Raw genomic sequence first — 70,968 nt, 5'->3', positions numbered from 1 at the left:
ATGATGTTAAAGACTGAATTTTCTCACCCTAAACGAAAATAAGACTGAAGTTATTGTTTTATGAAATCATGCCCCTTTGGATAAGTTAACGGATATCCTTGGGCCACTTGCTTGTGATCAGTCCCACACTGTAAGAAATCTCTGAGTGTTTAGCTCTTTTAAATTAGAGAAGCAAGTGTCCACAGTTGTGAAAAACAGTTTTTATCAGTTACATGAAATTGCCAAAGCGAAGCCTTATCTTCCTCCTAAAAATCTAAAAAAAATTATTCATGCCTTCATCACCTCTAGACTCGACTGATGCAATTCTGTCTGTTTAGGTATTCAACACTCCATCGCTTGCATTTAGTTCAAAATACTCATGCTGTTGTCTTCTAACAGGTTTAAGAATGTATGAAAGGTTTTCTCTGAAAAGGAGAAAAACAAACTGATCTGATTGTGAGCGCATGCTGCTCATAAACCCGTATTTAGCATTAATGGTGCAATCCCAGATGTGGTGGATCGGCATCCTGTACTTGGACTAATTCTTCATGATTTTTCCACAGAGTGGGCCAGGACAGCTCTGAGTTTCCCAGTGGTCAGTCTGCCCAGCAGCATGAAACACATCTGGACTCCATATTTATGGTCTGTTATTATTATTATTGATGCAAATACAATGAATGAAAGTATAACGTATTATCGAGAATGACACCCAGACTCTTAACCCGTGAGGAGGGGGAGACAGAGGAACAGTCACTGACTAAGGAAAAATTGTTTTGGATCGTGTTGATTTTATACTAATGAGGAGAACCTTAGTTTTGTCACTATTTATTTTGAATAAATCTGAAGACAACCAGGATTTTGTTTTCGATATATAGTCAGTGAGTGAGGAGGGAGGCAAGGTAGATTTGTTGTTAAGACTGATGTCATTTGTGTGTCAGTGGAAATTGTTGTTGTATTTATGAAAGATAGATGGGGAAGAAATGAATGATAAAATACCTGAAGTGACTGAAGAAGGCTGGAATGTGAATAATTTGAGCTAAATGACCTGGGTGCAGTCTGAAAGGAAAGATTAAATTCTTAGAGTGGGTAGGGAGTGATGTCAGTGGAGGATAATCTGTTTAGGAGGGTACAATGCCTGATGGTATCAAAGGCTCCACTGAGGTCAACAAGAATGAGAATAGTAAGTAAAATGGAATCAGCTGAGAAGGTAACTTCTATGAGTGCAGTCTCTGTACTAAGAGGGGAATGAAAACCAGACTGAAACTATTTGTAATTGAGATAAATTTGAATGAACTTGAATGACTACCTGTGGCGTGGCGTGGCGGGGCGTGGCCTGCGGTGCCGTGCAGGGGAGGTGGACGCACCCGCATGGCATCTGTAATCATGCTCCGCTGTCTTAAATATTGCACTGGGTCCTGTGGTTGGGGTTGTTGTTTGTATGTTGAGCTGGCAGCAGGAGAGCTGCAGCTCTGTGTGTGTTGTAACAGCAACCATGAGCGTAAATAAAGAAGGCTGCAAAGCACGAAAATTTCTCTGGGTCTGCCGTGGTGCTTCACTCTACCATTTCTAAAATGATTTTGGAAATGAAAAATAAGTTTGAAACACAGTCAATAAAAAAAGTTAATCTCATTTACTTTATTATATACCCTTTGTTTGCAATGACAGAGGTCAAGTGTTTTCTGTAAGTCTTCACAAGGTTTTCACACACTGTTGCTGGTCCATTCCTCCATGCAGATCTGCTCTAGAGCTGATGTTTTGGGGCTGTCGCTGGGCAACACGGCTTTCAACTCCCTCCAAAGATTTTTTTTATGGTGTTGAGATCTGCAAATTGGCTAGGTCACTCCAGGACCTTGAAATGATTCTTACAAAGCCACTCCTTTGTTACCTGGGCAGTGTGTTTGGGATCATTGTCATGCTGAAAGACCCAGCCATGTTTCATCTTCAATTCCATGCTAATTGAAGGAGGTTTCACTGGAAATTACATGGATACATGGCCCCATTCATTCTTTCCTTTACATGTATCAGTTGTCCTGGTCCCTTTGCAGAAAAACAGCCCCAAAGCATGATGTTTCTACCTAATGCTTCACAGTAGGTATGGTGTTCTTTAGATGGACCTCAACATTCTTTCTCCTCCAAACACGACAACTTGAGTTTTTACTAAAAAGTTCTATTTTGGTTTCATCTGACCATATGACATTCTCCCAATCTTCTTCTGGATCATCCAAATGCTCTCTAGCAAACTTTAGATGGGCCTGGACATGCACTGGCTGTAGCAGGGGACACGTCTGGCCCTGCAGGATTTGAGTCACTGGCGGTGTAATGTGTTACTGATGGTAGCCTTTACTTTGGTCCACTGTGTGGTTCTGGGATTTTTGCTCACTGTTCTTGTGATCATTTTGACCCCACAGGGTGAAATCTTGCGTGGAGCTCCAGATCGAGGGAGATTATCAGTGGTCTTCTATGTCTTCCATTTTTGAATAATTACTCCCACAATTAATTTCTTCACACCAAGCTGCTTCTCAGCCTGGCGCAGGTCTATCATTTTGTTTCTGGTGTCCTTTGGCAGCTCTTTGGTCTTGGCCATAGTGGAGTTTGGAGTGTGACTGTTTGAGGTTGTGATAACAAATTCAAAGAGGTTAATACAGGTAATGAGTGGAGGACAGAGGAGCCTCTTACAGAAGAAGTCACAGGTCTGTGAGAGCCAGAAATCTTGCTTGTTTCTAGATGTCCAAATATTTATTTTCCACTATAATTTGCAAACAAATTCTTTGAAAATCAGACAATGTCATTTTCTGGATTTATTTTTTTCTCATTTTGTCTCTCATAGTTGAGGTATACCTATAATGAAAGCCTTTTTAACTTTTTACTTTTTCGGGCAGCACGGTGGCATGTTGGTTAGGACTGTTGCCGCACAGTAAGAAGGTCCTGAGTTCAATTCCACCATCAGGCCGGTGTCTTTCTGTGTGGAGTTTGCATGTTCTCCCCGTGTTTGCATGGGTTCCCTCTGGGTACTCTGGCTTCCTCCCACCGTCCAAAGACATGCAGATTGTTCCTTCAGTGGGCTGGTTTCAGTAATTATGCAAATGTACTGTTTATAACATTTGGGGAAACCTGCAATCAGCTGAGACTGAAGAAATCACTTGGATGAGTGACGAAACGTTTCTCCCACAAAACACTACGTCCAGATGAACAGAATCAACTTTTGGAGACTGGATGATGTTGTTAAGCAATGAAAAGAGTGACTTGGTGTTACCTTCATTAGAAGAGATAATATGACAATAGTAACTGGGCTAGTTTGAGCGATGCTGTCCTTATAATGTCGTTTATGATTTTTATACATCTTTTATGAGCAAGTCCAGTTCTTTTGTAGAGTCTCTCAAGTTTGTGACAGTAATAGTCAAAGTTCAGGTGTAAACTCAGGGGGTAGAGAAAGAGGAGAAAACAGATCTTTTTTTTCATGGAGTTCAGTGTTGTAGAGTGAAATCATTCTTCAATGGTGAATAAACTCTGAATGTCTATGAAAGAGTCAATGCTACGGGAGAAAGAATTATTAATAGAGAATTGTTAATAAAGAGTTTCATAGATAAGCGGGGTTACACCAGAGCAGCAAATCAGGTTTCAAATGTTTCCTTTAGACTGAGTAGCAACACCAATATGCTGCTGAAATCCAAACTCTCAAGGCAAGATACAAAATTTTTCATGAGAGAGTTATTAATACTGTGATAGATGTGAGGCAGGCAGCAAAATCGTTTGGGAACTGATTGTTGAGTTTAGGGAAATGGTAGACAGTTGAAATAATGCTAGGAGTAGGAACAGATATTTAACACACAGTAGATTCAAAAGAACTGACACAGGAGCAGAGACTAGTATGACTTTTCACCTCTCAGGATAGATGAGCCAGTACTAGTCCCCGACCAGTACTACAGGGTTGAAAGATGTTAACAAACCCAGGAGGAGTGGATTCATTCAACTGAGACAAGTCATTGGCCATTGCTAAGTCTCAGTTGACCAGAGAAAGTCTAGCTTACAGTTGGTAAAGAGATCATAGAAGATATGTCCCTTGCTCTTAAGTGAGTGGGTGTTAGGTAGATTGAAGTTGAGAGTGATGGTATCATATTTAGCAGCAAAAAAATAGAGGTGCATCATCCTACTCAGAACAACTGAACAGTCAATTAAGACGTGACACAAATGTATAAAGTTACCAATGAGAAAGTCCAGTCATCTGTTCATCTGCTCTTTGTTCGACCAGTGGATTGTCCAACATGGATCTGATGTTTGGCTGCATGATTTCAGTCTGACTGGGTCTTTCATAAAGTATTCTGTTCCAGCTGCTGGAGGACAATATCATCATTTTTGTAAAGAATGAGCTGAAGAAGATCCAGAAGGTTCTGAGTCCAGATTACCCAGAATGCGTAGAGAATAAGATTGTGAATGAGGAGGTTTTGAAGGGTGAGGATGATGAGCAGCAGAGCAGCAGAGAAGCATTTGTGAAGATCACATTGTACTTCCTAAGGAAACTGAAGCAGGAGGAGCTGGCTGACCGTCTGCAGAGCAGTAAGACAATTTCTCTAGATATTTAAGCTGCTGGATCAATGGAACATTTAGTAATGTCTTATATTTTAGGGGGCACAAATAGTCATATGCATTTCATTTCATTGTTTTCTGTTTTTTTTTTTATTTATTGTTTTCAGAACATGTTGCAGCAATTTGTAAATGTAAACTTAAAACGAAGTTGAAGAAGAAGTTCCAGTGTGTGTTTGAGGGGATTGCTAAAGAAGGAAACCCAACCCTTCTGAATCAGATCTACACAGAGCTCTACATCACAGAGGGAGGGACTGCAGAGGTCAATGATGAACATGAGGTCAGAAAGACTGAAACAGCATCCTGGAAACCAGATAGACCAGAAACAACAATCAGACAAGAAGACATCTTTAAAGCCTCACCTGGAAGAGATGAACCAATCAGAACAGTGCTGACAAAGGGAGTGGCTGGCATTGGGAAAACAGTCTTAACACAGAAATACACCCTCGACTGGGCTGAAGACAAAGCCAACCAGGACATCCAGTTCATATTTCCATTCCCTTTCAGGGAAATTAATATAGTAAAAGAGAAAAAGTTCAGCCTGGTGGAACTTGTTCATCACTTCTTTACTGAAACCAAAGAAGCAGGAATCTGCAGCTTTGAAGAATTCCAGGTTGTGTTCATTTTTGATGGTCTAGATGAGTGTCAACTTCCTCTGGACTTCCACAAAACTGAAATCCTAACTGACCCTAGAAAGTCCACCTCAGTGGATGTGCTACTGACCAACCTCATCAGGGGGAAACTGCTTCCCTCTGCTCACCTCTGGATAACCACACGGCCTGCAGCAGCCAGTCAGATCCCTCCTGACTGTGTTGACATGGTGACAGAGGTCAGAGGGTTCACTGACCCGCAGAAGGAGGAGTACTTCAAGAAGAGATTCAGTGATGGGGAGCAGGCCAGCAGGATCATCTCCCACATCAAGACCTCACGAAGCCCCCACATCATTTGCTACATCCCAGTCTTCTGCTGGATCACTGCTACAGTTCTGGAGGATGTGCTGAAAACCAGAGAGGGAGGACAGCTACCCAAGACCCTGACTGAGATGTACATCCACTTCCTGGTGGTTCAGGCCAAAGTGACGAAGGTCAAGTATGATGGAGGAGCGGAGACAGATCCACACTGGAGTCCAGAGAGCAGGAAGATGATTAAGTCTCTGGGAAAACTGTCTTTTGATCAGCTGCAGAAAGGAAACCTGATCTTCTATGAATCAGACCTGTCAGAGTGTGACATCGACATCAGAGCAGCCTCAGTGTACTCAGGTGTGTTCACACAGATCTTTAAAGAGAAGAGAGGACTGTACCAGGACAAGGTGTTCTGCTTCATCCATCTGAGTGTTCAGGAGTTTCTGGCTGCTCTTCATGTCCATCTGACCTTCATCAACTCTGGAGTCAATCTGCTGGAAAAACAACAACCAACCTCCCATAAGTCTTTCTTTTCTAAAAAGAAAAGTAGTATAAAGTATCTCCACCAGAGTGCTGTGAACAAGGCCTTACAGAGTCCAAATGGACACCTGGACTTGTTCCTCCGTTTCCTTCTGGGTCTTTCATTGCAGACCAATCAGGCTCTCCTACGAGGTCTGCTGACACAGACAGGAAGTATCTCACAGACCAGTCACGAAACAGTCGAGTACATCAAGAAGAAGCTCAGTGAGAATCTGTCTGCAGAGAAAAGCATCAATCTGTTTCACTGTCTGAATGAACTGAACGATTATTCGCTAGTGGAGGAGATCCAACAGTTCCTGAGTTTAGGAAGTCTCTCCACAGATAAACTGTCTCCTGCTCAGTGGTCAGCTATGGTCTTCATCTTACTGTCATCAGAAAAAGATCTGGATGTGTTTGACCTGAAGAAATACTCGGTTTCAGAGGAGGCTTTTCTGAGGCTGCTGCCAGTGGTCAAAACCTCCAACAAAGCTCTGTAAGTGAATATATACTCATCACTAAATTTAAAAATGGTTGATTTCACAAATGATTGAAAATAGAACAGTCATAGATTAAATAATTTCCTGTTTGCTTTTACTTTTTGAACATAGACATAAGATTAAAAATTGTTGTCGAGTCCTTAGCGGTTAGGGAGCATTGAACTGTTTGATGCCTCAAAGAAGAAAAGAAATTAAGAAAAAATTACAAAAATAATTTTAACATTGTTGATCAAGACTGCTTAAAAAACTGCTAAATCTAATCATGCTTCAGTGTACTTTCATTGCACTGCAACAGTGTTTTCAGTTTATCTTTTATTTTTCAGACTGAGTGGCTGTAACCTCTCAAAGAAAAGCTGTGAAGCTCTTTCCTCAATTCTCAACTCCCAGTCCTCTAGTCTGAAAGAGTTGGACCTAAGTAACAATGACCTGCAGGATTCAAGAGTGAAGTTTCCATACTCTAAACTGACAACTCTCCGGTCAGATCAATATATATTCTGTTTTCTTATCAGTTAACCCTCCTATTCCCCTCAAATATTACTATCACGTTTTACCATGGGGCTTATTTACCTCTACAAATGGTTTACATACAATTGTTGACCAATTGTTTGCATCAGGCACTTTGTTTATTTATTGAATACATTAGTAGTCCCTTGATAATAAAATTCTAGTGCCATCATCAAGACATGAAGTCAAACTTTTAATTTAGAATAAATGTATCTTGAAAAGTTTGAATTGAGAACTTTTCAAAATTACTGCCAACATTAATAACCACAAGTAGATGAACCCTGTTGGTCTTTGGTGATGACATGACCTTTTCTCTAGCACCACCATCAGGTCAAATTTTCAATTCTAGATCTGTTTTTTTCTCGTGGTGTTTACATCCATGCCCTTTAGAATGAATCTTGTTAATTTTGGCTCTAGCACCACGGCATCACTTTCAATCACCCCTCATCCTTTCTTATACAGGCCTGGGACTGGCAATGGTAGAGTTGAAGTTTTTTTTTTATTAATTTGTTTTGTTTTGTTTTGTTTGTTTGGAGGGGGTGGTACATATTTCATGGGAAATTAGACCATTTGTGAAACAGAAAATAATAAGAACATGGAACAGTTGTCCAACAGCCAATTTTTTTTCTCTGCACTACTGTACACAGGATGTGAAGAGAGTGTGTGCATGCTCCTTGCAGACATATTTCTTGCATTGTGCCCTGGTCATGCTAGTCTTAGAATCATTCCTGGTGGGACAGCCCTGGCACCTGCCATTTTCCTGCCCGTGGTTTGTAGTATTCAAAAGTAGAATGGGAGGGAGAACCTTCAGTTTTGAATCCCCTCTTCTATGGAACCAGCTTCTATTTTGGATTTGGGAGACAGACACTATCTCTACTTTTAAAATTAGGCTTCAAACTTTCCTTTTTGCTAAATCATATAGTTAGGGCTAGATCAGGTGACCCTGAATTTTTTATCTTGTCTTCCTTCTCTCACCCCAACCAGTCGCGGCAGATGGCTGCCCCTTCCTGAGCCTGGTTCTGCTGGAGGTTTCTTCCTGTTCAAAAGAAGTTTTGCCTTCCCACTATTGCCAAAGTGCTTGCTCATAGGGGGGGTCATATGATTGTTGGGTTTTTCTCTGAATGTATTATTGTAGGGTCTACCTTACAACATAAAGCACCTTGAGGTGACTATGACTTATATCAGTGTTTTTTGTGTTCTTGTGTATAAATCTACAGACTGAGTCATTGTAACCTTGCAGAGACTGCCTGTGAAGCTCTGTCCTCAGTTCTTAGTATGCGGTTCTCTAGTTTGAGAGAGCTGGACCTGAGTAACAACAACGTGAAGGATTTGGGATTGAAGCTTCTGTCTGTTGGTCTGGATAGTCCATACTGCAAACTTGAAACTCTCAGATCAGATCAAGATGTGCTCTGCTCTTTTTTTTCTTTTGCATTTTGCATTGTGTTTGTATAACTTAATAAAAGTAACAAGAATTTTTGCCCTAGCTTTATAATCGTGAAAATTTGAATTTGGTTTTATTTACACAGTCCCAAACAATATTTAATCCTTAAATGATCCTGGATGCATTTCGTTCCATTTAATGTTTTTTTGTTTAATTTTTTATGCTATTTTACCTGTGATCAGTGAATATAGCTCACATTTCCTTCCACTGCCCAACTCAGTTGACATAGCGCCCCACCTACGTTATGGACTATGTGAGGAGAGCCCTGCTTTCCCCGCCTGACTCATCTGAATCTTTTTCAGAATCACTTTGAGGCATTTACTGAACCTTATCAGTCAGTCTTATCTAATCTGACACTTATGGGCTGTTTGTCCTCACTCGCACCAACATCACCTACATGTTAAAGCAGATGGTTAAACCTCCCTGAGCAAGATTTTGTTGGTGGTCTCTTCCTAGTTGTAAGATGTTTTTCCTCCTCCCTTTGACCAATTGCTGCTGACAGGGGATCATCTGAGAGTTGTGGTTCTTTCTCTTATATTGTAGTGTTATCTCTGCTATAAAAAGTTAAGACATTTTTATAAATGTAGGTAAATTAAATTGAGTGGATGGAGCTCACTTTCTCTGGGAAGAAAATAAAACACATTTTTTTGGTATGTACCTGCAGTCTGTCAGGCTGTTTGATCACAGTAGACGGATGTACTTCTCTGGAATCTGCCCTGAGTTCTTCCCACTCCCGTCTGAGAAAGTTGGACCTGAGCTACAATCATCCAGGAGACTTGGGAATGAAGCTGTTGTTGCCTGAACAGAAGAATCCATCCTGGAAACTGGAAACTCTCAGGTATGGAGAAAAGGTCTGGTACTGGAGGAAGACATTAAAACCATTGTTTTTCTTGTGGCATTACCAATAAGTTTGATGTGTCACATGGCCCTCTTCCTATTGAAAAAACAAAAGTTGCATCCAAGATGGCCGACTTCTAAATGGCCACCATGGTCAACACCCACTTGAGAAGTTAGCCCCCTCACAGATAATAATGTACCACAAACAGGACTTTAATATCACCAACCATTCCCATGTTAATATGGTGTATCCATATAAATGGCCCACCCTGTACAATTCACGACTACGTTAAGTCATTCACTAGTGTCTTTGCAGTTGTTTTGGGATCTTTGGACATATCTATAACTATATGTCTTCCCACAGTCTTTACATTTTTCACTTTGTTCCCCTGCCTGGCTTGTTCCATATACTCTCTTTAAATTTCTTAATACTTATGCTCCAGTCATTGGGTCTGGGAAACACTGGTGATTGTGTATATGGACCTTCTGCTTGGTGAGAACCAACAACTCTCTTTGTTTTGTTTTTTGTTTGGGGGGTGGTATTTGAAAGATATTGGTTCAGATAGCCACATATTTCTGAAATTGTTGGACTGTTCCTTTATCACTGTCTAACAGTATCAGTATATGACGATGTAATGTCCTCGTGTGCATGCTGAAAGAGACTGTGCTGGTCTGACCCCCCTCCTCCTTTCAGGGTGGAGCCTGCTGGAGTCCGATGGTTGAGACCGGGTCTGAGGAAGTGTAAGTGCGTTTTTAATGTGATTCATGAAAACAAAGCAGCACACATTCAACCACATCACTCATTCACCTCTCTGATGTCAGAAGTCATCATAGTGTCAATCAATCAACAGATGATAACAATAACTGCAACTGGATTGTGTTTGTTCTCTCCATCAGATTCCTGTCAACTCACAATAGATACAAACACAGTACACCCAAACCTCAAACTGTCTGACAACAAAAGAAAGGTGACACATGTGGAGGAGGTTCATTTATATCCTGATCATCCAGACAGATTTGATGTTCATCCTCAGCTGCTGTGTAGAAATGGCCTGACTGGCCGCTGTTACTGGGAGGTTGAGTGGAAAGGAGATGTTGACATATCAGTAACTTATAGAAAAATCCGAAGGAAAAGTGGCAGTGATAACTGTTCATTTGGGTGGAATGATCAATCCTGGAGTCTCAGCTGCTCCGATGATGGTTACTCTGTCTGTCACAATAACAGAGAAACATCCATATCATCCTCCTCCTTCTCCTCCTCCTCAGTCTCTAACAGAGTAGCAGTGTATGTGGACTGTCCTGCTGGCACTCTGTCCTTCTACAGAGTCTCCTCTGACACCCTGATCCACCTCCATACCTTCAACACCACATTCACAGAACCTCTTTGTCCTGGATTTAGAGTGTGGTTTCCTGGTTCCTCAGTGTTTGTTTGCAGAGAATAATCTAAAGAGTGTACTCGTGCCTCTTTAGAGAAACACTTTGACTGTTGAACAGATAGTCTGTACATGTCTGTCTGTTTCACTCAGAAACACGTTTTCAGATTCATGGATAAAGATGAAAGCTTTGATTATTCCAGGATCCACATGTTTTTCTGTTGTTTTTCTTTTTCCACTCAAAGCTTCACACTGAATATCAGTATGTTGTGTTTCTCTGAAGCTCTGTTCACAACCAGCTCCTCTGCATTTTCAACAAATATGAACTCATTAAAAATAATCTGCTGTGATATCAAAAATGAATTCAGTTTAAGGTGGAATGTTATTTTATATTTCGTAGATATTAAATATGAAATGGTAACTCACGTGAGCCACCTTAACTTATCACTATAGTCTGTGATAGGAACTGATGTCATTAGTAAACAGGATGTTAGCCAGTGAATTTGGGGAGAAGGGCTGTGCTCAGCTAGTTAAATCCAGCAACATCCACTTACATCTTATGCCTTTTGTGGCTGCCGTCATCAGCGGTGTAATGTTATGTGCACGTTGAGAATTTTAGCATCTCCTAGTGGTTAGCTGGGAGACTGCGGGCAAGTGATTTTTTTCTGTGATTTGGATTGTATTCCTCCCTATTGGATGTTTAGGATCACATGAGTGGGGTAATACAGGAAGCTGTTTCCTATTGGATGATTAGAGTCACCTGAGGGGGGTAATGCAGGAAGCCATTTTAGTATTGGGGATTTGCACAATGAGGTGTATCAGAAGTCTCCCTGTTTAATCCTTCAACATCCACCTGTGTTATGCCATGGAGAAGCTTTGTTTGTAAGTTTGAATTATGTTTCATCTTTATGAGTAGTGAGTGATGTATATTTTATTGATTTATGCATATTTGGAGAGATTTATATATAAATACCTAAATCTGTTCGCCATGTGAAGCAAATGCATAATTCTTCATTGAGCATATTTATTTTTTGTATTTTTGTAGTTTCACAAGTTCTGGGAAAGCACTGTAAGATGTACATTGATGAAGACAAACAAGTAAACAGCCCTCAACTTTACTTTCACGTCTGACTCATCATTCAACGCTTTCAGTGCCTACGGCATATGTTTAGCTATCTGTCACTTCGTGTACCAGAACCACGCACGCAGCGGACAGAATAGTGAAAAAACAGCATCACACCAGGGACAACACAGCAAGTCTGGATAGCAGAGACCGCTACCACCCATCAATCTACCCGCGTCGTTTAGTTGTACATTACATGCCAAATAGTCAATATGGACAATAAGCAAGATACAGAAGATCAACAGAAGACTAGATCTCCAGGAACATCTGTGAAGTCGTATGTGACCAGATCTGTTGCTAGTTCTTCTAACAGCTCCTGCAAGTCTTCAGCAAGCCTAGCTGCGGCTAAAGCACGCGCAAGAGCTGAAGCAGTGCGTGCTCGCTCCACCTTTGTCAAAAAAGAAACTGAACTCATGATCGAAAAAGCCCAGTTGAGAGTAGAAGAGGCACGCATGGAGGCTGCTCTGGCCACACTGAAGCAAGAGAAAGAAGTTGCAGCGGCTTTAGCGGAGGCAGAGGTTTTGGAATCAGCTGCAGCAGAACTCGGCTCTAAACAAGATCTCAGGGCAGTGGACATCGTGGGAATTCCCCCTGATTCCACAGAAAAAAGAACAAATGATTATGTTGAGTGTCACTCCAGAATGCACTCTAATCAGCTGTCGTTGCCCGGCCTTGAGTCCCACATTACCTCCAGTCGGCCACGCGATTTCTCTCATGCTCCACCACTCCAGGACAACAAACTGAATCCCATTCATACAGCCATTGATAGACTGAGCTCCACTCCAGCTTGTGTCAAGAGCCATACTACCTCTGAAGAAAATGGTATGAAGCATCCACCTGCCCAGAATTACCCTGGGATTTATCCAGGTAGTGTCACCCCCCTGCAGGAACCTCAACTACACACACATCCTCTTAGAATGCAAGCAACGCAGCCCTCTGCTCTGAACCATACCGGTATTAATGACTTTGCTGTCTACATGGCTCGCCGGGAACTTGTGACATCCGGGATGACAAAGTTTGATGATCGTCCAGAGAATTATTGGGGCTGGAAGTCTACCTTCATGAATATCATCGAGGGGCTGAAACTCACCTGCAATGAAGAGCTGGACCTTCTCACTAGATGGTTAGGTCCTCAATCATCTGAGCAAGTCAGGAGAATCAGAGCTGTTCATGTCAATGACCCCGCTGCAGGGCTCAGGATGGCGTGGATGCGACTTGAAGAGAACTATGGGTCTCCTGAAATAATTGAGAAAGCTCTGCTGGACAAACTTGAGAGATTTCCTAAGATCAGCAACAGGGACCCTCTCAACCTGAGAGAGCTTGGTGACTTGTTAAGGGAATTGGAGTCAGCAAAGTTAGAAGGTTGTTTGCCTGGGCTCGCCTATCTGGATACCTCTCGCGGCATTAACCCAATAGTGGAGAAATTGCCGTATGGCCTTCAAGAAAAATGGATGACACAAGGCAGTGCGTTCAAGCAGCAAAACCAAGGCCAGTTTCCACCATTCTCATTCTTCACTGACTTTGTCTGCAAAGAAGCCCGTACTCGTAATGATCCAAGTTTTGCATTTGGCTCATTTGGGATGACAACAGTGAAACCAGAAAACTCACCTAAAAGGTACACGCATTCAAGGAGCCAGGTCTCATCCAACAAAACAGAGATTACATCAACATCTGCCATCAAGCCCACAGAGTCAGTTAGCAGTAAGTTGGATGTGGACAGACAGTGTCCGATTCACAAAAAACCCCACCCTCTCAAGCGGTGTAGGGGCTTCCGAGCTAAGACACTAGATGAACGCAAAACATTTCTGCAAGATAGTAGAGTTTGTTTCAGATGCTGCTCCTCAACTGAACACGTTGCTAAAGACTGCAAAACAATCATTCACTGTAAAGAGTGTAACAGTGACAAGCACGTCACAGCGCTTCATCCAGGACCAGCTCCATGGGCTGTCAAAGACCCTGAGGATGAGCATGGCGGGGAGGAAAATGAAGCGGCTTCTCCAGACATAATCTCTAAATGCACAAAGGAAGTTGTGGAATATCGTATGAGAGTCCATGTGTTTGGCAACCGCCCCTCTCCAGCTGTTGCTACTTATGGGCTCCGGAGAGCAGCTTTACATGGAGAGAGCGAGTTTGGGGAAGAGGCAAAGGAGTTCATACACAGGAACTTCTACGTTGATGATCCACTTAAGTCACTTAAGGTCCACTGTCATCTGCAACAGCAGCTATCAGTCTTCTCAAGGCAGCCCAAGGCATGCTTGCCATCTCCAACTTGAGACTTCATAAAATAGCATCCAATTGCCTAACTGTCATGCAGGCTTTCCCATCAACAGATCATGCAAAAGACTTGAAAAATCTCGACCTGGACAAAGATTCACCTCCTTTGCAGCGAAGTCTTGGATTAAGCTGGGACCTAGTGAATGACACTTTTACATTCCGTGTTGCCAGGAGTGAGAAGCCATTCACCCGAAGAGGAGTTCTTGCAACTATCAATAGTTTGTTTGATCCGCTTGGTCTCGTAGCTCCCGTTACTATTCAAGGAAAGCTCTTGTTGCGGCAGCTCACTCGTGACAGCAGTGACTGGGATGCTCCCCTCCCCTCTGAAAAGGCAACAGAGTGGATTACCTGGAGGGATTCACTGCAGGATTTGGAACAGTTTGCAATTCCCCGAGCCTACATTGCTACATCTCTGTCCACTGCACAACGTACAGAGATACACATCTTCTCGGATGCTTCCACCAAGGCCATTGCAGCTGTGGCATATCTCAAAGTGGAAGATGTGGAAGGTAAATGTCATGTTGGTTTCATAATGGGGAAAGCCAAGTTAGCCCCTGTGTCATTCCACACTATTCCCAGGCTGGAATTAGGTGCTGCTGTTCTGGCAGTGGAAATTGCTGAGCTGCTTGTGAAAGAGCTGGACATTAGTCTTGATAGTCTGAAGTTCTATACTGACAGCAAGGTGGTGCTGGGGTATATTTACAATGAAAGCAGGAGATTTTATGTATATGTCAGCAACAGAGTGGAACGGATAAGGAAGTTCTCGTGCCCTGAACAGTGGCAATATGTCCACACCGATGAAAACCCTGGAGATGTTGCCACCAGGTCAGTGCCTCCAGCTCATCTCTTAAGCACCAACTGGCTTACAGGTCCACGTTTTCTGAGACATTCTGGGGACATAGACTCAGGTAAAGAAACATCCTATGACCTTATTGATCCAGACTCTGATACAGAGGTCAGAAGCCACATCACTACTGTTGCAAACCCCCATAGGAGTATGGGGTCGCACCGATTTGAAAGATTCTCCATGTGGCAACCCCTTGTCAGAGCTGTGGCCTCCCTAATCCACATCGTCCAATCCTTCAAGTCTGAGAAGGATAGCAATGGGCAAGATTGCAAAGGTTGGCATCACTGTTTGAAGCCACACAAAATGGATACACTGTTGCAAGCAAAGTATACCATTATTGGATGTGTACAAAGGGAGACATACCAAGTGGAAGTGTCTTGTTTGGAGAAAGGGGAAGTAATTCCCAAAAACAGTCCTCTGAGGAAGCTCAGCCCAATTCTTGATGATAGCAAACTTTTAAGAGTTGGTGGGCGGCTCCAGCATGCTTCAATAGAGACACAGGAAAAACATCCTCTCATCATTCCTGGCCGCAGCCACGTAGCTACTCTACTTGTAAACTACTACCATGAGCGGGTTCACCACCAAGGCAGAGTTTTTACTGAGGGAGCTGTCCGCACGGCTGGCATCTGGATTGTAGGGGCAAAGAAATGTATCTCCAGAAACCTACACAAGTGTGTTACGTGCAACAAACTTCGTGGTAGACCCGCAGAGCAGAAGATGGCAAATCTTCCACCTGATCGTCTCAGCGCAGAACCCCCATTTACAAATGTGGGTCTGGATGTATTCGGCCCCTGGAATGTCTCCACCCGTCGCACCCGAGGTGGTGCAGCAAACTCTAAAAGGTGGGCAGTACTCTTCACGTGTTTAAGTGTTCGTGCTGTGCATATCGAGCTCATAGAGTCAATGGACACATCGAGCTTTATTAATGCTCTACGGCGGTTCTTTGCTATGCGTGGTCCTGCGAAGATGATCCGCTCTGACTGTGGCACAAACTTTAAGGGAGCTTGCAGAGAACTTAAAATTCTCCTACGAGATGAAACCAACATCTCAAGGTACCTCAGTGAGGAAGGATGCGCATGGCTGTTCAACCCACCTCATTCTTCCCATATGGGAGGAGTGTGGGAAAGAATGATTGGGGTTTCGAGACGGATTCTTGACTCTATGCTTTCTCAGATCAGTCCCTCGCATCTCACTCATGAAGTGCTATCAACCCTTATGGCTGAAGTTGGAGCGATAATAAATGCAAGGCCTCTTGCTCCCATCTCGAGTGATCCAGATTCACCGTTTCTTCTGACTCCAGTGATGATCTTGACACAGAAGGTCTGCACCCCTCTCGCTCCTCCAGGATCATTTGAAGCTACAGATATGTATCGTCAGCAGTGGAAACGTGTCCAGCACTTGGCGAATACATTTTGGGAGAGATGGAGGCGAGAATATCTCTCTACTCTTCAAAGTCGAAGCAAGTGGCAAAATAGTCAGCCCAATGTCAAGGAAGGGGACTTGGTGTTGCTCAAAGACCCTCAGGTAAAAAGAAATCAGTGGCCAATGGCTCTTGTCACCAAGGCTTACCCAGACAGCGATGGAAAGGTCAGGAAACTCGAACTGAAGGTCACAAAAGGAGGTACCATTAAGACCTTCTTTAGACCAGTAACCGAAGTAGTGATACTTTTGTCTGTCTGATTATCTACCATGGACACTCAATGTGTTGTTTTCTTTAGTTGATTGGACCGCTAAGAAATTGATAGTGGTATTGTGTTCAATACCAGGCGGGGAGTGTAATGTTATGTGCACGTTGAGAATTTTAGCATCTCCTAGTGGTTAGCTGGGAGACTGCGGGCAAGTGATTTTTTTCTGTGATTTGGATTGTATTCCTCCCTATTGGATGTTTAGGATCACATGAGTGGGGTAATACAGGAAGCTGTTTCCTATTGGATGATTAGAGTCACCTGAGGGGGGTAATGCAGGAAGCCATTTTAGTATTGGGGATTTGCACAATGAGGTGTATCAGAAGTCTCCCTGTTTAATCCTTCAACATCCACCTGTGTTATGCCATGGAGAAGCTTTGTTTGTAAGTTTGAATTATGTTTCATCTTTATGAGTAGTGAGTGATGTATATTTTATTGATTTATGCATATTTGGAGAGATTTATATATAAATACCTAAATCTGTTCGCCATGTGAAGCAAATGCATAATTCTTCATTGAGCATATTTATTTTTTGTATTTTTGTAGTTTCACAAGTTCTGGGAAAGCACTGTAAGATGTACATTGATGAAGACAAACAAGTAAACAGCCCTCAACTTTACTTTCACGTCTGACTCATCATTCAACGCTTTCAGTGCCTATGGCATATGTTTAGCTATCTGTCACTTCGTGTACCAGAACCACGCACGCAGCGGACAGAATAAGCGGTTATGCAGTTTTAAGGTAATTTCATGGTTTTAAGTTACAATAAATATGTTAAGAATTCTTTATTTTTAATAAATCAGATTGTAATGTACAGTGGTCCTTCGTTTATTGTGGGTGTTATGTTCTAAAAATAACCTGCAATAGTTGAAGTCTGCGAAGTAGCCAACTTTATTTTTTACAATTATTATAGATGTTTTAAGGCTGTAAAACCCGTCACTACACACTTTATACACTTTTCTCACACAGGCATGAACATTTTCACTTTTCTCTCTTGTTTAAACACTCTCAAAGTTCAAACCTTTGTAGAAAAATAAGTCCAGTATTATAAAATGAAACCAAAAATCAAACCCTCTTTTCAGGTCCAGAACATGGGAATAGAGCACCTGCGAGAGAATTCAACATCAATTAATCATTAATAAATCAATGAATCAGAAGTTCAAGTTTTTGTGCGATGGCTATCTTCCTCTGCCTTTTGGGTGCTACCGCAGCTGCCTTTGATGGTGCAAAACGTGTTGGGGAGAAAAGTACAGAAATTTAGACTTACACTGCAAGCTATCAATGTAGCGATTCTGTACTGTACAGGAGAGACGGCATGGAGGAGATTGACAATGGTCTACAGCTGATCAGGACACAGAACACAATGCGTTGTAAAAAACAAACAAACATTTTACGCTAGGTGACAAATCGTCAACATATTATGTTTTCGGGCAAGCAACATGTTCCTACATGATGACATCGAAAACTGAGGTCATATGAGAACCGTTTGGACTCAATCTACACATGTGTCGGGATGTTACGTCTCGGGAGTGAGAATGGGCTCAAAATTGCACACAAAAAAATCCGCAAAAAAGCAAGGCCGCAGAAATTGAACCACGTTATAGCAAGGGACCACTGTATACATTGTTGGGTTTACATTTAAAGGATGTTTCCAGGGTGAAACCAATGTTCAGTCTGTTGTTTGGGATTGACAATATTTTCAGTTACACGCCACTCTCGGTATATTTTAGGAGGATATGCTGACTTGTAATAAAAAGTAGTTAATATATTTTCGTCATTTTATCTGTACATGGTGAATATGTAAAAGTGATTATGCCTTGTACTGTATGGTGCGGTTTCACCTTCCCCTGTGTCATTAAACCTGTGAACAGATGGAATCATGTCATCAGAGTCTTAATGTAAGGAAGGAGTTTAGCTGACTGCCAAATCATAGCAGAGCCAGTACAGAATCCAAATGTTTGATTTCTTTTTCTTGTGATTTTTTTTTTTTTTTTTTTTACCAACCTCTCCAAGTACGCTCATTGGTTCTGAAATAGGAAAAGACAGAAGCTCTTAAAATGAGAGCAAATGCAGATTTGCATGGTTTTTGCTTTTATTTTCTCTCTAACCCCTTAAAACAGAATGCCTTACTAAGTCATGGAGCATCTACACTAACATCTCCTAGAACTCTTCATTGATGGTGATTTGTGGCCCTCTGCGGGTGAGAAGATGAACTGCATGATGTCAGGTTAAAAGCAAGTCTACCACACATCTGTTTGACCGTCACCAGTTAATCTGTGACACGAGTTAATCTGCCGGCATTATGGCTCATCTGGAAAAGCAGGTGTATCGATAGACATGATAGGTTTATATAAACATGCGGTTTTAAGCTCTAATGACTCAAATGAAAGCTAGTTCAGATAATGTTTCAAAAGACCTACCCAGTGTTACCAAGTGGACTGACTTCCACAGTAAATACTGCTGTGTGCAGACAGGGGAAAGGTGTGCAGCTCACACCAGAATAAAGTTTGTGGGGTTTATCTTGACTTGTGCAAGCATGTTTGTTTTTTAAAAAATGTTTATGCACCATCTTTCTCTCCAGCAGGTGGCAGTGACATCTTCTTTATAAATGTAGTACTTCAGTTGAGGCTTTTAAAGCAGATTGACAACTTATTATATATATAAAAAAAGATGACACCTTTCCCCCCTGCAGATATAGATCTCACGTGGCACTCGTCTGTACTACTTTCAGCCATTTTAGTCTTTTTTTTTTTTGTTTCTAGAAAACATTCAGGGATTTTAAGAGACAAGGACAAAGAAAGAAAAAAAAAGATATAAATAAAAACATTAAATAGAAAGAAGCTCCAGCCTTTGATTTTTTTTAAAGTGAGAGGGGTAACAGACTTCAGAGGGGACCTTGACATTGTCATGGGAACTGTCTTTTTTCCCCACCACATTTGCACAGGTTACTCAGAGACAGCCACCTGCTGGTCTTTGGAATTTCCCCCAGGATTCTGCAAACAGTGTAATAGTAAAACAATATAGGAGGGGTCATATATGGTGCATATAAGGATCCGAGCCCAGAGCGTACCTTGAGAGATGGTTTTTGGCACAAACCTGAGATTTGTAATAGGGTGGTGGGAAAGTTCCTGATTTAAATCCTGGCTGAGGCCTTTCTGTGTGGAGTTAGGATATTTCTTCCATGTTACTCCCGCAGTCCAAAGACATGCATGTTAGGTGTATGTGAGGCAAATTAATACTTGAAGTGTATAGAATAAAGTGCTGTATACATTTTTAAGATACTAAGATTATAAAAGCAACTGAGTTGCCATTTCACTGAGTGTGGGAAATGCATCCACATACCACAGATTTAAGGTTTCTTACCACTGCTTTGAATACACAGACTAGTTTGTAATAATTTTAATAATTTTTTTGCTCCGTTAATTCATATTTAATTAAACCTGATCATTATAGATGAGGAGAATCTTTTAATACAGCAGTGAGAACAGTGTTTATAAGTTGTGCTTTCAGTGAAATGTATTCAAACGATTAAGACTGTTATGTTTTCGTGTCTAAGTTAAACACAATGTTGTGTGATAGTAGATGTTTTTCTGCTCCCTGCTCTGAAGCATTAACTAAAATTTCATCTGTGGTGGAATTTTCTGTTAATAAAGTCTGCAACACAATCAGCTGTGGCCAAGCTACTGAAATTACTGCATGCAGGAGAGCAAACACAGACATCAAACATCACAGTTATACAGTCAGGAGAGCTCTAAAACAGAAGTGGAGCTTCCACTCCTTTATGCATTCCAAAGAAGAGGGAGGAAGTCATAAACTGATCATAACACATATCACGCGACTCGCTATGAAACCTAATGGAACAATGGGTATGCTGTTTCATGCCTTTGGCGTTATCAGCAGCTGCAGAGGGAGCTGTTTTCTTCAACTACTGAGGCTTAAATAAGTTCATCTAGTTTTAGAAACTTCCACTGAACTGTCTATTACAGTGTTTCAGTGTTTCATTTGCATAAGTATTTAACACTTTAAACAAGAAAAATGGAAATTTTCCATTACAGATCACTGGTTTAGTAATGAGAGGAAGCCGAAAGCCATCAAGTTCTGTTTATCTTGTCCGGCCTCTTACTGTGAGAAACACCTCCAACCTCACTATCATGTAACTCAATTTAAGAAACACAAGCTGGTGGCCCCCTCCAAGAAGCTCCAGGAGAACATCTGCTCTCGTCATGATGAGGTGATGAAGATTTTCTGTCGTACTGATCAGCAGAGTATCTGTTATCTCTGCACAATGGATGAACATAAAGGCCATGAAACAGTCCCAGCTGCAGCAGAAAGGACTGAGAAGCAGAAGGAGCTCGAGGTGAGACGACTAAACATCCAGCAGAGAATCCAGGAGCGAGAGAAAGATGTGAAGCTGCTTCAACAGGAGGTGGAGGCCATCAATGGCTCTGCTGATAAAGCAGTGGAGGACAGTGAGAAGATGTTCACTGAGCTGATCCGTCTCCTCCAGAAAAGAAGCTCTGATGTGAAGCAGCAGGTCAGATCCCAGCAGGAAACTGAAGTGAGTCGAGTCAAAGAGCTTCAGGAGAAGCTGGAGCAGGAGATCGCTGAGCTGAAGAGGAAAGACGGCGAGCTGGAGCAGCTCTCACACACAGAGGATCACAACCAGTTTCTACACAACTACCCCTCACTGTCAGCACTCAGTGAGTCTACACACTCATCCAGCATCAATATTCGTCCTCTGAGCTACTTTGAGGATGTGACAGCAGCTGTGTCAGAGACCAGAGATAAACTACAGGACATTCTGAGAGAGGAATGGACAAACATCTCACTGACAGTCACTGAAGAGGATGTTTTACTGTCACCACCAGAGCCAAAGACCAGAGCTGGATTCATAAAATATTCACATGAAATCACACTGGATCCAAACACAGCACACAGACAGCTTTCATTATCTTAAGGAAATCGAGAAGTTATGGTATATTACGATCAAGAGTGTTACACTAGTAATCCGGAGAGATTCACTGTGTTTAGACAGGTCCTGAGTAGAGAGAGTCTGACTGGACGTTGTTACTTGGAAGTGAAGTGGTGTGGGATAGGAATTCCTGTAGTAGTCGCATACAAGAATATCAGCAGAGTCGGGATGTCAGATGAATGTGGATTTGGATGGAATGATAAATCTTGGGCATTACATTGTGACATGAAATTTGCTTTCGAGCCAACGTGTTATACATTTTGGCACAAGAAAATCAAAACCTCTCCAATGGGAGATTGAGAGACCAGTTTCGGAGTGTTAAAGAACAGCTTTGAAATTCTCATGAGTTTTTCGCTGTCTTTCTATGACGTCTCTGAAACCATGACTCTCCTCCACAAAGTCCAGACCACATTCACTCAGCCGCTCTATGCTGGACTTGGGTTTTTTTTATTATGACAATGACACTGCAGAGTTCATTAAACTAAAATAGACAGAAGTCATTAAGGGACGCCTGTTAACAAGTGTGTTTTAGTTTCCAGTTTTCTTTGGTCTTCATCACTGTTGTCCTTTTTCTTCTCTACACAGAGATCACCTTTGTGACTACACGTTATTTCTTGATTTGTATTTTCTGAACTTGTGTTTCGTTAACTAAATCATGTAAGAATTATTTGAATTTGTTTAGAAAGTATATTCTCTCTTGCTTTCTTGTTTCTGGAGGAAAAAAACATTATATCACATTTGAAGCAGGGGGTAATTACAGTGACTGTTAAAACAACCCCTACTCACAGTAAACTGGCCACATGTTTACATTTACAAAGCTTTCAGCTTCTAAGAATTGCTCTTAGTCACCAACTTATAAGAAAACTTAAGCGTTCTAAGAATTACCCTTCAAAGGAAGAAAAGATAGGTTATTCAGAACAAATTGTAAAGTGTAAAATGACTGAAGAGTTTCTTAAAGAACGTAGAAATAAAGAGAAGGAAAAGTGTAGTACAAAAAGACATCAGAAATGCCTGTTTTGGCACGTTGGCCTGAAAAGTCATACCCAATGTTTCTATTTACTCTATATTTAATCCTATTAAATAATCAGATTTCCCAACTGTGCCTTATTGTCCACATTCTGGAAATGTGGACTGGAAACTCCCCTGCCTCCCCTCCAGAGATCTGCACCGATTAACAGACTCTTAACTTTCACATTTACAGATCAAAATGACGCTCTTTAATCATTTTAGAGCATTTTGTCATTTCAATCAAATACATGGAAAACGAATTGCTACACGGAGTCTTCTTTGAAATCTAAAAAACAATGTATGACAGTCGTTAAATAAAGTCTGGAAGGAATAAAACCCGCTGCTGCACGCCTACTGTTTATTCTCCCCGAGCTTCCGTGTTTCCTCCCTCACTCTGCTGAGTCACTGCTGTCGGTAAGTTGTGATGTGCTCTTAGTTTAATAGTAGTTTTTTTTGCTGGATAACCCATTGAAGTTGTAGCTTTTAGTGCATACTATCTACCGCTAATGTAATTGTGCCACCTTGCAGTTCCATGTCGGTGTTTTTTGTGTGCATAGGGCGATTTTTTTCACGTACACACCCGGCTTGGAGCGAATCTCCATCCACTTTATCCCATCAATGACCTGCAGCCGGAGGCGATGCGTAGTATGAGATTAGGGCAGACCGTTAAAATCCACAAGGTAATTGTAGCATTTTAAAATGACTTCATAGGGACACAAATATAAGTCTCCCCGATCACACAAGTCTGGCTTCAATCCAAATGAGTACAGACTGAGTCATTCTTAACTTTATTAACCCTTGCTTTCAGCAGAAGGAGGAAAATCAGGAGAAAAGTAATGTTTTGGTAATGGCTTTCTTAACGCCTCTGTTATGCCGGGCTCACACTGTGCAATTTTTGGCCCATTTTGAGCCGATTTTTGAGTCGTGCGACCGTTTTGGCGATCGGCCCGATTTTGGCCTTCATCGTGCGTCGTTTAGTATACGTGGGGTAACGAGAAGCGATTAACACCTCACCACCAGCTCCCGATTCTCAATCGCTTGGTCCGTCGAGAGGGTGTCACCGCACTTTCTCACACTGCGCATGCGCAAACACAAATGTCAGCGAAAAAGACGGCGCAGCACGGCAGTGCAGCGTGTGATCTGGACACAAGCGATGGAGGCACTTGTAGAACTTTGGAAAGCTCATCCGAGCCTTTTCGATGTGGCCTCACAAAATTATCACGACCACAACAACCGTGAAAATAGTTGGATGGACATTGCTGCTCAATCACAGCTGCCTGATCAATGTTTTTCATTAGCAATTTAGCAAAGTTGATGGCGGTGGTGTGCGTGTCTGTGTGAGTGAAAGACAGAGAGGGAGAGCGAGCGACAGAATTTCTGTTATAACCTTCATTTTATGGACGCACAGTGTGAGCACTCGGGTCGCATCAGAGCATCGGGTCGTATAGTGTGAGACCCTGCATCGTGACCTACGAACTTCTAACCCCTGCGAGTCAATCGTACAGTTTGAGCAGGAGCTGAATCGCGCGACTGACAAAATCGCACAGTGTGAGCCCGGCATTAGCTTTAAAACATGCTGGTTGCAACGCTGTTTTACGTTCCTTATTGAAATATACTGGCCGAGTGTGTGTAAATAAATATGTGCATTGACAGCCTGGATTTGTTCTCGCTCCTCCCATTCTATTGAGCGTGCATCGGTGGTGACTTGTGTGGACTTTGTGCAGCCAAATATCCCAGAATACATCGCGGAGGAGAGCTGCTAAAACTGTGAGTAAAGTTTGAAATATGACCTTTTTTGTGACACAGACTAGTTTAAAATAATCTCTAATAAACCTGGGGAATCTAAGAAACCTTAATTGTGTACTTTTACAACCAATTCATAATATGACTTGTTACAGACAGAGGAAAGTAGAGTGACAGATTCATTTCAGTAATATATTTGATACAAGGGTAAAAAAATATATGGAAGGTTGTTTCTGCCTTTTTTAACACACACACATCTATCTATCTATCTATCTATCTATCTATCTATCTATCACTAGGGGTGCAACGATACACAAAATTCACGGTTTGGTATTTTTTTCGATACAAAAAAATGTTCATGCCTTTTTAATTTGTCATTTATAAAAATTATAAATATATATTTTAACTCAAATGTACAGTTTTTATATTTAATGTTTCTGGACCAACAAAATAATAAAAAATTTGTCCCCTGTATCTCTAAACTCTGCTTTCTCTAAGGAAGAGATGCCAGTGTGTGCAGGGTTAGATTTGGTGGATGTTGGTTCATATATGGTGTCTGTGAACGCAGCATGAACATTCACCCCTCCCTTAGCTGTTAATCAGAGGTTGGTTATAAGGAGCATCTGTGGTCCACTCTTGAGCTCTGGCAACTTGCACTCATTCCTGTTCAAGGTGGCAAAGATCACATGCTGTTAATTATTGCAGACCAAATTTCTATGAGAATGGGGGAAAAACAGGACAATTACTGGCTAGACAACTTAAACGGCTAGAAAATCAAAGTGTGATCACGGCAATTAAAAAACATGATAAATTGATGACATCATCTTGGGATATTAATGCCGTTTTCAAATTGTTTTATGAGGATCTCTATACTTCTGAGATCACGGCTAGTATAGAAGAATTGGAATCCTTTTTTGATAAATTAACAATACCAAAAGTTCTTCTGGAAGAAAAGGGCCGATTGGAGGCAACTATAAGAGAGGCAGAAGTTAAAAAAAGCCATTAATGCAATGAAAACTGGGAAGTCACCAGGTGTAGATGGCTTTACAGCCGAATATTATCAAAAGTTTACAGATATACTTGCCCCATTTTTAACTAAAGTATTCCAGGAAGCTTTCCAATATCGCACACTTCCTGAAAGTTTCAATCAAGCTATTATAAAACTCTTGTCAAAAGATGATAAAGATTTAACTGACCCAACCAATTTTAGACCTTTTAGTTTAATAAATGTGGATTGTAAAATACTGTCAAAGATCTTGGCAGCAACACTGGAGACGGTGTTGCCACAGATTGTTCACAATGACCAAGTGGGGTTTATTAAGCATCAATCATCAGCTGATAACATGAGGAGATTATTACATCTTATGTGGGCTAATAAAAATAACCCAAAACCGGTAGTAATAATTTCGCTTGATGCACAGAAAGCTTTTGACAGGGTCGAATGGAGTTTTTTTATTCACCGCATTATCAAAATTTGGAATTGGTGATAATTTTTGTAGATGGGTTAAGACACTCTATTCAGGGCCGAAAGCCTCTGTTCGCACCAATGGACTGATGTCCCCTTTTTTAAATATTTCCAGGTCTACCCACCACTTAATTCCACACTGGGCATTCTGGTTCTTCTAGCTATTGCCCCCAGGTTTTACCATCATTGCCCATGGGAGTGTTGTGGTCCCCAAGCAGAACACTGAAGTCCTCAGATGGGAATAAGGCACGGCAGGACCAGCTCTCTGCTGGCAGCCGCACATACATCACACCACAATCGTTTACCAACCCCTGACTCCCCGTGTTTTAACAGATGGGTGTGATTGTGGATGCCATGCAGGTGCGTCCGCACGGCACCACTGACCATGCCTCACCACAGACACTTTCCAGCACCCCCACCCATTGACTTCCAGAAGGGTGATGAACTCTGAACTGTCTCTCTGCACAAATACACAAACAAGTCAAGATCTATTTCCTGACACACAGAGAAGCAGGGAAGCAACCCCCCTCATCTATTTGCAGGCTTCAAACTTACTTGATACCAAGAATAGACCCACCAGGGCATTCACCTCTAAATGCTATCTGATCCACATTGCACCACACTTCTACAGCACCTCCGAGGTAGGGATGGGTATCGTTTAGGTTTTATCTAATACCAGTACCAAACTGGTACTTTTGAAATGGTGCCGGTGCTCGAACCGGTGCTTAAAGAATGGAGAACACAGACTTTGTCCAAAAACCTCTCATGTTCAGCTGTTTGTTTTTTGTTTTTTTTTTGTAAAAAGATAAAAACATTGTAAAAAGATAACAATGTTATGTAACAAGGGAGCATCTGCCATCAAACAAGAAGACAGCCTCATGTAACTACGCCAGTGTTTGCTAGTTCACCTTACATGCATTAATGTAATAATGTGGTTAGCCTACTCAACGTAAATTACACAACATTAAGCTACTCACGCAGAGAAGAACGGCTGCTGCTGCCATCATCATCCGTCATCATTTCTGGTACACTGGCAGGGCTAGGGGCCAGGACTCTCCTCTTCGGGTTTTTGGGGGATGTTGCTAACTCCGGGTCCGATAACAGGCAACCCACCCGCGGTAAATGTGCTCGGTGTGCAGCAAGCTATCAAATATGGCACATTTCTTAGCTTTTAACAAAATGCGAAATGCTAATCGCCAGGTGTTTCATCAGATTCGAGGTGTTACCTCCTTTGCATAGTATCACCTTAAAGCACTTGTTACACGCTGCTGAGTTTGCATCTTTTGCTGTGAAGTACAGCCAGACTTTGACCGCTTCGCCTTGGGCATTTTTAATCTGTAGCTCTGCTCTAAAAGAACGTACGTATCTGGGCCCGCCTACTATGCCTGCAAAGGTAAAATGATTGGCTAGAATCCAAAGTGTGTGACATCTCAGGGAAAAAAAATCACCGAAATAAATCACCGAAATAAAGCACAGAAATGTGCACTGCTTTTCCGTCTGGTTACTACCATTTATGTCAGAACCGGTGCCATAATGGCACCGGATACCAGTACCCATCCCTACTCCTGGGTCCACAGTAGGGCTGGCAAATGTGGCTTGTAATGTTATAGTCTCAAGTCTTAAAGCATGTCTACAGGTTTTTGCAGATGATCCCTTCTCCCGGCTCCAGGGCATGCCCCTTTCAACCAGATTTGGGGAAAAGTATTATCAGTATTATCAATTTAAATAAATTAATGACCAATTTTCTAAAGGGTTTTCAGACAAGCATGGCTATTATGACTCAAAAATCGCAACATAAAAAAAGGAGACAAATACCAGAGTGTTAGTAATAAGAGGTTTTATCTTAAAATGGCATAGCAGGTTGGCTAAAACAGCTGAGCCACCAAGGCAAAGACTAGTGAGCCTTCTGGAAAGCCTGTCTCAGGTATGCTTTTATCAACACCTGGCTAGGTGTGGCCAGTTAGCACCAGCTGAACACACTGAGGAGATTAGGGGCTGCAGATGGGTGTTACACCTCCTCCCTCAAAAAGGTTCTTCTAGGACCCCTAAAATAAATTAAAACCCACTCTGAAGCTTTCTGGTCATTGATCCCCAAACCTGAAAGAAAAGTAAAAGCTAACAGAAGCTCAGCGTTCACATTACTATAGTTCGCATCTTTAAGCATGGATGCCCCTGCATGAGGATTTGAAGTTGCCACACCGAACACACAAAAACTAATATGACCCAACACAAAGGAGGACAACAGTCAAACCCAAAATGATTACTTGACCTGCTACAACACAAAACAAAAGTATCAGCTGTTAAATATAAACACTTCACTGCATTCTTCTGATTCCTCATCCGATGGAAGACAACACACACACACTGCTCAGTAGACCATTTCACACTTTATTCTCTTACACAATCACGTCTAGAAGGGAGATGTGTCCTGCATAACACGTTGCTGCAGATCTCAAAATGGTGACGGGAACTTGACAGTTTTAATACCGGGCACCCCATTCTAGTCTAAACAATAGCATTTCAGCAAGTTTCCACTAGAAGATAGTTCCCTGTTATCTACTGTTCTGCTGGCAAACGTGGGCGGGAGTCTACAACTGAAGGACATGTATTCTAATGCCTTTATTATTCTGGGCTGTGTCCACTTAGTACTACAATATATGATTATATGGCATTTTGATTAATATGAGATTAATATAAGGCACAGTATTAAAGCACTTCAGGTATCAGTCTAACACAAAAGATAATAACCACAACCAAGTGACCTGTTGTCTCCACCACACAAGTGGTCACATACCACAACAAGTTACTTTAATCTCCAAAGTTCCATAAAGCAAGCATGCTAGTGACCAACCACAAATGGAGAGCTATGGCCACACAATGATCACAACAAGGCTGAATCACCACCCCACATTGTTATTGCCATCACCTGGCCAACAACACTCACAAGTGTTCCAACTAAAGTAGCCAAATTCTCCACAACACTAAAGGTCACAGCACAAAACACTTACCTCCTCATTAGGCATCCATCAACACTGATATATTAGATGCAAACACAACATAGTGATAGAATAACCCATGTTTCTTTGATCACTGTCCTTTAGATCTGCAGTTTGAAGATGACTGAAACCAACGTGGTGATACACAAAACGTCACAAGCTTCATTCACCACTGAAACACTTCACCTATGAACTCAAACTAGGTTACCATCTACAAAATAAATGCTCACACACCTACTGTCACTGAGAGGATAAATGGCACAGCAAGGAGTTCAAGTGGATCGAGAAACCATCACTTGTTCAATCTGTTTGGATCTACTGAAGGATCCGGTGGCTATTCCCTGTGGACACAGCTACTGCATGAACTGTATTAAATCTCACTTTGATGAAGAGGACAGGAAGGGAATCCACAGCTGCCCTCAATGCAGGAAGATTTTCATACCAACGCCTGTCCTGGTTAAAAACATTGTATTAGCAGATTTAGTGGAACGGCTGAAGAAGACTGGACTCCAAGCTGCTCCAGCTGATCACTGCTATGCTGGACCTGAAGATGTGGCCTGTGATGTCTGCACTGGGAGGAAGCTGAAAGCCATCAAGTCCTGTTTATCTTGTCCAGCCTCTTACTGTGAGAAACACCTCCAACCTCACTATGATGCAGCTCCATTAAAGAAACACAAGCTGGTGGCCCCCTCCAAGAAGCTCCAAGAGAACATCTGCTCTCGTCATGATGAGGTGATGAAGATTTTCTGTCGTACTGATCAGCAGAGTATCTGTTATGTCTGCACAATGGATGAACATAAAGGCCATGAAACAGTCCCAGCTGCAGCAGAAAGGACTGAGAAGCAGAAGGAGCTCGAGGTGAGACGACTAAACATCCAGCAGAGAATCCAGGAGCGAGAGAAAGATGTGAAGCTGCTTCAACAGGAGGTGGAGGCCATCAATGGCTCTGCTGATAAAGCAGTGGAGGACAGTGAGAAGATGTTCACTGAGCTGATCCGTCTCATCCAGAGAAGAAGCTCTGATGTGAAGCAGCAGGTCAGATCCCAGCAGGAAACTGAAGTGAGTCGAGTCAAAGACCTTCAGGAGAAGCTGGAGCAGGAGATCGCTGAGCTGAAGAGGAAAGACGGCGAGCTGGAGCAGCTCTCACACACAGAGGATCACAACCATTTTATACACAACTACCCCTCACTGTCAGCACTCAGTGAGTCTACACACTCATCCAGCATCAATATTCGTCCTCTGAGCTACTTTGAGGATGTGACAGCAGCTGTGTCAGAGACCAGAGATAAACTACAGAACATTCTGAGAGAGGAATGGACAAACATCTCACTGACAGTCACTGAAGTGGATGTTTTACTGTCACCACCAGAGCCAAAGACCAGAGCTGGATTCTTAAAATATTCATGTGACATCACACTGGATCCAAACACAGTACACAGACATCTGTTATTATCTGAGGGGAACAGAAAAGCAACAGTAATAAACCTCCTCCTCTGGTCAACAGTAATAAACCTCCAGAGTAGGAGTGTACCTGGATCACAGTGCAGGTATTCTGTCTTTCTACAGCGTCTCTAAAACCATGACTCTCCTCCACAAAGTTCGGGCCACATTCACTCAGCCGCTCTATGCCGGACTTTTTCTTTTTGAGTGTAGTGTTACTGGCGAGTTCATTAAACTTAAATAGAAGGGTTTTTTTTTTTTTGGTTTTAACCTTGTTAATCAGGTTAGGTCTACATGAAGACTGCATGCTCTTTCGGGACCAAATATAATGTTGAAGCAGATGCTTTAAGTGCTTCTGAAAGGATGTGATGGTATAGTTTATCTGGTATAGTATGCTACAGCTGCACTCTTTACAACACTGTCACCATTTACTGCAAGCATGTGTGTCAATATATGCATTACAACTAAGTAGACAGTAGTAAAGTGACTTCATAATACTCAACAAACCATGGTTCTCTCCTCAACTCCAACATCTTCATAAGGCCGAGGAGGATGCCTACACAAGTGGTGACAGGGCCCTGTCAAGCAGGCCAGGAACACACTGACCGGGGTGATGAAAGCAGCCGAAAGGATCTACTCCCAGAAGCTTAAAGAACAGCTCTCAGCCAATGACCCTCCATCAGTGTGGAAGGGCCTGCAGGAAATCACCAGCTACAGACGTCCCCCACCCCCTGTTGAAGCAAACAAAGACCTGGCCAATGAGTTGAATACATTCTAATGCAGGTTTGAGACGGACAGACTCCCACGCCTCACCATCCCCTCCCCAGAGACATTTTTTCAGACATTGACCCCCAACACCTTCCCACCTCACGCTCCCCAATCCAGACTCAACGTCCACCACCACCCTCCCCAATCCAGACTCAACGTCCACCACCACCCTCCCCAATGCAGACTCAACGACCACGACCACCCTCCCCAATGCAGACTCAACGACCACCACCACCTTCCGGAATCCAGATTCAACGACTACCATCACCCTCCCCAATCCTGTCTCAACGACCTTCATCACTCCTCTCACCCCCCTTTCCTTCTCCCTGAAACTCAGAATACACACTCAGGATGTGAGCTGACTGTTTCAGAAACAGAAGTCCAGGAAAGCCCCCGGACCAGACGGTGTTTCACCCTCCTGCCTCAAAACCTGTGCTGAACAGCTGGCTCCCATCTTTACCCGCATCTTCAACAGATCCCTGGAGCTGTGTGAAGTTCCCTCCTCCTTCAAACACTCCACCATCATCCAGGTCCCCCAAGAAACCCACCATTACAGGACTGAATGACTACAGACCTGTCGCCTTGACGTCTGTGGTCATGAAATCCTTTGAACGACTGGTGTTAGCCCATCTGAAGGACATTACAGGTCACCAGTTGGACCCCCTGCAGTTTGCCTACCCGGCAAACAGGTCGGTGGATGATGCAGTGAACATGGGGCTGCATTACATCCTGCAACACCTCGACTGCCCGGGATCTTATGCCAGGGTCCTGTTTGTGGACTTTAGTTCGGCTTTGAACACCATCATGCCTGAACTTCTCTCCTCTAAACTCTCCCAGCTCAGTGTGTCACCAGCTATCTGTCAGTGGATCACCAGCTTCCTGACAGACAGGAAGCAGCAAGTGAGGCTGGGGGAGATCACCTCTGAAACTCGGTCCCTCAGTATTGATGCCCCTCAAGGATGTGTACTCTCACCACTATTGTTCTCCGTCTACACCAATGACTGCACCTCCAAGAACTCGGCTGTTAAACTCCCGTTTGCAGATGACACCACGGTCATTGGCCTCATTCAGGATGGTGATGAGTCTGCATACCGGCAGGAAGTTGAGCGGCTGGTACTCTGGTGCAGTCAGCACAATCTGGAGTTGGACATGCTTAAGACTGTAGACATGACAGTTGACGTCAGGAGACATCCCTCAACTCTGCTCCCCCTCACCATATCAGACAGCCAGGTGTCGACTGTGGACATCTTCAAGTTCCTGGGTACCAACATCAACTCCATCCTCAAAAAGACCCAGCAGAGGATGTACTTCCTGAGACAACTGAGGAAATACAGTCTTCCACAGGAGCTGCTGATCCAGTTCTACACTGCAGTCATTTACTGTCCTGTGCTCCTCCATCACAGTTTGGTATGGAGCAGCCACCAAACAGGACAGGCGCAGACTGCAGCAGACTGTACGGGCAGCAGAAAAGGTCATCGGCATCCCCTAGCCCTCCATCCAGGACCTGTACCTCTCAAGAACCAGGAAACGGGCAGGGAAAATCATCACAGACCCCTCACACCCTGGACACAGACTTTTTGACCTACTGCCCTCTGGCAGACGGTACAGAAGCCTGCAGACCAGGACCATCTCCCTCCTGAACAGTTGAATTGTCACACTGCTCCCACTGCCACACTGCTCCCACTGTCAGAGTACAACTGCACCTTATGTGCATTCTGTGGTATTCATTTCACTTCGTTTCCCTTCTGTCATCCTGTATGTTATGTCTTATTTATGGTTGGTTTACACAGCTTTGTGTATGTTTGTGTAAGCATGCGTACATGCATATATCCATACATGTGTGTATGGGTTTTTGTTTTTTTTTTTGGGGGGGGGGGGGGGGGGGTATTGTGTTTATTGTGTGTCTCTTACATTGTTGAGATTTATTTACACTGCTGTGCTTGACAGTCACCATCTACTGGAACTAAATTCCTCGTATGTGTGTGTGCATATACATAGCCAGTGAACGCGATTCTGATTCTGATCAAAAAGTCCACATTAATATAGATTGTTCACTTAGGTATTCAAATACAAGAAAAACCTTAAGTAGGGAGTCACCAATTATGTAATTGTTTTTTTTCTTTGTCATTGCTCGTGTTGGAACTGTTAATATTGTTCTGTTGAAAAATTAATTTTAAAAGGGAGAAAATGTACTCAGGATGCTGTAGTAATGGATGGACGTTACTTGGTGTTCTACGAAGTGAATGATGTAGATCTGCTTTGTTTTTAATGGCCAACAGGGGGAGACTTGGGTGGACGTCCACGAGAAAATGAAACAAAGATTTATGAAAACTCATTATGAACACTATTATGAACACCTTTTTCTGTCTTGTTGGCCATATGAGTGATTTACAATATTTTTTACAGTGCTTTAGATTAAACAAAACTCTTTCTTTAAACTACACTTCCCAAATGTTTCATTTGAGGACATAGAACATTGTTACTGCTAAATGAGTGAGAACTGTGCATGGTTAACATGTGTAGAGGTTTGGTTTGCCAGCTAAACTTTGACCCTTTGTACAGGGTGGGCCATTTATATGGATACACTGTAATAACATGGGAATGGTTGGTGATATTAAAGTCCTGTTTGTGACGCATTAGTATATGTGAGGGGGCAAACTCCTCAAGATGGGTGGTGACCATGGTGGCCATTTAGAAGTCAGCCATCTTGGATACAACTTTTGCTTTTTCAATAGGAAGAGGGCCATGTGACACATCAAACTTATTGGTAATGTCACAAGAAAAACAATGGTGTGCTTGGTTTCAACGTAACTTTATTCTTTCATGAGTTATTTACAAGTTTCTGACCACTTATAAAATGTGTTCAATGTGCTGCCCATTGTGTTGGATTGTCAATGTAACCCTCTTCTCCCACTCTTTAAACACTGATAGCAACACCACAGGAGAAATGCCAGCACAGGCATCCAGTATCCGTAGTTTCAGGTGCTGCACATCTCGTATCTTCACACCATAGACAATTGCCTTCAGATGACCCCAAAGATAAAAGTCTAAGGGGGTCAGATCAGGAGACCTTGGGGGCCATTCAACTGGCCCATGATGACCAATCCACTTTCCAGGAAACTGTTCATCTAGGAACGCTTGGACCTGGCACCCATAATGTGGTGGTGCACCATCTTGCTGGAAAAACTCAGGGAATGTACCAGCTTCAGTGCACAAAGAGGGAAACACATCATCATGTAGCAATTTCAAATATACAGTGGCCTTGAGGTTTCTATTGATGAAGAATGGACCCACTATCATTGTACCCCATATACCACACCAAACCATCACTTTTGTTGTTCCAACAATCTTGGAGGGATCCATCCAATGTGGGTTAGTGTCAGACCAATAGCGGTGGTTTTGTTTGTTAACTTCACCATTCACATAAAAGTCTGCCTCATCACTGAACAAAATCTTCTGCGTGAACTGAGGGTCCTGTTCCAATTTATGTTTTGCCCATTCTGCAAATTCTGTGTGCCGATCTGGGTCATCCTCGTTGAGATGCTGCAGTAGCTGGAGTTTGTAAGGGTGCCATTTGTGAGTAGCTAATATCCGCCGAAGGGATGTTTGACTAATGCCACTCTCCAGTGACATACGGCGAGTGCTACGCTGTGGGCTCTTGCTGAATGAAGCTAGGACAGCCAATGATGTTTCTTCATTAGTGACAGTTTTCTTGCGTCCACATTTTGGCAAATCCAACGCTGAACCAGTTTCACGAAACTTAGCAAGCAGTTTGCTAACTGTCGCATGGGAGATGGGTGGTCTCGTGTCTTGCATTGAAATCTGCTGCAATGACCCAGTTACTGCGTTCACCAGATATCAACACAATTTCGATCCGCTCCTCATGTGTTAACCTCTTCGACATGTCAATGGCTGTGAACAAAGAGAAACTTGTAAATAACTCATGAAAGAATAAAGTTACGTTGAAACCAAGCACACCATTGTTTTTCTTGTGACATTACCAATAAGTTTGATGTGTCACATGGCCCTCTTCCTATTGAAAAAGCAAAAGTTGTATCCAAGATGGCTGACTTCTAAATGGCCACCATGGTCACCACCCATCTTGAGGAGTTTGCCCCCTCACATATACTAATGTGCCATAAACAGGACTTTAATATCACCAACCATTCCCATGTTATTACAGTGTATCCATATAAATGGCCCACCCTGTAGATTTCAACATGTCCAGTGTCCATCATGTTTTCAAAGTGTCAAGCTGGTCCAGGTCATCATAATTGTGTTAAAACTTAGCGGCGAAGAAGAGAAGAAAGTTTGAAGGGTCAACATCAAATGCAAAACATGACGGGCCTGGATACCTTTAACAAAAACAGACACCCATTGGCTGTGGGCTCCAGAATGAGAGAGAATGATGGAGCAGTCCCCAGGTAGCATGATAGAATGAAGGTAATTTTTTACATAGCTTCATTGAGTATGCTACAATAACTGTACAGATAAATATGCTCATTCCAAAGGCATCAAGTGGTAACTTTTATTAGGTTTGACTGAATATGATGAGATGATGTGTTATGACACACATGTACACTGAGCTATACAAAATGTAATTCAAAAAAGCAAAAAAGAACTTTATAAAATGACAAAACAAGCTATTGTTTCTGTGTGAACTGCACATAGAAAGGCCCAGCCAGCAGGCAAGTCCCTTGTGAGGCGACCATGCTGTCGGTCCTTTGGTCCCAGGATCCATTTATTATGTTTTACATTTTATTTTTCCATTTTTCATTCTCCTGCTGGTATATTACTAGCACTCCAGCTATAATGGCCTGTTACGGTCACCAGTAGGTTTAACTTTTAAGAATTGGGAGGTGTTTATTGGCAAAACGTCTATAGACTGCAGATTTCAGTCAACTGATATCTGTTTGTACCCCAGCAATTCAACTGCATAATTCTAGCCAGGATTATGCAGTTATGCAGTTGTGCTATATGACATATATATATATTTTGTCAACCAAGAGAGATTGAAAACAATTTAGATGTAGACTGTTTACCAAATTGGCTGCCCAGTGTATATCTGCTGTTATTTGGAGTAAATTGGGATCTGCCCTGGAGTTTTCACCCTATCTGTGGAAGGCTGTCACGCCACCGTTTACCTCAGCTGTCAATGCTGTGTGAGAACTGCCCACTTTTATTTAGTCAGTAAGAAGCTGTAAAGCTCTAAGAAAGGAGTCTGACATGAGTTGATGAGTCAGTAAAGGTCACGTCTGGCCGATGACAGCCAAGTCAAGGTTTTCTGTTGGTAAGCGCTGCTGCTGTCAGCCTCTATTACTTGCTGTTCGCCAGTGTTAGTGACTGTTTCTTTACAGAGGATCTTACATTGTGCTCTGATGATCAGTGAATAAACTTTCAATTGATGTGATGATGTAATCAAACTGTTTATCAGAAGGAAAGTGAGACACTCAAGCCTTAGCTAACATTATGTTAGCCTATAACCAGATAGTATTGTTGGGATGGGGGATTTGCATGTGCTAGAGCCCTGACATCAGTTCAGGAAATGAGGCTTGGGGTGAGGAGAAAGAGAATGACATTTTGTTAATAGGAATAAATTAACCTATTAATAGGTATAAGTTTTCATTTCTTTGATGAAGAGAACCCCTGGCATAAGGATGAAAAGTGGAAGACAGGACTTGAATACACAGAAGGGTAATGAGGGAAGTGGAAACAGCTGGGGAGACACACCTGACACAAATGATCATGATGCTACAGGGAAAAATAAAACTAAACACACTGAACATGGAAACACCAGACCTTTCAAAATGAAACAGGAATCAGGAGACAGGAGAGACAGACGTGATAACACAAACTTGACAACATGGAACACGCAGACATGAAACACATGACAGAGTGGACAGGAAACATGACATATAATCCAGGGAGCATGGATGATAAAATTAACTAAACTAAAACTGACCTGGACCCTAACTAATAATAACACAAGAGCCTCACATTATATCAATGTAACATAAGAAATCAAAAATACAAAATCAACTGAAAATTCTGGGTCGCAGACCGAACCCCCTGACATGCCTGTGAACACAAACGTGAACTCAAAAACACTGCTTTATTGCAGGCGTGGAGATGAACCAAAGAACAAAACTGAACTGGGAACCTCTAATAATAATGAACTCAGGGAAGACACATGGAGAATAACACACAGCTATGAGGGAGGCACGACACTGAACACTGGAAGACTGACGACTTAAATACACACATGAGGTGATCAGGAGAAGTGGCAATCCATGGGGGAACAGCTGAAACAAATGAACATGACAATGTCACAGGGGAAGTGTAAAACTGAACACAACGAACACAGGACCTCTTTAAAAATAAAACAGGAAACATAATGAAACGCAGACATGACAACATGAATATGACAACAACAGACATGCCGACATGAAACACATAAAGGACAAGAGAGACTTAACATCGGGGTTGAAAACACAAGGTGAAACTAATAAATAAATGAACTTAGAAAACGCAGTGAACTTAAACCTAAACCATAAACATCAAAATAAACTAAAACCCAAAACGCTGGGTCAAAAGACCCAGGATCGTGACAGTCACTCAACTTATGAGTTAACAGTTTTTGAGAAGAAAATGCACTAATGTAGTCTGACTTCTGATTACTCTGTAATGTTTACATTTTGATTCAGAGAAATTTTGATGTACAGCTTAAAACTCTTTTCTACTGTCCATGCTGTGGTTCCTGAATGCAACATTAGCGTTGTAAGCCGTGAACAAATGTAAGATGTTTCTTTTTTTTTCTCTCTTTTCTCTTGAAAACTGAAGCTGCCAAAGTGTCAGTGACATTTTTTGTAAGTTAATCTAAACCCACTTGCTGTAACTTTGAAAACAAAGAGATCTCAAGATTAACCTCGCACATGAAGAGAAATCTTAAAATTTGTATAGAATGTGTCAAAGCCTGAAAACTACTTCAGATTCTTGATGAAATAAGGCACTTCCTCTCCGTACAAGTTTCCTCTTTGCCTTCCTCACAGATCTGCAGTTTTCAACATGCGGTGTTGTGTAAGTGCTCAGAGGCTCCATTTCCTACAGAAACACATGTTGTTCAGATCAGCGCTCAGACTAGTTTCACTTCTACAGAACAGAAATTCACACAGTCACTGACACTGAGAGGAGAAATGGCACAGAAAGGAGTTCAGCTCGACCGAGAAACCTTCTCTTGTTCCATCTGTTTGGATCTACTGAAGGATCCGGTGACTACAACCTGTGGACACAGCTACTGCATGAACTGTATTAAATGTTTCTGGGATGAAAAGGGGAAGGTGAAGAAAACCTACAGCTGCCCTCAGTGCAGGACAACTTTCACATCGAGACCTGTCCTGGAGAAAAACATCATGGACAAATGGACAGGCAGCACGGTGGCACGGTGGTGGTTAGCACTGTTGCCGCACAGCAAGAAGGTCCTGAGTTCAATTCCAACATCAGGCCGGGGTCTTTCTGTGTGGAGTTTGCATGTTCTCCCCGTGTTTGCGTGGGTTCCCTCCGGGTACTCCGGCTTCCTCCCACCGTCCAAAGACATGCAGCTTGTGGGGATAGGTTAATTGGAAAATCCAAATTGCCATTAGGTGTGAATGTGCGAGTGAATGTGAGCGTGAATGGTTGTCTGTCCCTGTGTGTTGGCCCTGCGATAGACTGGTGACCTGTCCAGGATGTACCCCGCCTCTCGCCCTATGACAGCTGGGATAGGCTCCAGCGCCCCTCGCGACCCTGAAAAGGAGAAGCGGAAGCGAATGGATGGATGGATGGATGGAGGAAACACTACGAATATGCAAAAACATTTGCTCACAAAACACGCAATAACCTTAAATGAATGTCGTGTTTTTAATTCCGCTCCAGACTCGTGAATCTCAACCCAGCAGCAGCGGTAACGTTTGCACGTCCTCTCCCGTTAATGCGGCAGGTAAATAATCAACTAACAGTTCATATTATGTTAGCGCGATCTGCCTTATTACAAAACCTGCCATTACTGTGCATTTAGATGACCATGATGAGAGAGACAGACAGAGTCTGGCTCAGATGCTGGCAGTTCTCGCTGCAGTCTACCGGTAGGGTCTCCTTTCAGGCCAGGATAGACGAATGTCACCGAGCAGTGACTAAGTTTGAGGTAGAAGCCTTGCACCCATTTGCCACAGCAGAGGCCCCCGATTTTCGGTAAGTGAATGTGTTTAATTGTAGGCAGGGACATTACTGGATATTCTTGTGTAACTGCTACAGAATAATTTATGTTATACTTTGTTATTGCTACAGAAGAATATTTATTTTATTATTTTACATTTACAATTTTTTTCCCCCGGGGACCCTGTGACACCCCATTGAAGAGCCGTAGGCTGTGGATCTCTTATTATTTCACTGTTGGGTTTGTAAGGCCATGTTACTCGTAAATTTCTACCTTGTTCAAAGAGAAGATAAAAAAAAAAGTTCTAAGCTAATCGACCTTAGTGTTATTAGATAAAGAATCGAATCGTTAAACAGAATCAAAAATGGAATCGGAATCGTGAAAATCTTATCAATACCCATCCCTACTTATAATGGTGTTGATTTATTGTTGCTTCTATTCATGTCAACATATTTATGATTTAAAGAGTCCACAGTATAATATAACAAACTTGCTGTGTCACTGAAATTTATGAATTGGCCTAATGTTACTCTTACAGTACAAGTAGGGAGTCTGCACTTGTGTAACTATGTTGTGGTTTGTTTGTTTTTTTTACTTTATTTGTACTAGTAATATTGTTCTGTTGAAAAAATAAATAAAAAAGGGAAGAAAATGGACTCAGAATGTTGTAGTAATATCTATGTACACTGTGCCTTTGGAATAGAAACATAACTTTTTTTACAGCCTGCAAATGTTGGAAGGTGCCCCAATCATTTATTTTAAATATATCTATAAAGGATGGAGCACCACAGGGCAACTGAACAAAATTTTCTTATCAGATCACATAAATCTGTCTCAGAAATAAGTAAAATGACTGAATCCAGCTATAAAACTTTGAATTGAAATACTAACTTTGATTTCAATAATTTTTTTATTTCAAGTAATTTCATGTAGGTTCAAAGACATTTTTGATGCACAGCCCGACAGTCCTCTCTGCATTCTGTGCTGTAGCACCTGAATGCATCATTACTTATACAGGTTAGACACCTGTGAATAAACCTCAAACATTTAAACTTTTCTGTCCTGATGAAGTTAAAAGGTGCCAAAGTCTCCCTGAATATCCTTTAAAGATTCGGGTTTGCCCTTTTGGATATTAACGTAGTGAAAGATTTTGATAGGTTTCAATGACCATTTTTGATCAATTTTTTAAAGTTTTAACTTTGACAAAAACTTCAGGAAGGTCATTCATCTGATTTTTAAATTATCTAAAGCAGAAATCTTGATGATCGGAAATGTTTGAAATGAGGTTACTGCCAGGTTTATCCTCTGTCACCACTTGTGATCACATTACTGACTGAACTGCCTCTTCTGTTACTGGAATAGTTCAAAGTCCCTCCCTCTTCTGCGTAAAACACTGCTGTTCCAGTCTGTCCACATATTTTCTAAAAAATGATGTCACTTATATGTAAGAGAAACTCACGCAGTCACTGACAGTTTGAGGAGAAATGGCGCAGAAAGGAGTTCAGCTGGACCGAGAAACCTTCTCTTGTTTGATCTGTTTGGATCTACTGAAGGATCCGGTGACTACAACCTGTGGACACAGCTACTGCATGAACTGTATTAAAGGTTTCTGGGATGAAGAGGACAGGAAGGGAATCCACAGCTGCCCTCAGTGCAGGAAGACTTTCATACCGAGGCCTGTCCTGGAGAAAAACACCATGTTAGCAGCTTTAGTGGAGCAGCTGAAGAAGACTGGACTCCAAGCTGCTCCAGCTGATCACTGCTATGCTGGACCTGAAGATGTGGCCTGTGATGTCTGCACTGGGAGAAAGCTGAAAGCCATCAAGTCCTGTCTGGTGTGTCTGATCTCCTACTGTGAGAAACACATACAGCTTCATTTTGAGTCTCCTGCCTTTGAAAAACACAAGCTGGTGGCCCCCTCCAAGAAGCTCCAGGAGAACATCTGCTCTCGTCATGATGAGGTGATGAAGATTTTCTGTCGTACTGATCAGCAGAGTATCTGTTATCTCTGCACAATGGATGAACATAAAGGCCATGAAACAGTCCCAGCTGCAGCAGAAAGGACTGAGAAGCAGAAGGAGCTCGAGGTGAGACGACTAAACATCCAGCAGAGAATCCAGGAGCGAGAGAAAGATGTGAAGCTGCTTCAACAGGAGGTGGAGGCCATCAATGGCTCTGCTGATAAAGCAGTGGAGGACAGTGAGAAGATGTTCACTGAGCTGATCCGTCTCCTCCAGAAAAGAAGCTCTGATGTGAAGCAGCAGGTCAGATCCCAGCAGGAAACTGAAGTGAGTCGAGTCAAAGAGCTTCAGGAGAAGCTGGAGCAGGAGATCGCTGAGCTGAAGAGGAAAGACGGCGAGCTGGAGCAGCTCTCACACACAGAGGATCACAACCAGTTTCTACACAACTACCCCTCACTGTCAGCACTCAGTGAGTCTACACACTCATCCAGCATCAATATTCGTCCTCTGAGCTACTTTGAGGATGTGACAGCAGCTGTGTCAGAGACCAGAGATAAACTACAGGACATTCTGAGAGAGGAATGGACAAACATCTCACTGACAGTCACTGAAGTGGATGTTTTACTGTCACCACCAGAGCCAAAGACCAGAGCTGGATTCTTAAAATATTCATGTGAAATCACACTGGATCCAAACACAGCAAACACACATCTGTTATTATCTGAGGGGAACAGAAAAATAACATTAATGGAACAACAACAGTCTTATTCTTATCATACAGACAGATTCAGTACAATGTATCAGGTCCTGACTAGAGAGAGTCTGACTGGACGCTGTTACTGGGAGGTGGAGTGGAGAGGTGGAGCAGTTTTAGTAGCAGTCGCATACAAGAATATCAGCAGAGCAGGGAGCTCAGATAAATGTGGATTTGGATATAATGACAAATCTTGGGCATTATATTGTGACACAAGCAGTTTTCAATTTTGGCACGATGTCCAAACTGTCCTCTCAGGTCCTTGGTCCTCCAGAGTAGGAGTGTACCTGGATCACAGAGCAGGTATTCTGTCTTTCTACAGCGTCTCTGAAACCATGACTCTCCTCCACAGAGTCCAGACCACATTCACTCAGCCGCTCTATGCTGGACTTTGGCTTTGGTTAGATGGAGCAACTGCAGAGTTGATTAAAGTCAAATAGAGAAGACAGGTTCATGTTGATCCCTGAACATTATATGTACTTGTGTAGTTTCTAAATGAGGTTTTACATTTTAGAAGCTGAGAAGTTCAGTGGTCCATTGATGTGTGAAAATAATATTGCACTGATTCAAACTGTACTTACATTTATATACCTTACATCAATATAAATCTGAATTTGTTCTTATGGCTGATAATCATGTGAGTTTAAATGATACTACTCTTCATATTCAGCATGTTTGAAATCTGTCATCAGTCTGGTTAGTGGTTTTATTCTGTAGTTGCTGTAGTGGGTTGTCAAATGCAACAATATATTGGAGCTGCAGTGATTCATCAGTTAGTCAATGATTAGAGAATTGATTGTTTTATCATTATTTTAGTCACATTTAAAGCTTGTTCCAGTTTCTGAAATGTGAAGATTGTTGATTTTCTTGATCATATATGACTGTAAACTTAATGTCTTTGAGGTTTGAACTTTTAAAATGCAACAATAAAATTAATCCTTTAGCTTTTTGATATCATATTATCATTATTATTATTATTATTGTATCTACAGTGATGACATTTAATGTCTTTTTGAGATGAAAAGCTTGATCACACTCAGTTATTTATATATTTAAATATAGAAAACAAATCAGTGTTCCCCAACACCCGGGCCCCAGACTGGTACCAGGCAGCAAGAGAAGAAAACATTTTTTGTACCGATACTGGTTTTATTTTGTTGTATTTATCCACAACACCTTAATAGCCGGTCGGTGACACACAAAAGGTTGGGGACTCTTCAACTAAATGATACAGGCCTGTATATTGTGGAGGATAGACATGTTTCTACGTGGTCCAGCCAAAAGCTGACTCAGTACACGTTTGTTTGATTTGAATGTTTGAAACTTGATTTATAGCAGGGATCATGAAGGTCGAGGCGAGACATGGAGGGAATGACATGGGAGCAGGACTCACTGTCTTCTTTGTATTAAATGCTGAAGCAAAGCTACAGAGAGGGGCGTTTCTCCAGGATTGCGGTGGAGTGAGGAAAAGAACAACATGTCTGAGGTGAGTTTCTGGACTTACACTAGGAAAATAAAAAAATGGCTCTATTTTCTGTTGCCTACATTGTAGAAGGTGACTTTGTCTCTAAACAGGAAAATGGGCAGTCAGGGGTTAAAGTGGATTCAGCAGGTGGAGGAACCCTAAAATCAGTTGCAATGGCTCAGTGTGGGGAAAACATTCATGATGTCAGCAGATGTTTCATTAGTTGAACTGATTTCCATCCTCTACACTGACAGTAAACTGTTCATGCTCTTTTTATTAGACACTATTCAGCTGGTATGAAGGTGAAATTCAGTGAATCTAAGCATCATCAGCTTAACTTCAAATTCATCTCTGCTACACTTGATGTAACCAAACTCTGAGCATGAAACCACAGCCACTGTGCAGCAGTCACACACTGTTCTTTACTTTAAATCCATCACAGTGCAGCAAACTAACCTGTTTATCCTGCACTAACCTGCAACCTTTAAATAAACCAGTTAGTCTGCCTCAGTTTGTTTAGCAGCACGTTTCACAATATGAAAAAAACATAATGTCACATGTACAGAACCAATATCTGATTTAAAAACATGAAGACTTACATGTGAGCTTTATAATCACTTGTTGGGCCAAAAACAAGAAAAAGGAAACACTTTAAGCCCTGACTATGACACATAGTTTTACCACTTTTATCTCTTTTTCTGTGATATTCCTGGTGATTAATACACCAACAGGAATGAATTTCATGTGTTACTGTTTAATCTCAAAGCAGTTTGATTTGAGGCTCGCAGTGACAAAATAATAACTCCCCTTAAAGGTGTTAAACCTAAAGTAATGAAGGTCTCCTAAAGGTCTCTTAGTATTAGACTCTTGCTATTTCTGTGCCTTCATTCTAATGTGTACACTCTGTGTTTAGTTCCCCTGGACGTGGCCCTGTTTTCCCGGAGCAGATCCTTAGTTGTGAATGATTGGAGAGTGGCTATAGCGAGCAGTGAGTGAGCGAAGAGAAGCTTTCCCTGTCCTCCCCACCTTGGATTTCCTGGAGCCTGGACCCCGTCACACTTGTATATAGCACAATTCCCTGCACTGTCTGTACATATACCTGGTGTAATAAACCCCACTATTTCTCCTCAAAGTGAAGAGTCCTGCGTGTGAGTCCTCAGTGAACGGTGACATCATTAGTACAGTAACAAAGTATTTGTACTTCATTACTTCCTTCCTCATGCTGTAACCCTCGATTTCATTTGGTGTGTTTTTCCATTTGATGAGATGCAGCTTTCCACACCATCTTTTCAAGGCCCTATTGCTGATCACCACACTGTGTTTATGTGCTAAAAGAGAAATCATTTCCTGCATTCAGACTAAACGGATTCTGAAGCACAATTACATTAACTCAGAGGGTATAGCAACTGTTGCAGTTTGTCTTGAAACAACTGTAATCTCCACATCTGGACTTTTTTCTCAATTGAATTACGATTTTAATCTCAAAATTGAAACTTTATTTTCAATGTTATCTATAATAGTTTTTCTTAATGTGGCCGTAATACTCATTCGTACAGCAACATTGCCAGCAAACTGAAATTGGAAAAAAAGATGTAAGCAAAAAAACACAAAGATGTAGGTTTCAAAACTTAGTTAATAATAGAAAAAAAATTTATTCGCACATTTACGGTTTCAATTCACCTTTTTTTCAGTTTCATTTTTTCCTCTTTCGATACAACATTTTCGTGTTAATTATTTTCAGTTTCATTTTAAGGTGGCATCATTTTAACCCCATACACACACAGAGGGTCCATAACACTCACATTTCCAGAGTGTAACAACCAACCACCTGTGTGAAATCTGAAATGCCCATGGTGTTGATTCTATAATATATATTTAGCTAAAATCTACACATTTATTTGGGGGAAAATTGTTATCTGGCTTTGGTTCTAAAGATCTGTGATCGTTAAGTGTTCACTGACACCTGATTTATGCATACACTGTTATTGTGGTTCATTTTATTATGTCTTGGATTTGTCTGAATGTTGTGCTCCTTTATCAGTCTTTGCTTCCTGCATGTACAGCTTATGTGATTATTGACCAGGAGGGTTTGCAATTTCATCAAAACATGAGTTGTTTGTTGCTTTGATTATGACTTGGCTGACTCTGCAATGCTTATACATTGCAGAGTCTATTAGTGTATTAGTGTTTGTATATTGAGCCAGGATAGTTCAGTCGCTAGAGCATCAGACTTTTAATCTAAGGGTCCAGGGTTCAAGTCCCTGTTTGGGCGCCAATCTTTACAGAATTTCGCAGAGGAACCCACCCGAGAGATTAATAATGTTATATCTTATCTCGTGTAATGTAGTGGGGAAATTCTTATAGTGACAAATATTTGACATGATTGCCAAGTTGTCAAAGCACCATGTCAGGTCTTTGAAAACTGTAATGCCCTTTCAGCTTCCCGCTGGACTAAACATGCCTTGTTGTTTCTTTCAAATCTGTCTAAACACATGCATGTTGTATTAGTTGATGAATTAAAATGGAAAATGGTGCTTTTGCCACTGAAGTCTGAATATGTGCCACTGGCAATGCAGTACTAGTTGACTTCTTTTTGCTTTGCCCCCAGCATGCTATGATTTGCAGTTGTTGATTTTCTGGTGGAGGTGGATCCAAAATTATTTGAAATTGTTTTACAGGACTGGTGAAGGACTCTTGTTTCTGGTCACCAGGGAGAGTCAGTATCACAAAGGCTGTGAAGGATGGAGCTGCTCTAGATCAGAGGTGTCAAACTTAATTGTACAGGGGGCCAAAACTCAAAGCACACTTTAGGTTGAGGGCCAAACAGGGTAAGCATTTATTGAACACACTAAAACAATGTTTTGTGAACATAAATATGAATAAAAACAGACAGGAATATTGTTTCAGAATAAATACACTTAGAATAAAGAATAACTTCTAATAACCGTCATAAGTTTTCAAACATGTCTTTTCCTATCGTTGTACCGTGCATCGATTTAACGTCCAATATTTCCTCTGAAACGGGCATATTGGAGTTCACTTCATGGATGAAGATGGCCAGCTGTGTAATGTCCATCATGTCTGTACTTTTATCCACAGTAAGAGAGTATGCTTTAAAGTATTTGCTTCTTTCACACATCTCTGTTCTTAAATCAGTGGTCATCTCACAAACCCGATCAGCAACCGTATTTCTACTCAAGCTCACATTTGCCAATATCTGCATTTTGTCTGGACACAAGATGTCGGGCACCTTCATCATGCAGCTCTTCAGAAACTCTCCCTCAGTAAATGGCCGGGCTGATATAACTATCTCCTCTGCTTCCACAACAGCTTCACTTTGTGATTTTGCTCTGGTGAAAAAACATCTGCTGAAATGTCAGATTCTTCTGTAGCTCTTCTACTTTCTGTATGAGAACTGTGACTACATGGAAGGAGGTAACACAGACCATCGGGTAAAGACTGAAAGAAGGCACACAGACTAAATACACACAAAGGAGATTAGTGAAAGTGGAAACACATGAGGAAACAACTGACACAAATTAGCATAATGACACCGCAGGGGAAGTGAAACTAAAACACGCACACACACGGCAAGCTTGTCAACATAGGAAACACGGACGAGATGATTCTACAAGAGTGATTTAAACACAAGCATACTGAAAGTAAAAGACAGAATTTATAATACTGTGAACAAGAACAGACACAAGGGAGGAAAGAGAAAAATATATATTGATTACAGAAATAATACAGAATGGCCTCCTCATGATTTAAGGCAATTTTACATTTCTACAGCAGATGTTTTTTACATTGTCTTATTGTATAAAAGTTATTACATAATAAACAGAAATCACCATGTCTAACAAGTCTCAATGAAAGCAGTGAGAATAAGACGAGACTTTGTTAAGTGGGGTTTTTGTAAAGCAGGTTTAATGACAGAGAAGATTTTGAGCTTAAAGTTCAGTCACTTTAAAAATAATGACGGGAACTTTGCTGCTTCACACTCAGTTTCTACTTGATATCTTTTGATTGTCTGAGCACTAAAGTTACTGAGATTCAAGTGAACATCTCATGATGTGTTTTCAGTGATCTAGTCTGACAGTAAAAGTATATTTCAAACACATGAAGTCAATCACTCATGTAACAGATTCATCCACTAGTCCTAACAGCATCATTTAAAACATGTCAATAGAAAATGTTTTAAAAACAGAGACTATTATCTTCAACACAGACCAGAATACAGGAGGGATATGCACTATAAGCCCAACCCAGTGTGAGGGTCCATGTTTCCACAGTGAGTAAATAAATACAGTACTATATGCTGCTCAGCTAATAGAAAGCTGAATTTAGTTTAAAATACACTTAATGACAAAAGATACTTGACTGTTGATTTGGTTTCGCATTAATAATCTTGGAGGTTAGACGACCTCTGGAAGATGGACTAGCTTTAGATGAAAACCGTTTTTGTGTCTCTCCTCTTCTGCTTCTTTTTAACAGCGGACGTCCTTCAGGATCTCTCTCCACCCAACCAACATGGAGTCTACTGCCTTTAGCAGATGCTGCTCTGCACTTAGTTTCCTTTGCCTTTCATGATAAAAGTGACCACTGCATGAGAACCATGAAATACTCTTCAGACTATTACACAAATTTCACTCTGGAATTCACAATGTTTAGTTTCATAAGTATTATATGTCTAAATTATATAAAACAGATATTCACTTTTTCTTGAGCCACAAGCATGTCTGCAAGAAAAATGTCATCTTCTGCTCTCCCTTTGTCTCACTGAGCAGCCATTTCAACTCTACTACATTAGGAAGATAAACAAAAAGACCAAACAATAGATGTGGGGCTGGCAAAGGCACTTCCATGCTCACAAACAATTAGAGTGTTTTTGACAGTGAGAGACAGTAAAGTGAAGATAATAATTACCTGAAATCAGCAAGACTTCCAGAAGAGCTTTGGAAAGAAAGACAAGAGAGAGAAAGTGTGTGTTTGTTAGTGTATAAGTGTTGGTGAAAGAGAAGTGCAGAGATAAGAATGGTTTGTGTTTGTATGAAGAAGGAACATGTGGCGGTAAAGAGGACAAAGTGCTGCTCGCAACAGGTGGAAAAAGAGGAAAAAACTTGTATTCTTATATAAAAAGCATGGTTATTTCTGTTGCGGCAGTGATTATAAATGCAAAAACAAATCAAAATGCAAGATTTTTTTTTGAGATATTTATTTTTTTCAGGAACACTGCTTTATATATGCTTTAATTAATGCAGCAGCCTCTGCTGTTCTGACAGTTACAAGTTTAGAATCTGGTCATGTGACTATAACCATGAGACATTTATGTCCAGAGTTCACTAATGTTGGACTTTTCATTTATTTATATAGAAGAAAGGGTTAACAAGTTTAAACGTTGAGGTGAGCAGTAAATAAAATGGTTAAACAAACTGCTCCTCTTCCTGGAGTGGAGCACAGCCTGATAACCCTCCCTCTTCTTCCTGCTCTTAAACACAGCACCTCCTCTCTGTCCACGTGTTTCCTCGTTCCCTCCCCTTCAGATCTGCACTTTGAAGATGGGTGTAACCAACATGTGGTGACGTGTAAGAGCTGACAGGCTCCATTCACTGCAGAAACATGTTGTTGAGATCAGAGCTCAGACTAGTTTCAGTTATAAGGAAGAGAAACTCACACAGTCACTGACATTGAGAGGAGAAATGGCGCAGAAAGGAGTTCAGCTGGACCGAGAAACCTTCTCTTGTTCCATCTGTTTGGATCTACTGAAGGATCCGGTGACTACAACCTGTGGACACAGCTACTGCAGGAACTGTATTAAAAGTTTCTGGGATGAAGAGGACAGGAAGGGAATCCACAGCTGCCCTCAGTGCAGGAAGACTTTCACACCGAGGCCTGTCCTGGAGAAAAACACCATGTTAGCAGCTTTAGTGGAGCAGCTGAAGAAGACTGGACTCCAAGCTGCTCCAGGTGATCACTGCTATGCTGGACCTGAAGATGTAGCCTGTGATGTCTGCACTGGGAGGAAGCTGAAAGCCATCAAGTCCTGTTTAGTCTGTCTGGCCTCTTATTGTGAGAAACACCTCCAACCTCACTATGAATCTCAAACTTTTAAAAAGCATACGCTTGTTAAAACTTCTGTGAAGCTCCAGGAGAACATCTGCTCTCGTCATGATGAGGTGATGAAGATTTTCTGTCGTACTGATCAGCAGAGTATCTGTTATCTCTGCACAATGGATGAACATAAAGACCATGAAACAGTCCCAGCTGCAGCAGAAAGGACTGAGAAGCAGAAGGAGCTCGAGGTGAGACGACTAAACATCCAGCAGAAAATCCAGGAGCGAGAGAAAGATGTGAAGCTGCTTCAACAGGAGGTGGAGGCCATCAATGGCTCTGCTGATAAAGCAGTGGAGGACAGTGAGAAGATGTTCACTGAGCTGATCCGTCTCATCCAGAAAAGAAGCTCTGATGTGAAGCAGCAGGTCAGATCCCAGCAGGAAACTGAAGTGAGTCGAGTCAAAGAGCTTCAGGAGAAGCTGGAGCAGGAGATCGCTGAGCTGAAGAGGAAAGACGGCGAGCTGGAGCAGCTCTCACACACAGAGGATCACAACCAGTTTCTACACAACTACCCCTCACTGTCAGCACTCAGTGAGTCTACACACTCATCCAGCATCAATATTCGTCCTCTGAGCTACTTTGAGGATGTGACAGCAGCTGTGTCAGAGACCAGAGATAAACTACAGGACATTCTGAGAGAGGAATGGACAAACATCTCACTGACAGTCACTGAAGTGGATGTTTTACTGTCACCAGCAGAGCCAAAGACCAGAGCTGGATTCTTAAAATATTCACATGAAATCACACTGGATCCAAACACAGCAAACACACATCTGTTATTATCTGAGGGGAACAGAAAAGTAAGAAGAATGAAACAACAACAGTTTTATTCTGATCATCCAGACAGATTCACTGGATGGTATCAGGTCCTGAGTAGAGAGAGTCTGACTGGACGTTGTTACTGGGAGGTGGAGTGGAGAGGGGGAACAGTTGAAATAGCAGTCGCATACAAGAATATCAGCAGAGTAGGGAGACTATATAGTCTATTTGGATATAATGACAAATCTTGGGCATTAAACTGTAACACAAACAATTTTCAATTTTGGCACAACAAAGTCCAAACTGTCCTCTCAGGTCCTCGGTCCTCCAGAGTAGGAGTGTACCTGGATCACAGAGCAGGTATTCTGTCTTTCTACAGCGTCTCTGAAACCATGACTCTCCTCCACAGAGTCCAGACCACATTCACTCAGCCGCTCTATGCTGGAGTTGGTCTTGGACTTGGAGTCACTGCAGAGTTGATTAAAGTCAAATAGAGAAGACAGGTTCATGTTGATCCCTGACCATTATATGTACTTGTGTAGTTTATAAATGAGGTTTTACATTTTAGACGCTGAGAAGTTCAGTGGTCCATTGATGTGTGAAAATAATATTGCACTGATTCAAAGTGTACTTACATTTATATACCTTACATCAATATAAATCTGAATTTGTTCTTATGGCTGATAATCATGTGAGTTTAAATGATACTACTCTTCATATTCAGCATGTTTGAAATCTGTCATCAGTCTGGTTAGTGGTTTTATTCTGTAGTTGCTGTAGTGGGTTGTCAAATGCAACAATATATTGGAGCTGCAGTGATTCATCAGTTAGTCAATGATTAGAGAATTGATTGTTTTATCATTATTTTAGTCACATTTAAAGCTGGTTCCAGTTTCTGAAATGTGAAGATTGTTGATTTTCTTGATCATATATGACTGTAAACTTAATGTCTTTGAGGTTTGAACTTTTAAAATGCAACAAAAAACTAAATCCTTGAGGTTTTTGATATTATATTATTATTATTATTAATATTATTGTATCTACAGTGATGACATTTAATGTCTTTTTGAGATGAAAAGCTTGATCACACTCAGTTATTTATACATTTTTAATATAAAAACCAAATCAGTGTTCCCCAACACCCGGGCCCCAGACTGGTACCAGGCAGCAAGAGAAGAAAACATTTTTTTGTACCAATACTGGTTTTATTTTGTTGTATTTATCCACAACACCTTAATACCCGGTCAATGACACACAAAAGGTTGGGGACTGTTGAACTAAATGATACAGGCCTGTATATTGTGGAGGATAGACATGTTTCATTGCCCTGAGCTGTGTCTGGCAGGCAGAGCGTCTCCACAAATCTGATGCTTCTGATTTGGAGAAAATTAGCTGAGGGAGACTCCTGGTGGACAAACACAGACATGACAGGAAGAAAGACTAAAGTGCAGAGTGGAGACAAACAGCTGGAAATACTTGTTGGAAAGGATTGTCATGCTTCAGAAAAACACACAGCACACACTCTAACAGTCCTTTATTTGCACTGAAGGAGACACGTGAAGAAACCAAATCACACAATAATGAAGTGAACACATTTATAGTCAGTGTTCAAGATGATGGATAGAAATGAAAATCATGGAGCATTTATGCATTTTTATGTCTGTCTTACAGCAGAAGCAGCATTTACATGAACTCACTGGCCTTTTTCCACTGACCACTCTCTTCTTCATCTCTTCATCTTCCTCTTCTGACTGCTGCTGAGCTCCAACCCTTTTTACCTCCTGGAGATTCATACTCACTGAAATTTTACTCATGACTCAGAAACTGTTCAGTTATTCTTAATTTATTAGTCTATTTATCAGGAACCTCTGTTGATTTTACATGTAAAGGATTTTCCTTCTATCATTGAACCTTTTAAGGGTTTTCTAATCATAGCTTTGGGGAGTTTTTAATTAGATTTACAGTTTCAGAATAACTTTGTGATGTCAGATTAGAAAGTCTGTGTCCAACCCTGGTGTTTGATCAGATGTTTGATCCCTGCAGGGTTGGATTTTTTATATGAATGTTGAATTTGTTGTATTTGATTTGAGTTAGATTTTTATTGATGGATGATTCGTTGTAAAAAGTGGATCTACCAACAGTTTCTTTCTTTGTTATTAACCAGCAAGTAAACTTTTTCCCAGAAATAGAGTTTTGATTAGTGGAATCGACAAACAGTTTGAGGCTGATTTGGCTGATATGGGTGAATATTGTGCAGATAATGATAATGTGAGACACTTACTGACATGTACAGATGGATTTTCTAAGTATGCATGCAGGTGTCTTCAAACCAAGGCAGGAGCATCTGTTGCATCTGCTTTTGAGGATGAGTGAGGGACGTGTACCTGTTAAACTTCCAACAGATGAAGGCGAGGAGTTTAATGATAAACATTTCCATCAACTGATGGTTCAGTTTAATATCACACATTGATTAAACCAAGTTTTGTGGAACGTTTTAACAGAAGCTTTAAGGACCGTATGTGAAAATACTTCACATCTGTTAACTTATGAAGACATGTAAACGTGGTCCAGGACCTTGTGCTGTCAAGGCCAAGCGGCTGGTGTACAAAGGTTGGAGCCAAAAGCTGACTCAGTACACGTTTGTTTGATTTGAATGAAAACTTGATTTATAGCAGGGATCACGAAGGTCGAGGCGAGACATGGAGGGAATGACATGGGAGCAGGACTCACTGTGTTCTTTGTATTAAATGCTGAAGCAAAGCTACAGAGAGGGGCGTTTCTCCAGGATTGCAGTGGAGTGAGGAAAAGAACAACATGTCTGAGGTGAGTTTCTGGACTTACACTAGGAAAATAAAAAAATGGCTCTATTTTTTGTTGCCTACATTGTAGAAGGTGACTTTGTCTCTAAACAGGAAAATGGGCAGTCAGGGGTTAAAGTGGATTCAGCAGGTGGAGGAACCCTAAAATCAGTTGCAATGGCTCAGTGTGGGGAAAACATTCACGACTCAGTATAATTACTGCTGAGAGCTCCAGTAGATTTTCTGAATGTACAGCCTGTGATCAGCTGACCTGCTGCTCTTTGTGGATTTACACAAGTGAATTCAACCAGATGTCAGCAGATGTTTCATTAGTTGACTGATTTCCATCCTCTACACTGACAGTAAACTGTTTATGCTCTTTATATTAGACACTATTCAGCTGGTATGAAGGTGAAATTCAGTGAATCTAAGCATCATCAGCTTAACTTCAAATTCATCTCTGCTACACTTGATGTAACCAAACTCTGAGCATGAAACCACAGCCACTGTGCAGCAGTCACACACTGTTCTTTACTTTAAATCCATCACAGTGCAGCAAACTAACCTGTTTATCCTGCACTAACCTGCAACCTTTAAATAAACCAATTAGTCTGCCTCAGTTTGTTTAGCAGCACGTTTCACAATATGAAAAAACATAATGTCACATGTACAGAACAAATATATGATTTAAAAACATGAAGACTTACATGTGAGCTTTACAATCAGTCGTTGGGCCAAAAACAAGAAAAAGGAAACACTTTAAGCCCTGACTATGACACATAGTTTTACCACTTTTATCTCTTTTTCTGTGATATTCCTGGTGATTAATACACCAACAGGAATGAATTTCATGTGTTACTGTTTAATCTCAAAGCAGTTTGATTTGAGGCTCGCAGTGACAAAATAATAACTCCCCTCAAAGGTGTTAAACCTAAAGTAATGAAGGTCTCCTAAAGGTCTCTTAGTATTAGACTCTTGCTATTTCTGTGCCTTCATTCTAATGTGTACACTCTGTGTTTAGTTCCCCTGGACGTGGCCCTGTTTTCCTGGAGCAGATCCTTAGTTGTGAATGATTGGAGAGTGGCTATAGCGAGCAGTGAGTGAGCGAAGAGAAGCTTTCCCTGTCCTCCTCACCTTGGATTTCCTGGAGCCTGGACCCCGTCACACTTGTATATAGCACAATTCCCTGCACTGTCTGTATACCTGGTGTAATAAACCCCACTATTTCTCCTCAAAGTGAAGAGTCCTGCGTGTGAGTCCTCAGTGAACGGTGACAGCATTAGTACAGTAACAAAGTATTTGTACTTCATTACTTCCTTCCTCATGCTGTAACCCTCGATTTCATTTGGTGTGTTTTTCCATTTGATGAGATGCAGCTTTCCACACCATCTTTTCAAGGCCCTATTGCTGATCACCACACTGTGTTTATGTGCTAAAAGAGAAATCATTTCCTGCATTGAGACTAAACGGATTCTGAAGCACAATTACTTTAACTCAGAGGGTATAGCAACTGTTGCAGTTTGTCTTGAAACAACTGTAATCTCCACATTTGGACTTTTTTCTCAATTGATTTACGATTTTAATCTCAAAATTGAAACTTTATTTTCAATGTTATCTATAATAGTTTTTCTTAATGTGGCTGTACAGTTTTTACTAAACTAACTACCTTTAATTTACTAAACTCCCACCGTAAGGGTGTGTCTTAACTGATGAAACTGTGTCGTACTCAGGCTCGAACATCTGATTGCTGCCTTTTATAAGCTTTATTGCACAAGCTAACACCAGTACAGTAACCGTGCCTTTACAGAAGCCATGTAATCAACTGAAAGACACAAAATAAAACAACCTTATCATTTTGGAGACATCCCCTATTGCCGCATGCTCTCCCTCCCGGAAATGGAGCAGCACTGCCCTAATGGGATTCAGAACATCTGGGCCTTTCATCAAGATGCTGTTCAAACTAACACCTCTGTACATCTGGCTGCTGTCCCAAACGAGCCTCACCGGCGTGGTGTTGGAGTGTGGGTTGGCCGCCATCAAATGGTTTATCCACCACACGGCTCCTTTCCATTCGTCCAACACCGTCTGGGAAAGCTGGATAGCGGCCCCCCTAGCCAGCATGTCACGCACCTGCTTAGCATAAGCTGCCTTCCATAACGGATCTTTCTCGAGGCGCTTTTCTGACTTCAGGAAAGTCGCCTCCACAGCTTTGCGGTTGTTAGGCAGGGTCGCAGGGTCCTCTTTCCAGGGATATTTAGCATCCCAATGGGGCTTGTCACTATGATCGTCACTCAGTTTGAAGGTTAGACCTCCTCTGATGATCTCCAACTCTCTTTCATCAGCAAGTGACATTTCCTTCCCTCCAGGGGCGCACTTCCCGCAGCGGCACCCGCCACACATGGGATCACAGGCGGCACCAATACTGTCCCACTGCAGCCATTTGATGATCTCAGTGTTGGATGTAGCCGTGGTATCGACCTCTACGCTGTTCTTCGGTTTTGGGTAGCAGTTACGGAGGGCCACAACTCTCTGAGACTCCGCCCTCATGGAGCACGCAAAATGGGTTGATGAGAGACGTGCAGTCACCTCCACATCTTCAAACAGATCTGGGTGTGCGCCACTGATGGTTTTCCCTAACTGACCATCCCACAGAACCAAGTCACCGCACCTCATCATTCTCTGGGGGGCTAGACGACCCTCCCGGGTGCTGATGAGTAGCTCAACCTTTTCCGGGCGGATCAGTTCCCCCGGTTCGATGGAGCCTGGGAAGAACTTTTCCAGGCGCTCCAAGTCCACAACGTGACACACATTGGCAATCTCCTCTAATCCATAGCAAACCATCTCATGGAGTCGCCATGTCCCCTTCTTTGTGGCTACCTTTATGCTCACCAGGTATCTCTTTGTCTCTACTTTTGCCTCCATGCCACCAACACCATGAACAACTAAGGTGATTGGTTCACCAGGCAGACCAAGCCTCTCCGCTGCCTGGTGGGTGATGTAATTCGTGTCAGAGGCTAAATCGATGAGTGCTCCAATCCAGTCTCCCCTCTTGGTGGTGACGTCCAACAACATCATGAGCTCCTTCAGACAACTCTCATCTTCCGAGCCTCTGCCAGCCCACAACTTTGAAGTCACTTTGTTTGTGCAAGCCTTCCGAACAGCCTCCAGCTGCTCCGGGGACAGACCTAGGCCAGCAAACACAGCCTCTTGCTCTTCCGTCGGGCCTCGGGGTTCTCTCCTTTTATCCCCTTTGGTCCCTTGCCTAGCTGCATCTTTCTTAGTTGGGGTTTTAAGACACAGGAAGAAATGGTGATCCGATGAGGCATCACCCCTTCTGCATCCCTCATTACGACACAGAAAGTTTTTACTACACGGGTCATCACTCCCATGGGAGTCCAGACACCTGGGACATACTTTTGTCTTTTTCATGTAAGCTCTCCGCTCTGACGGGTTGGCCTTTTTAAACGTCTTACAGCGGTATAAACGCCCTGTGTGACCCTCTTCGCCACACAAACAGCAAGGATTCTGTGACAGCTCACCTCTCGTCTCGCTCGCAGTAGCCTTGGTGAACGAACGTATCTCCATCCTCCTATCTGGTCTCTCTTTTGGTTTCTCGCAGGGGGCTCGGATCAGCTGCCCTGGTAGTATTAGACTGTCTGATGGATTGCAACTGCTCCAGTTGCACCAGAACTGTCTTCTGATCTTTCAGGAACTGCCATAGCTTATCAAACCTGTTCTGTGCACTGACATCATTGACAGGATCACATCGGTACAAAAGCCACCTTTCTTTCATACTGTCTGGCAGCTTACTCTCAAGTGACCGGATCACTAACTGTTTTTTTATGGCATCTTCACAACCAAGGTCTATTAGGTCCAACAGCGCCCTCTCTACAGCTTGGATCAACTGTAAAACCTCTCTGGGTTTGTTGTTGCGCACGCCCGGTAACTCCTCTAGTTCAAGTACAATGTCATCTGCTATCTGTGATATGTCACCATAACAGTCCTCTAAAACCCGGAAAATCTCGCTCGCAGTACGGCAGTGAGACAGCCTCAGTTCACATTTTACTGGATCAGCAATACTGTCCATCAGGTGGAAGAGCCTGCACTCCGGGGGAACCTGTGGGTTCCGCTAACGCTTGGAGGGTCCCCCAGTTACTCTTCCAGCGCCAGTAGCTCCTCCTGTCCCCAAAGAACTTTGGCAGGCTCAGGGGTGCGAGTGCGATCCTCGTTCCGAGTGATCCTTGAGAGACGGTAGACATGCTCTGTCCTGCCCCAGCGCCATCGGGTCTCACATCATGCATTCCCCGAAGCTGCTGTGGCGTGCCTGAGAGGCCAGGGTTGAACACAGGACTCACCAGTCCCTGGGATAGTGGTCCCTGTGGTGGCGCTTGAAGGGCTGCAATGGAAGGACCTGCAGCTCGTGCTCCATCGGGGCCACCTTCATCAATGACCTGGTTACTACTTCCCACTGCAGCACTTTGGTATGCAGCAGGGTGCACGTCAGACTCGAGCGCACCACCGGCACGCGTTGGGCCATCATCTCCACCGGCAGCGCCACCTTCATCACTGCCTTCACTGCTAGTCCTGCTTCTAAGGTCGCCACACCCAGATCACCTTCTTCCATCTAGGGTGGTAGCCTGCACCACCATAGCTACTCTCCTCCTTTCCTTGAGCTCTTTGAGACAAGCTCGCATAACATTCACTTCTTTCTCTGGAAGATAACAATCCCACTTATGCACAAACTCACTCAGAGCTTCCTCTCTGCCTTCCACAGCAGGGAGCATTGAATCAAACTGATCCTGTTTTATTTGACCCGTTTTGAGCGCCTCCACCTGGCTAATTGCATCTTTTAGGTCAACTCTTAGACTGTCCAACTGACCTGATGCACAACGAGACCATGAAAATTCCATACTGACTTTTTCCTTCTTGTTTATTACCGGCGTTATTCCTTTGCCCTCAACAAAGATGGCGGCGACCCACTTCCGGTCACTTAGCGGCTAGTAACTGAATTAAAAGTCAGTTTTCGGCGGCTGGTTTATCCTATGCCAGCGCCCTAATAGTCCCAGCAAGGAAATCCAAACACAGTCTCTCACGTACGACGGCTTGACGGTGTTTTGGGGACGAAGTCACGTCGATCGGCCGTGACGATCGGGCGGGCTCCGTCTAATTACTGGATTCTCCGTAGCCGACACAGACCCTCCGCCACTTCTCCGTTGCAGGGGCTGGCTAAGTGTTGATTACTGTACAGTTTTTACTAAACTAACTACCTTTAATTTACTAAACTCTCACCGCAAGGGTGTGTCTTAACTGATGAAACTGTGTCGTACTCAGGCTCGGACATCTGATTGCTGCCTTTTATAAGCTTTATTGCACAAGCTAACACCAGTACAGTAACCATGCCTTTACAGAAGCCAGGTAATCAACTGAAAGACACAAAATAAAACAACCATACAACATTAACAAAGCAACACTATTAATGAAAGTACAGTTTGGTAATAGTCATATTTGTATCTTTAACACATGACTTAGTTAACACAGAAACTCACCAGCTCTTCTGGGGCGCGGAGGGCCCTCGGGCCTCCGGCCTCTGTGCCTGCGGCTCGGTTCACTCTGGCACAGCTGGCACAGCTGGCTGCCGGCGGAGCCGGCGGGCACGCCGGTGCAGCCCCCTCTAGCTTCTGCCCGGTGGCTACTGGGTGACCCCCCGTCTGGGGATCCTCAGCCCTTCCCATGAAGGTGGCACGGATGCCCCTCCGGTGGTCGTCCTTAGGCTCTTGCACTCTGGGGCCTCTGGATGTCTGGGGCCTGGATCTCCTCCATGCCTGCTTCATGCCCTGGGGGACAGGGCTATGGCTCTCTACATCCTCTTGCAGACCATTACATGGGGAAACCATTTGAATACAAGCGCGCCGATCCACACAGGTGTGCACACAGGTGTTCACTGTTCGTAGACTTAAATCACACCTTTCTTGGCTGCTACTTCAAAGCACATTGTGCGCTGTCTGTCCTGCGTGCTGCACAACAACATTCAATATTTAGTATTTACTGCTGTTTACACTTAGCTAGATTAATGCGATGGTGTTGTGTTTAGTATGTTGCTTTGTTTTGTTTTTTTTGCTTGTTTTCTATTCTTTTTCTCTCAACAGGTGATCCCGGAGATATTTTTTCCCCCCTTTCTCACTGTCCCTCTCCCCTTCTGTTTTTCTTTTCCTTCCTCTTTCTTTCTCCTTTTCCTATCCCACACTCATGTCTGTCCCGTCTGTAACAACTGGAAATAAAATAAAATAAAAAATAAAAACAAAGGTCGATCAAATGGACCAATACGGCAATGCCATGATGATCCATTTGGCAAAATAAATCCATTGGGTATCCTTGTTGGTCTTCAGACAACAATTCTGACGGCTAAAGAACCAAATGGGACAGGCAAAAAAAAAAAAGAAACTCACCAGCTCGGCTTCATCAGTCATAACAGCAATATCAATGAAAAGAAGATCCGGCAGGTAGGATCTATGAGCGGCCGTTAACACGTACAATCCCAGACTTAACCCCATACACACACAGAGGGTCCACAACACTCACATTTCCAGAGTGTAACAACCAACCACCTGTGTGAAATCTGAAATGCCCATGGTGTTGATTCTATAATATATATTTAGCTAAAATTTACACATTTATTTGGGGAAAAATTGTTATCTGGCTGTGGTTCTAAAGATCTGTGATCGTTAAGTGTTCACTGACACCTGATTTATGCATACACAGTTATTGTGGTTCATTTCATTATGTCTTGGATTTGTCTGAATGTTGTGCTCCTTTATCAGTCTTTGCTTCCTGCATGTACAGCTTATGTGATTATTGACCAGGAGGGTTTGCAATTTCATCAAAACATGAGTTGTTTGTTGCTTTGATTATGACTTGGCTGACTATGGCTGCTTATACATTGCAGAGTCAGACTGTTACATTAATACACTATTAGTGTTTGTATATTGAGCCTGGATAGCTCAGTCGCTAGAGCATCAGCCTTTTAATCTAAGGGTCCAGAGTTCAAGTCCCTGTTTGGGCGCCAGTCTTTACTGAATTTTGCAGAGGAACCCACCTGAGGGATTAATAAAGTTTTATCTTATCTTGTGTAATGTAGGGGGGAAAATCTTATAGTGACAAATATTTGACATGATTGCCAAGTTGTCAAAGCACCGTGTCAGGTCAGGAAAACTGTAATGCCCTTTCAGCTTCCTGCTGGACTAAACATGCCTTGTTGTTTCTTTCAAATCTGTCTAAACACATGCATGTTGTATTAGTTGATGAATTAAAATGGAAAATGGTGCTTTTGCCACTGAAGTCTGAATATGTGCCACTGGCAATGCAGTACTAGTTGACTTCTGTTTGCTTTCCCCCCAGCATGCTATGATTTGCAGTTGTTGATTTTCTGGTGGAGGTGGATACAAAATTATTTGCAATTGGTTTACAGGACTGGTGAAGGACTCTTGTTTCTGGTCACCAGGGAGAGTCAGTATCACAAAGGCTGTGAAGGATGGAGCTGCTCTAGATCAGAGGTGTCAAACTTAATTGTACAGGGGGCCAAAACTCAAAGCACACTTTAGGTTGAGGGCCAAACAGGGTAAGCATTTATTGAAAACACTAAAACAATGTTTTTTAAACATAAATATGAATAAAAACAGACAGGAATATTGTTTCAGAATAAATACACTTAGAATAAAGAATAACTTCTAATAACCGTCATAAGTTTTCAAACATGTCTTTTCCTATCGTTGTACCGTGCATCGATTTAACGTCCAATATTTCCTCTGAAACGGGCATATTGGAGTTCACTTCACGGATGAAGATGGCCAGCTGTGTAAAGCCATCATGTCTGTACTTTTATCCACAGCAAGAGAGTATGCTATAAAGTATTTGCTTCTTTCACTCATCTCTGTTCTTAAATCAGTGGTCATCTCACAAACCCGATCAGCAACCGTATTTCTACTCAAGCTCACATTTGCCAATATCTGCATTTTGTCTGGACACAAGACGTCACGCACCTTCATCAGGCAGCTCTTCAGAAACTCTCCCTCAGCAAATGGCCGGGCTGATTTGACTATCTCCTCTGCTTCCACAACAGCTTCACTTTGTGATTTTGCTCTGGTGAAAAAACATCTGCTGAAATGTTAGATTCTTCTGTAGCTCTTCTACTTTCTGTATGAGAACTGTGACTACATGGAAGGAGGTAACACAGACGATCGGGTAAAGACTGAAAGAAGGCACACAGACTAAATACACACAAAGGAGATTAGTGAAAGTGGAAACACATGAAGAAACAGCTGACACAAATGAGCATAATGACACCGCAGGGGAAGTGAAACTAAAACACGCACACACACGGCAAGCTTGTCAACATAGGAAACACGGACGAGATGATTCTACAAGAGAGACTTAAACACAAGCATACTGAAAATAAAAGACAGAACGTATAATACTGTGAACAAGAACAGACACAAGGGAGGAAAGAGAAAAATATATATTGATTACAGAAATAATACAGAATGGCCTCCTCATGATTTAAGGCAATTTTACATTTCTACAGCAGATGTTTTTTACATTGTCTTATTGTATAAAAGTTATTACATAATAAACAGAAATCACCATGTCTAACAAGTCTCGATCAAAGCAGTGAGAATAAGACGAGACTTTGTTAAGTGGGGTTTTTGTAAAGCAGGTTTAATGACAGAGAAGATTTTGAGCTTAAAGTTCAATCACTTTAAAAATAATGACGGGAACTTTGCTGCTTCACACTCAGTTTCTACTTGATATCTTTTGATTGTCTGAGCACTAAAGTTACTGAGATTCAAGTGAACATCTCATGATGTGTTTTCAGTGCTCTAGTCTGACAGTGAAAGTATATTTCAAATGCATGAAGTCAATCACTCATGTAACAGATTCATCCACTAGTCCTAACAGCATCATTTAAAACATTTCAATAGAAAATGTTTTAAAAACAGAGACTATTATCTTCAACACAGACCAGAATACAGGAGGGATATGCACTATAAGCCCAACCCAGTGTGAGGGTCCATGTTTCCACAGTGAGTAAATAAATACAGTACTATATGCTGCTCAGCTAATAGAAAGCTGAATTTAGTTTAAAATACACTTAATGACAAAATATACTTGACTGTTGATTTGGTTTAGCATTAATAATCTTGGAGGTTAGACGACCTCTGGAAGATGGACTAGCTTTAGATGAAAACCGTTTTCGTGTCTCTCCTCTTCTGCTTCTTTTTAACAGCGGACGTCCTTCAGGATCTCTCTCCACCCAACCAACATGGAGTCTACTGCCTTTAGCAGATGCTGCTCTGCACTTAGTTTCCTTTGACTTTCATGATAAAAAGTGACCACTGCATGAGAACCATGAAATACTCTTCAGACTATTACACAAATTTCACTCTGGAATTCACAATGTTTAGTTTCATAAGTATTATATGTCTAAATGATATAAAACAGATATTCACTTTTTCTTGAGCCACAAGCATGTCTGCAAGAAAAATGTCATCTTCTGCTCTCCCTTTGTCTCACTGAGCAGCCATTTCAACTCTACTACATTAGGAAGATAAACAAAAAGACCAAACAATAGATGTGGGGCTGGCAAAGGCACTTCCATGCTCACAAACAATTAGAGTGTTTTTGACAGTGAGAGACAGTAAAGTGAAGATAATAATTACCTGAAATCAGCAAGACTTCCAGAAGAGCTTTGGAAAGAAAGACAAGAGAGAGAAAGTGTGTGTTTGTTAGTGTATAAGTGTTGGTGAAAGAGAAGTGCAGAGATAAGAATGGTTTGTGTTTGTATGAAGAAGGAACATGTGGCGGTAAAGGGGACAAAGTGCTGCTCGCAACAGGTGGAAAAAGAGGAAAAAACTTGTATTCTTATATAAAAAGCATGGTTATTTCTGTTGCGGCAGTGATTATAAATGCAAAAACAAAACAAAATGCAAGATTTTTTTTTGAGATATTTATTTTTTGCAGGAACACTGCTTTATATATGCTTTAATTAATGCAGCAGCCTCTGCTGTTCTGACAGTTACAAGTTTAGAATCTGGTCATGTGACTATAACCATGAGACATTTATGTCCAGAGTTCACTAATGTTGGACTTTTCATTTATTTATATAGAAGAAAGGGTTAACAAGTTTAAACGTTGAGGTGAGCAGTAAATAAAATGGTTAAACAAACTGCTCCTCTTCCTGGAGTGAAGCACAGCCTGATAACCCTCCCTCTTCTTCCTGCTCTTAAACACAGCACCTCCTCTCTGTCCACGTGTTTCCTCGTTCCCTCCCCTTCAGATCTGCACTTTGAAGATGGGTGTAACCAACATGTGGTGACGTGTAAGAGCTGACAGGCTCCATTCACTGCAGAAACATGTTGTTGAGATCAGAGCTCAGAGCAGTTTCAGTTTTAAGGAAGAGAAACTCACACAGTCACTGACACTGAGAGGAGAAATGGCGCAGAAAGGAGTTCAGCTGGACCGAGAAACCTTCTCTTGTTCCATCTGTTTGGATCTACTGAAGGATCCGGTGACTACAGCCTGTGGACACAGCTACTGCATGAACTGTATTAAACGTTTCTGGGATGAAGAGGACAGGAAGGGAATCCACAGCTGCCCTCAGTGCAGGAAGACTTTCATACCGAGGCCTGTCCTGGAGAAAAACACCATGTTAGCAGCTTTAGTGGAGCAGCTGAAGAAGACTGGACTCCAAGCTGCTCCAGCTGATCACTGCTATGCTGGACCTGAAGATGTGGCCTGTGATGTCTGCACTGGGAGGAAGCTGAAAGCCATCAAGTCCTGTTTATCTTGTCCAGCCTCTTACTGTGAGAAACACCTCCAACCTCACTATGATGTAGTTCAGTTTAAGAAACACAAGCTGGTGGCCCCCTCCAAGAAGCTCCAGGAGAACATCTGCTCTCGTCATGATGAGGTGATGAAGATTTTCTGTCGTACTGATCAGCAGAGTATCTGTTATCTCTGCACAATGGATGAACATAAAGGCCATGAAACAGTCCCAGCTGCAGCAGAAAGGACTGAGAAGCAGAAGGAGCTCGAGGTGAGACGACTAAACATCCAGCAGAGAATCCAGGAGCGAGAGAAAGATGTGAAGCTGCTTCAACAGGAGGTGGAGGCCATCAATGGCTCTGCTGATAAAGCAGTGGAGGACAGTGAGAAGATGTTCACTGAGCTGATCCGTCTCCTCCAGAAAAGAAGCTCTGATGTGAAGCAGCAGGTCAGATCCCAGCAGGAAACTGAAGTGAGTCGAGTCAAAGAGCTTCAGGAGAAGCTGGAGCAGGAGATCGCTGAGCTGAAGAGGAAAGACGGCGAGCTGGAGCAGCTCTCACACACAGAGGATCACAACCAGTTTCTACACAACTACCCCTCACTGTCAGCACTCAGTGAGTCTACACACTCATCCAGCATCAATATTCGTCCTCTGAGCTACTTTGAGGATGTGACAGCAGCTGTGTCAGAGACCAGAGATAAACTACAGGACATTCTGAGAGAGGAATGGACAAACATCTCACTGACAGTCACTGAAGAGGATGTTTTACTGTCACCAGCAGAGCCAAAGACCAGAGCTGGATTCTTAAAATATTCACATGAAATCACACTGGATCCAAACACAGCATACACACATCTGTTATTATCTGAGGGGAACAGAAAAGTAACATTTATGAACCAACAACAGTTTTATTCTGATCATCCAGACAGATTCAGTAAAATATGTCAGGTCCTGAGTAGAGAGAGTCTGACTGGACGCTGTTACTGGGAGGTGGAGTGGAGAGGGGGAATAGTTTTAGTAGCAGTCGCATACAAGAATATCAGCAGAGCAGGAAGCTCAGATAAATGTGAATTTGGATGGAATGACAAATCTTGGGCATTATATTGTTACACAAACAGTTATAAATTTTTTCACAACAAAGTCCAAACTGACCTCTCAGGTCCTCGGTCCTCCAGAGTAGGAGTGTACCTGGATCACAGAGCAGGTATTCTGTCTTTCTACAGCGTCTCTGAAACCATGACTCTCCTCCACAGAGTCCAGACCACATTCACTCAGCCGCTCTATGCTGGACTTTATCTTTGGTTAGATGGAGCCACTGCAGAGTTGATTAAAGTCAAACAGAGAAGACAGGTTCATGTTGATCCCTGAACATTATATGTACTTGTGTAGTTTCTAAATGAGGCTTTACATTTTAGAAGCTGAGAAGTTCAGTGGTCCATTGATGTGTGAAAATAATATTGCACTGATTCAAACTGTACTTACATTTATATACCTTACATCAATATAAATCTGAATTTGTTCTTATGGCTGATAATCATGTGAGTTTAAATGATACTACTCTTCATATTCAGCATGTTTGAAATCTGTCATCAGTCTGGTTAGTGGTTTTATTCTGTAGTTGCTGTAGTGGGTTGTCAAATGCAACAATATATTGGAGCTGCAGTGATTCATTAGTTAGTCAATGATTAGAGAATTGATTGTTTTATCATTATTTTAGTCACATTTAAAGCTGGTTCCAGTTTCTGAAATGTGAAGATTGTTGATTTTCTTGATCATATATGACTGTAAACTTAATGTCTTTGAGGTTTGAACTTTTAAAATGTAACAAAAAATTAAATCCTTGAGCTTTTTGATATCATATTATCATTATTATTATTATTATTATTATTATTGTATCTACAGTGATGACATTTAATGTCTTTTTGAGATGAAAAGCTTGATCACACTCAGTTATTTATACATTTAAATATAAAAAACCAAATCAGTGTTCCCCAACCCCCGGGCCCCAGACTGGTACCAGGCAGCAAGAGAAGAAAACATTTTTTGTACCGATACTGGTTTTATTTTGTTGTATTTATCCACAACACCTTAATAGCCGGTCGGTGACACACAAAAGGTTGGGGACTGTTGAACTAAATGATACAGGCCTGTATATTGTGGAGGATAGACATGTTTCATTGCCCTGAGCTGTGTCTGGCAGGCAGAGCGTCTCCACAAATCTGATGCTTCTGATTTGGAGAAAATGAGCTGAGGGAGACACCTGGTGGACAAACACAGACATGACAGGAAGAAAGACTAAAGTGCAGAGTGGAGACAAACAGCTGGAAATACTTGTTGGAAAGGATTGTCATGCTTCAGACAAACACACAGCACACACTCTAACAGTCCTTTATTTGCACTGAAGGAGACACGTGAAGAAACCAAATCACACAATAATGAAGTGAACACATTTATAGTCAGTGTTCAAGATGATGGATAGAAATGAAAATCATGGAGCATTTATGCATTTTTAAGTCTGTCTTACAGCAGAAGCAGCATTTACATGAACTCACTGGCCTTTTTCCACTGAACACTCTCTTCTTCATCACTTCATCTTCCTCTTCTGACTGATGCTGAGCTCCAACCCTTTTCACCTCCTGGAGATTCATATTCACTGAAATTTTACTCATGACTCAGAAACTGTTCAGTTATTCTTCATTTATTAGTCTATTTATCAGGAACCTCTGTTGATTTTACATGTAAAGGATTTTCCTTCTATCACTGAACCTTTTAAGGGTTTTCTCATCATAGTTTTGGGGAGTTTTTAATTAGATTTACAGTTTCAGAATAACTTTGTGATGTCAGATTAGAAAGTCTGTGTCCAACCCTGGTGTTTGATCAGATGTTTGATCCCTGCAGGGTTGCATTTTTTATATGAATGTTGAATTTGTTGTTTTGGAACTGAGTTAGATTTTTATTGATGGATGATTCGTTGTAAAAAGTTAAACAGTTTATTTCTTTGTTATCAACCAGCAAGAAGACTTTTTCCCAGAAATAGAGTTTTGATTAGTGGAACTGACAAACAGTTTGAGGCTGATTTGGCTGATATGGGTGAATATTGTGCAGATAATGATAATGTGAGACACTTACTGACATGTACAGATGGATTTTCTAAGTATGCATGCAGGTGTCTTCAAACTAATACAGGAGCATCTGTTGCATCTGCTTTTAAGGATGAGTGAGGGACGTGTACCTGTTAAACTTCCAACAGATGAAGGCGAGGAGTTTAATAATAAACATTTCCATCAACTGATGGTTCAGTTCAGTTTTTCAAGGCCCTATTGCTAATCACCACACTGTGTTTATGTGCTAAAAGAGAAATCATTTCCTGCATTGAGACTAAACGGATTCTGAAGCACAATTACTTTAACTCAGAGGGTATAGCAACTGTTGCAGTTTGTCTTGAAACAACTGTAATCTCCACATTTGGACTTTTGTCTCAATTGAATTACGATTTTAATCTCAAAATTGAAACTTTATTTTCAATGTTATCTATAATAGTTTTTCTTAATGTGGCCGTAATACTCATTCGTACAGCAACATTGCCAGCAAACTGAAATTGGAAAAAAAGATGTAAGCAAAAAAACCACAAAGATGTAGGTTTCAAAACTTAGTTAATAATAGAAAAAAAATATTTGCACATTTACGGTTTCAATTCACCTTTTTTTCAGTTTCATTTTTTCCCCTTTCGATACATTTTCGTGTTTATGCTATAAAGTATTTGCTTCTTTCACACATCTCTGTTCTTAAATCAGTGGTCATCTCACAAACCCCATCAGCAACCGTATTTCTACTCAAGCTCACATTTACCGTTAAAGTTAACCCTAACACTAGCTCTTCTACTTTCTGTATGAGAACTGTGACTACATGGAAGGAGGTAACACAGACGATCCGACAAAGAAAGAAGGCACACAGACTAAATACACACAAAGGAGATTAGGGAAAGTGGAAACACATGAGGAAACAGCTGACACAAGTTAGCATAATGACACCACAGGAAAAGGGAAACTAGAACATGCACACGCACAGCAAGCTTGTCAACATAGGAAACACGGACCAACAAGGGAGACTTAAACACAAGCATACTGAAAGTAAAAGACAGACCGTATAATACTGTGAACAAGAACAGACACAAGGGCATAGAAGAAAATCTAAACCATAATGAAACTCAGCTAAAACCTAAATGATGATCAACACCAGAACTTAACATATGTTCATTATCATGGGAGAGAAGAAAAAACTATAAAAACAAATCAAAAAGATGGGTCACAGACCCAGACACAGAACAGAAACTTGACCTGATTGACACTCTGAATTATTGAATCTATAGATTTTGTCTTATTAGCGCTTCATTTTGCCGGGCCATGAATAACAATAATAATGAATCTATATAAAAATCTTGCAGGCATATAAATGTATGCTGGGCTGGATGTGGCCCACGGGCCTCGAGTTTGACACGTATCCTCTAGATACTGAACAACTACAGAAAACTACATTTCTCCTGTGGCCTGCAGTTTCTGCATCTCACTGTCTGAAATACACAACGTAAACATCACTTTAATACTTTTTGCCTTGTTGTCGGGCCTCCTGAGCCAGTCTCTTTGTAAGATGAGGATGGAGAAGGGATCAGGTGGGGGTCATATTATGGCGCTGCTGGAAGATAGGAGGCCCACCTTTAAACTGTCTGTTTGGACTGCTTTTCAATTATTTTGTCAGTAGGTATGAAAGAGAGCCAGATTATTCAGAACTGATTTACACGAGGCAAGCCATGAATTAAAACCCTGTTTTCCTATAAGCCTTACTTTGCACTGAACATATCACTTTAATTCCTTTCAACTACTCACTCTTCTAATTGTTTAATTTATGGTTGAACATTTGAATTTATCAGAGAAAGCTTACGTCATCTTACCTAATAACTGATGAGCACTGTTTGACTGGGACACAATGGGCACCTCTGCAGTCGACTCTGAATCTATATAGAAATGATCTCGCGGGCCGGATATAAATATACGTTGGGCCGGATGTGGCCCGCAGGCCTCGAGTTTGACACATATGATGTAGATTGATGGGTTTGTAAACAAGATAATGAAAGATTATATTAGGTAAACCTGTACAACTACTCACCAATGCAAATATTTAATTAGCCAATCACATAGCAGTAGCTTCACGCATGGACGTAGATATGGAAAAGACGTTTAACAGGTTTGGTTGTTGGTATTACACAGGCTGGTCTGAGTATTTCAGAAACTACTGGGATTTTTAAACACAGCCATCTGTAGGGGTTTACAGAGAAGGTTTTAGACTTGACAAATATTCAGAGAACAGCAGTAACGCCTGAAAGCACAATTCTTATTACAGTGTTTAAAGAAATCAAAGATACTTGTAAAAGTTTTTTTTTTTTTAACTCTAATAACACATTCAAGATGAACACGTTGGCAGTGATGTTACAACAGAGACGTTTTCCTCTACACAAATCACTACAGTTACTTTAGCTTCAGCGTTCTGTTACATCACTACAGAAAACCTAGACGCAAAAACACATTTGTGCTTGTTTCTTGAACTCTAAGAACTATAAAAATGGATGATTTTGAGATTGATGATCGTCTCGATTGTTTTAGTTTCTCCATTTTAAATTTAATACAAGACCAGAATTAATGAGAGGTGCAGACACAAAGACGTTCTGCTCAAGATTAGATACAAAAGGCAGCTGTAAGAATTGGAAATGTGTAGATAGTTTCAAATGTGCTTGGTGTTAAAGTGAATGTTTCCAGACATTCATCCACTTGAAGCAAGATATTTCAGTCTATTTCAATTAAAACATTGTCTTCTGGCAGGAAAAAGTGCAATACAGTCTTTGAATGAAGTGCGCAGAGTGACTGAGGAACAATGCTTTATTAATTACTAGGAAAACATTACATACATAAATAAAGACAGATAAACATAAAAATGTCCTCATATGAAAACACAACTTAAATTTTCCAAGAAAGTCAGAAAGTGTCTGTTTTTAATCATAGTTATAAATATCTCCTTGTTTAAACTGATCATGTTTTTTAAAAAAGACACCACCGCTCTCAAAGATTAGTTATGTCAGGCTTTATAAAAACACAATTAGTTTTGTAGTAATATTATTGTTTCTATATAAGTCCAGCCTGGATTAAAGAGATTCTGCAGCACGGTTCGTGCGGTTAAAGGTGCTTGTGAATCGAACAGGCATTCAGTCACATGACCTTTAAAAACTGCAGAATTTTCAGGATACTCCAAAGATGTACATCTTTATAGCTGCAGATATTTCTCTTTCAAAAAAGAAAAAAAGTACCACAGGAATAAATCAAAGGGAGTATAAATAAAATGAAATTAGATTTTATTCACTCTGTTTGCCTCTTTTAGCTCCCCTCTTTTCAATTCAGTGTTTAAATTTGCAGTTTGTATGTTGGTTGTAATAGTTTCTTTCATACAATACGGCGTACCCCTTACTCTCATAGTAGGAGCCTTTAGTCTGTGGATTAACGGACAGACTGACTCAAGTGTCTGTAGGCCTAATAGGAGAGATCAAGTCATGGCTACGGCCACCAAATTATTCAGAACTGCTAGTGTTAGTGTGGTTTTGACTGAAAGCTTGTTAGCAATCACGTCACAGGCTGTAGTCATTTCCCGACTCATCCAGAGATCTCAGAGCTTCACTCTGACCAAAACAAAAAGGTCTGTGATTTCTGATAAGCCATCGGCTTTCCTGAGGTCGTGAGGAGAGGTCATTATTGTCATTAATCTTGGAATGTACTCTCAATTAATAGATTTAGAAAGAATAAAAATACACCTTGAAAACAAGTTGTTTTTCCCCTCTGTGGTTGTTTAAAGTACATTACAAGGACAATATAGTACAAAGAAAACGTAGTGAACTTTTCAGCTCTGATGCACTTAAACCTTATAATAACAAACAAACAAGGTAACCAACAAGATTTAAATCCATACGAGACAATCTCATTGTATCTTCCTTTGTTACTCAATTTAAACTTGAACATTTTAAAAGGTATCTACATTTCATAATGGAGTGTATCTCCTGACTTTCCTGAAGGAGGAATGATTAGGAAAAAATCCTCAAAACAAAACAACCAAG

The 70,968-nt window shown here is 41.7% G+C and overlaps 5 protein-coding genes, 1 non-coding gene and 2 pseudogenes across 16 annotated transcripts in view; 7 read left to right on the top strand and 1 right to left on the bottom strand.

Annotated features, from left to right (window-relative positions):
* The window catches only part of LOC118455437 (protein NLRC3-like), a 13,112-nt gene extending 1,896 nt beyond the window's left edge, over positions 1-11,216 (top strand). Inside the window, exons 4-11 of one of the 2 annotated variants that reach the window (XM_087833569.1) lie at positions 543-621; positions 4,308-4,533; positions 4,671-6,474; positions 6,802-6,954; positions 8,200-8,373; positions 9,088-9,261; positions 9,955-10,001; positions 10,158-11,216. In XM_087833569.1, coding sequence (XP_087689695.1) covers positions 543-621; positions 4,308-4,533; positions 4,671-6,474; positions 6,802-6,954; positions 8,200-8,373; positions 9,088-9,261; positions 9,955-10,001; positions 10,158-10,702 — 3,202 coding nt within the window. In that variant the 3' untranslated portion in view covers positions 10,703-11,216. Of the gene's footprint in view, positions 1-377; positions 622-4,307; positions 4,534-4,670; positions 6,475-6,801; positions 6,955-8,199; positions 8,374-9,087; positions 9,262-9,954; positions 10,002-10,157 lie in introns of those variants that run through there. The other variant, XM_087833566.1, reaches the window with a different exon arrangement.
* A 9,565-nt stretch (positions 11,217-20,781) lies between these two features.
* Positions 20,782-26,201, top strand: LOC148103800 (tripartite motif-containing protein 16-like; annotated as a pseudogene).
* LOC148103799 (uncharacterized) lies at positions 24,227-32,443 on the top strand. The gene is made up of 5 exons (XM_087838215.1): positions 24,227-24,309; positions 28,852-30,293; positions 31,326-31,988; positions 32,082-32,215; positions 32,358-32,443. The coding sequence occupies exons 2-5, from the start codon at positions 29,002-29,004 to the stop codon at positions 32,441-32,443; spliced, it is 2,175 nt and encodes a 724-aa protein (XP_087694341.1). The 5' UTR covers positions 24,227-24,309; positions 28,852-29,001.
* Positions 32,444-38,147: 5,704 nt separating this feature from the next.
* On the top strand, positions 38,148-42,300 carry LOC148103798 (E3 ubiquitin/ISG15 ligase TRIM25-like). 6 transcript variants are annotated; one of them, XM_087833778.1, is made up of 3 exons: positions 40,630-41,371; positions 41,498-41,564; positions 41,682-42,300. In XM_087833778.1, the coding sequence occupies exons 1-3, from the start codon at positions 40,630-40,632 to the stop codon at positions 42,298-42,300; spliced, it is 1,428 nt and encodes a 475-aa protein (XP_087689904.1). The 6 variants fall into 6 exon arrangements, with proteins under 6 accessions (XP_087689890.1, XP_087689904.1, XP_087689900.1 ...); XM_087833764.1 differs by adding an exon at positions 38,148-38,268 and having other exon boundaries at positions 40,751-42,300; XM_087833774.1 differs by having other exon boundaries at positions 40,630-40,970; positions 41,142-42,300.
* A 3,224-nt stretch (positions 42,301-45,524) lies between these two features.
* On the top strand, positions 45,525-45,597 carry trnak-uuu (transfer RNA lysine (anticodon UUU)). Its single transcript has one exon. It is a non-coding gene; the product is annotated as a tRNA-Lys (tRNA).
* Positions 45,598-49,024: 3,427 nt separating this feature from the next.
* LOC148103796 (tripartite motif-containing protein 16-like) lies at positions 49,025-50,713 on the top strand. The gene is made up of 2 exons (XM_087833702.1): positions 49,025-49,493; positions 49,566-50,713. Exons 1-2 carry the CDS (start codon positions 49,025-49,027, stop codon positions 50,690-50,692), a joined length of 1,596 nt encoding a protein of 531 aa, XP_087689828.1. The 3' UTR covers positions 50,693-50,713.
* Positions 50,714-63,467: 12,754 nt separating this feature from the next.
* On the top strand, positions 63,468-65,183 carry LOC148103795 (E3 ubiquitin/ISG15 ligase TRIM25-like). Of its 4 annotated transcripts, none has more exons than XM_087833589.1 (2): positions 63,483-63,517; positions 63,653-65,183. In XM_087833589.1, exons 1-2 carry the CDS (start codon positions 63,483-63,485, stop codon positions 65,181-65,183), a joined length of 1,566 nt encoding a protein of 521 aa, XP_087689715.1. The 4 variants fall into 4 exon arrangements, with proteins under 4 accessions (XP_087689706.1, XP_087689715.1, XP_087689711.1 ...); XM_087833585.1 differs by having other exon boundaries at positions 63,483-63,796; positions 63,914-65,183; XM_087833593.1 differs by having other exon boundaries at positions 63,483-64,286; positions 64,991-65,124.
* Positions 65,184-69,727: 4,544 nt separating this feature from the next.
* Positions 69,728-70,968, bottom strand: part of LOC148103794 (uncharacterized) — a 6,067-nt pseudogene continuing 4,826 nt past the window's right edge. Inside the window, exon 7 of the transcript XR_015718535.1 lies at positions 69,728-70,968. This exon is cut by the window's right edge and continues 748 nt beyond it. The product of XR_015718535.1 is annotated as an uncharacterized LOC148103794 (transcript).

This window comes from Neolamprologus brichardi, chromosome 3, assembly GCF_056152115.1.
Source record: "Neolamprologus brichardi isolate AB-2024 chromosome 3, ASM5615211v1, whole genome shotgun sequence".
Classification (NCBI taxonomy): Eukaryota; Metazoa; Chordata; class Actinopteri; order Cichliformes; family Cichlidae; genus Neolamprologus; species Neolamprologus brichardi.
The sequence above is the reverse complement of the archived record's forward strand: the minus strand, read 5'-3'. Positions and strand labels throughout refer to the sequence as shown.

Coding starts and splice junctions, on each gene's coding strand:
- LOC148103799 (XM_087838215.1), top strand. CDS start 29,002: ATGGCACAGCAAGGAGTTCAAGTGGATCGAGAAACCATCACTTGTTCA. Junction 31,989..32,081: donor AACTCGGCTGTTAAACTCCC/GTTTGCAGATGA, acceptor ACTCTGGTGCAG/TCAGCACAATCTGGAGTTGG. Junction 32,216..32,357: donor GGACATCTTCAAGTTCCTGG/GTACCAACATCA, acceptor CCTCCATCACAG/TTTGGTATGGAGCAGCCACC.
- LOC148103798 (XM_087833764.1), top strand. CDS start 38,148: ATGGCACAGAAAGGAGTTCAGCTCGACCGAGAAACCTTCTCTTGTTCC. Junction 38,269..40,750: donor CTGCATGAACTGTATTAAAT/GTTTCTGGGATG, acceptor ACTGTATTAAAG/GTTTCTGGGATGAAGAGGAC.
- LOC148103796 (XM_087833702.1), top strand. CDS start 49,025: ATGGCGCAGAAAGGAGTTCAGCTGGACCGAGAAACCTTCTCTTGTTCC. Junction 49,494..49,565: donor GGAGAACATCTGCTCTCGTC/ATGATGAGGTGA, acceptor CAATGGATGAAC/ATAAAGACCATGAAACAGTC.
- LOC148103795 (XM_087833580.1), top strand. CDS start 63,483: ATGGCGCAGAAAGGAGTTCAGCTGGACCGAGAAACCTTCTCTTGTTCC.